The 59,896-nt window shown below is 42.2% G+C and overlaps 1 protein-coding gene across 1 annotated transcript; it reads right to left on the bottom strand.

The window, feature by feature from the left end:
- Positions 1-2,462: 2,462 nt before the first annotated feature.
- Positions 2,463-34,944, bottom strand: slc43a1a (solute carrier family 43 member 1a). Its single transcript, XM_024382969.2, has 15 exons — positions 34,700-34,944; positions 29,354-29,514; positions 23,504-23,702; positions 21,293-21,348; positions 19,778-19,854; positions 11,058-11,150; positions 10,747-10,880; positions 8,834-8,949; positions 8,596-8,742; positions 8,210-8,242; positions 5,817-5,946; positions 5,596-5,725; positions 5,412-5,485; positions 5,215-5,338; positions 2,463-5,112 (listed from the first exon to the last, which is right to left on the bottom strand). Exons 2-15 carry the CDS (start codon positions 29,505-29,507, stop codon positions 4,921-4,923), a joined length of 1,659 nt encoding a protein of 552 aa, XP_024238737.1. The 5' UTR covers positions 29,508-29,514; positions 34,700-34,944; the 3' UTR covers positions 2,463-4,920.
- Positions 34,945-59,896: the final 24,952 nt, after the last annotated feature.

The following is a 59,896-nucleotide window of genomic DNA, read 5'->3' as shown; positions in this document are numbered from 1 at the left end:
CATTGTAGAATAATGGTGAAGACATCAAAACTATGAAATAACACACATGAATAATGTAGTAACCAAACATTTTCTATTTGATATTCTTCAAAGTAGCCACCCTTTGCCTTGATGACAGCTTTGTACACTCTTGACATTCTCTCAACCAGCTTCACCTGGAATGCTTTTCCAACCATCTTGAAGGAGTTAATTTATATGCTGAGCGTTAGTTGGCTGCTTTTCCTTCACTCTGTGGTCCAGCTCACTATCTCAATTGAGTTAAGATTGAGTGATTGTTGAGGCCAGGTCATCTGATGCAACACTCCATCACTCCTTTTTGGTCAAATAGCCCTTATACAGCCTTATGCAGCCTGTGTTTTGGGTAATTGTCCTGTTGAAAAATAAACGATTGTCCCACAAAGCGTAAACCAGATGGGATGGCGTATCGCTGCAGAATGCTGTGGTAGCCTTGCTGGTTAAGTGTGCCTTGAATTGTAAATATATCACAGACAGTGTCCCCAGAAAAGCACAATCACACCACCTCCTCCATGCTTCATGTGGGAACCACGCATGCAGAGATCATTCGTTCACCTACCGCGTCTCACGAAGACACAGTGGTTAGAACCAAAAATCTCAAATTTACACTCATCAGACTAAAGGACAGATTTTCACAGGTCTAATGTCCATTGTTTGTGTTTCTTGGGCCAAGCAAGTCTCTTCTTATTAGTATCCTTTAGTAGTGGTTTCTTTGCAGCAATTTGACCATAAAGGCCTGATTCACACAGTCTCCTCTGAATAGTTGATTTTGTGATGTGTCTGTTACTTGAACTCTTATTTGGGCTGCAATTTCTGAGACTGGTAACTCTAATGAACTTATCTTCTGCAGCAGAGGTAACTCTGGGTCTTCCATTCCTGTGGCGGTCCTCACGAGAGCCTGTTTCATCATAGCGCTTGATGGTTTTTGAGACTGCACTTGAAGAAACCTTAGCGGTTCATGAAATGTTCCGGGTTACACTGACCTTCATGTCTTAAAGTAATGATGGACTGTTGTTTTTCTTTGTTTATTTGAGCTATTCTTGGGTTCAAGTCTGGGTTCTGGCTGGGCCACTCAGAGATTTGGACCGATGCCACTCCTGCGTTGTCTTGGCTGTGTGCTTAGGATCGTTGTCCTGTTGGAAGGTGAACATTTGCCTCCAGTCTGAGTGGCTGAGGAGTGGCTTCCATCTGGTCACTACCATAAAGGCCTGGTTGGTGGAGTGCAGAGGAACTCTAGAGCTGTCAGAGTGACTATCGGGTTCTTGGTCACCTCCCTGACCAAGGCCCTTCTCGCCCAATTGCTCAGTTTGGCTGGGCGGCCAGCTCTTTAAAAAAAATATTTTATTTTTTTGCTCTAGGTTGTGTTGGTTCCAAACGTCTTCCTTTTATTAAGGATGGAGGGCACTGTGTAGTTGGGACCTTCTGATTGATGATGCAGACATTTTTCACCAGATATATTTTTTTATTTAACTAGGCAAGTCAGTTAAGAACAAATTCTTATTTTCAATGACGGCCTAGGAACAGTGGGTTAACTGCCTGTTCAGGGGCAGAACGACAGATTTGTACCTTGTCAGCTCGGGGGTTTGAACTTGCAACCTTCCGGTTACTAGTCCAACGCTCTAACCACTAGGCTACCCTGCCGCTCTATGCCCCGACACAATCCTGTCTCGGAGCTCTACTGACAATTCATTAGATATCATGGCTTGGCTTTTGCTCTGACATGCACTGTCAACTGTGGGACCTTTATATAGACAGGTGTTTGCCTTTCCAAATCATGTCCAATCAATTGAATTTACCACAGGTGGACTCCAGTCAAGTCATTGATCATCCTTGAGCTGTTTCTATGGAAACAGGATGCACCTGAGCTCAATTTCGAGTCTCATAGCATAGGTTCTGAATACTTACTTGCGTAAGGTATTTGTTTTTTTTATTTTAAATACATTTGCAAACATATCTAAAAACCTGTTTTCACGTCATTATGGGGTATTGTGTGTAGATTGCTGAGGATTTTTTATTTGATTTAATCCATTTTAGATTAAGGCTGTAACGCAACTTAATGTGGAAAAACTCAAGGGGTCTGAATACTTTCCGAAGGCACTGTATATGATGAGTGTCCCTTTTTCATTTGTTTGGGATATTCTCTGACTACAAATTATATTCCAATAAACTTTTATTATTGTCTGTGCTGCGTTGCTCCTCTTTCTGTTGTATGGTCTTCTCCCCTATGCCTGAAAGGTTGTCTTGAGTGACATGCTGATTCAGTCTTGGGCATATGGTCTCTCATCCAGCTAAAGTGTGACTAGCGAAGTCGTGGTCGGGAAAATGCAGCGTCATGTGTTTGCCATCTGAAAACATCAATTCAACAATTTAATTTATATACGAATATTCTGCCAAGTACTCATTTGTTAGACTGTCAGGAATATCAATGGGCAAACACAGTCACAGGACAGTTTCCTACATATTTGTTTATTTATTTGATGCGACTTAGTCCCCAGATGAGAGATGGCAGAAAAAAATTGCATATCACTTCTGACACAACAAAGCTATAGAAAGAGCATGATGGGGAGGGGATACAATACATTTCATCGTTATGATGGATATCAGCTACATGCCCCTGAGGAAAAGTGCTGTACACTTAAAAAAGAAAAAAAACATGGCTTTGCAGCCCAAAGAAGTAGAAAGCCTCACACATTATTTTTCTATGTTGTAGCCACCCTCGACATGGCGTTGGTTTCCCAGGTGAAGTTTGGTACAGTCTGTCGCTGTGGTTTTACATTCAATTCTATGGCAGGTACAAAAACAACATTTGAATCCCCCCTTTGTCACTCTATGGTAATGATTGACATTAACAGACGCATAATACAAAAGCCTCAAGACTATTTATATTGAGAACTTGTCTTTCAACATTAGACAGTGTTGTTACACATCTCTATGTGGAGCATTACACCATTACACATTTGCATGAGAAAAAAAACCTTCGCTCTACTTACATGGAGTGTACAAAACATTAGGAACACCTTCCTTAGAATGAGTTGCACGGCCCCCTTTTGCCCTCCGAACAGGCTCAATTCTCAAGCATTCCACAGGGATAATGGCCCATTGTTGACTTCAATGCTTCCCACAATTGCATCAAGTTGGTTGGATGTCCTTTGGGTGATGGACCATTCTTGATTCACACGGGAAACTGTTGAGCGTGGAAACCCTGCAGTGTTGCACTTCTTGACACAAACCAGTGAGCCTGGCACCTATTACCATACCCCGTTCAAAGGCACTTAAATATCTTTGCTTGCGCATTCAAAATCTTTGTCTCAAGGCACAAATACTTATTTTACTTATTTTACTTCTCCCCTTCATCTACACTGACTGAAGTGGATTTAACAGGTGACATAGCTTTCACCTGGACACCGTCATGGAAAGTGTTCTTAATCTTTTGTACACTCTACACTAACCGGGTAGAGAACACAGAAAGCCTACATAATCAGAATAGCAGTTATAATCATGGCATTACAATGAAAACTTTGGGTAATAATAACAATCCCCTTTTTAACATGTCTGCATATAAAAGGTACAAACAGACAGTAAATACAGTTTTACACACACGTTAATTCCCGGTCACAAAGCTGTAAAAGTATTTGACACATTGGATATATTACCATTGCATCTGTCTACTTTTCAAAATCAGTCTCAGCTTTGGGTGTCAAGTGTCATACTGTTTTCATGTTTTAAAACAAAATCTTGAAATAAGAGTACAGTGGAGAATGACAAATTTGACTCCACTTCGTCAATCTTTAAACAATCTAGGCATAGAATCTACGTTGTCTTTTTTCTGTATATGTTTATATTGTTTGAAAAATAAAACTATCATACCAAAAATAAAACATATACATATTACATGGCTAATGAGTGATAAATTGACCAATGAAAAGACAAATCTACACACACGGTACACTCTCACACAGACACACAAATGGGTCTTGGGTTGTAGAGAGACGGTTAGGGAATAGAAGAGGTAGTTAGTGTCTCTACAGTCAGTCTGTCTGTGAAAGAGAGCGAGCGCAAGAGCCAGCACATGTGTGTGTCTGTATGTATGTTAGTTTATGCGATAAGAAAAATATGATTGCAATACAAAAAGCAATGGCATAATATTTGGTATAACAAATTGTACCATTCTTCCTGACTAGGTGTCTGATTTCACCCAAGCTTCGTAGTACAACCTTAACTATGCTATTCACATTTTCTTACATGTCATTTTGATACATCCTTCGTCTGTGACACTCAGCATATTTGATTAACCGAAACAGAAACACTATCGTTGTTTTGTTTCAGTAGAAGCTGCACAATTCATATCTGAATATCATTCTTTGGTGTCGTGTGTTCTTTGTCAACATGGATTGAGAAATATTAAAGGAGTAACATGCCCCTGAAGGGTCCTTCAAGTACCATAGAAGTCTTGGACTAGCCACACAGCAAATAAATCAACAACAAAATTCTGATAACTTATCAAGACATTCCAATTCAAGCAACTCCATTGACTAGTATTTGACTTCAAGTCCTGACATGTTAGTGGATCGTGGTTGTAAGTTCTATGGTTAGGGCTCTATTCAATCTGCATCGCTGAAGCGCTAGAAAAGTCATGGTCATTTCCGATTGAGCCGACATACCGTGAATGCAGTCTCCGCCAACGTGGGAACATTGCCTTTAAATATCATTTGGGCTTAAGCGTTGAACTTCCACGATACAGATTGAATAAAGCCATGAGGCAACAAAAACAGCAACAATGCAAAAAAAAAAGACATTTACTTGACGATATTGTGGTTAGTGATTGGGTGGATAATATGAATATTGATACAAATAATCCTACAGTTCCCAAAATCCTTAGCATTGCTCCAGAACCACTTCCTACGCTTACTGGATGCTGTGACCATTGCTATGGTGTTTGAGGCCGTTGATCTCTGAGTGGTTGAGAGCCTCTCTCTCCTGGCCAGTGGCATTCTTGTCCCGAGCCTCCTTCTCCTGGATCAGGTGTCTGCGATGGTAGAAAAGGTATCCAGGCAACAAGAAGCCAGCCAATGAGAAGAGGATCATGCCCAGGTTAATCTGATAAAGGGACAGAGATATGGGAAGTTAGACAAGTGAGGGGTTACAAAGTCTTGTACAGTATGGGTAACTGCACTGGAAAACTGAGCGTGTGTCTCTCACCCAGTAGGGATCTCCGTGCAGGGATCCCACCATGACGATGAAGAGGGGTTGCTGCAGCAGGGCGATCACAGCACTGATCATCGACTGCAGCCCAATCAGAGTTCCAAAGTGGTTAGAGGGGTATCTGAGAGAGAATGTGCAATTATTTCTCAAGTCAATTTCTGTATGTAAAGATGATGACAAAGTTGAGTACTTACACAGCAGCATACAGGCCTCCACAACAGGAGTGGATGAACCCTCTGACAATGGTGTGGAGGATGAAGGTCAGGATCTACGGAGAGAGGAAGAGGGAAGGAGTGTGTTGACATTTGGAGGTGGGGTAGTGTGTGCATTTGTGTGTGTTTGGTAACGAATGAACGAGAAAAACGTGTGTGTGTGTACCTGGAGCCGCAGGTTGTCTATCAGACAGCACACTCCGAACACCAGCAGTAGCAGATTGGTGAAGATGAAGGCTCTCATGGCATTAGTGATTTTCTGTATCTTTTTGTCTCTCGTCAGCCCGTCTGCTGGTCTGAGTGGGATTGGACAGGGGACAATGAGATAAGACATCTATCTATCTACCTCTTACTTCCATTCAGCTTCCCCCTCTCTCTTTCTCACACCTCTTCTCTGTGTCTTTTCTGGTCTCGTCCACACAGTCCTTCATCCTCCAGTCCATAATGTAGCCAATCAGAGGACAGGTGACCAGACACAGCAGCTGCAGGGAGCCGAAGATGGACGAGTAGAAACTCACTGGAGAGAGAAGGGAACATACATTTAGACACCCTGTGAGAAAGACCCAGCGGTATGATTTTACACTGAGGAGGGAACAAGTCAGAACTGATTGTTCTTGCCCAGAGTAGGCTTTTTATTTGCAAGTGAAGATAATAATAGCCGGGTACAAGTATTAACAGAAAGAAGAAAAACTGGAACAAAACTTTAAAACCCAGCAGCATGCAAACCTGTTCCCTGTCCTGTTCGACAAACAAGGAAGTGGCAGGTGCTTAAATACAAATGCAACAGCCAATGAGAACCAGTTTCACATCAGGATACTTGTATTTCAATATGCACATCCTTAGATGATAAACATGAATAACCTTAAGCAGACACATCAATAAAGGTTCTATCATTGCCTGAGCATAAATAATATAATTTTAACGGATAAGCTACTACCACATTACTGCCAATGAAAAACGTTGCGATGGAACAGAACCCTCTTTCATCAGAGGACAACAAGGTAATCACTTACATTTTTGAAGATTCACCTTAATGTTTCACATGCTAAACGTGATCACGTTAGAGAGGTAACTTCTGATTGTTACATACATGATAAGAAAGAGAACAATTTTACCGGGAGACGCACAACAATAGTTTTCGGTGCCAAACCAATTGCCGACGCTCCAAACTCAAACTCATTAGGATATAAACTCAGCAAAAAAATAAGTCCTCTCACTGTCAACTGTGTTAATTTTCAGCAAACTTAACATGTGTAAATATTGTATGAACATGACAAGATTCAACAACTGAGACATAAACTGAACAAGTTCCACAGACGTGACAAACAGAAATTGAATAATGTGTCCCTGAACAAAGGGGAGGGGGGGAGGGGGTCAAAATCAAAAGTAACAGTTCTGGTGTGGCCACCAGCTGCATTAAGTACTGCAGTGCATCTCCTCCTCATGGACTGCACCAGATTTGCCAGTTCTTGCTGTGAGATGTTACCCCACTCGTCCACCAAGGCACCTGCAAGTTCCCGGACATTTCTGGGTGGAATGGCCCTAGCCCTCACCCTTCGATCCAACAGGTCCCAGACGTGCTCAATGGGATTGAGATCCGGGCTCTTCGCTGGCCATGGCAGAACACTGACATTCCTGTCTTGCAGGAAATCACGCACAGAACGAGCAGTATGGCTGGTGGCATTGTCATGCTGGAGGGTCATGTCAGGCTGAGCCTGCAGGAAGGGTACCACATGAGGGAGGAGGATGTCTTTCCTGTAACGCACAGCGTTGAGATTGCCACTAATGACAACAAGCTCAGTCCGATGATGCTGTGACACACCACACCAGACCTTGATGGACCCTCCACCTTCAAATCGATCCCGCTCCATAGTACAGGCCTCGGTGTAACGTTCATTCCTTCGACGATAAACGTGAATCCGACCATCACCATTGGTGAGACAAAACCGCGACTCATTAGTGAAGAGCACTTTTTGCCAGTCCTGTCTGGTCCAGGACGGTGGGTTTGTGCCCATAGGCGACGTTGTTGCCGGTGATGTCTGGTGAAGACCTGCCTTACCACAGGCCTACAAGCCCTCAGTCCAGCCTCTCTCAGCCTATTGCGTACAGTCTGAGCACTGATGGAGGGATTGTGCGTTCCTGGTGTAACTCGGGCAGTTGTTTTTGCCATTCTGTACCTGCCCCGCAGGTGTGATGTTCGGATGTACCAATCCTGTGTAGGTGCTGTTACACATGGTCTGCCACTGCGAGGACGATCAGCTGTCCGTCCTGTCTCCCTGTAGCGCTGTCTTAGGCAGTACGGACATTGCAATTTATTGCCCTGGCCACATCTGCAGTCCTCATGCCTCCTTGCAGCATGCCTAAGGCATGTTCACGCAGATGAGCAGGGACCCTGGGCATCTTTCTTTTGGTGTTTTTCAGAGTCAGTAGAAAGGCCTTTTTACTGTCCTAAGTTTTCATAACTTTGACCTTAATTGCCTACCGTCTGTAAGTTGCTAGTGTCTTAACGACCGTTCCACAGGTGCATGTTCATTAATTGTTTATGGTTCATTGAACAAGCATGGGAAACTGTGTTTAAACCCTTTACAATGAAGATCTTTGAGAGACAGGGTCCTGAAAAAGGGCCAATAAATACTGATTCTCATACACCGTAAGTCATTGTCAGTGTCTTGTTATTCATAATAGCTTTAGATCAAGTGATGGAGGACATGGGCTGATCATCACACACCCATACACACACACGACAAGGACGCGCACCTTCACCAGGAGACATTTCTCACCTTTCTCCTCTGCCTCGACGATCAAAACAGAGGCTAAGGAAAGAAAGGACAGGACAACTTTATTAGAACACATTTACATGGAGGGAAAAATGATAGTATGTTGGTTTGTCAGTGGACTGTCACGGCCTGGTTTGTCAGTGGACTGTCACGGCCTGGTATGTCAGTGGACTGTCGCGGCCTGATTTGTCAGTGGACTGTCACGGTCTGATTTGTCAGTTGACTGACACGGTATGGTGTGTCAGTTGACTGTCACGGTATGGTGTGTCAGTTGACTGTCATGGTCTGGTGTGTCAGTTGACTGTCACGGTCTGGTGTGTCAGTTGACTGTCACGGTCTGGTTTGTCAGTACGTTGGTTGTCAGTTGGTGTGGTTTGTTTGTCACTCACAGTAAGGGTTGCCGTGGGTGACGAGGAACTCCAGCATCTTGTTCATGGCACCCATAAAGAAAATGATCCTGAGCTGGGTCATCCCCATGGTAACCAAACTCCACAGGAAGATGGGCGAGAACACGGACCTACGGAATGGGATGGTGTCTGAGAGAGAGAGAGAGATGGGCAGACAGTTAATATGCGTATATGAGATGTAAATAAGCGTTCTGTTTTCCGGTGTGTGTTCTTGACTCACTCGGTGTTACGGCTGGGAGTTTCTCAGTAGAGTGTTTCAGGTCTCCATTCTTCTGACTCAAACTCTCCCCCACCCCCTTATGGTCTCCAGACACATCAGTCGACGCTAACTGCTTACTGAGGAGGAAAATAAAGAAAGTTGTTTATTTGCTTTCAGTATGGTAACATGATCATGTTTTCACTTACAATTGAAGTGGGAAGTTTACATACACTTAGGTTGTAGTCATTAAAAGTCGCTTTTCAACCACTCCACAAATGTCTTGTTATTAACAAACTATAGTTTTGGCAAGTCGGTTAGGACATCTACTCTGTGCATGACACAAGTGATTTTTCCAACAATTGTTTACAGACAGATTATTTCACTTGAAATTCACTGTATCACAATTCCTGTGGGTCAGAAGTTTACATACACTAAGTTGACTGTGCCTTTAAACAGCTCGGAAAATTCCAGAAAATGATGTCATGGCTTTAGAAGCTTCTGATAGACTAATTGACATCATTTGAGTCAATTGGAGATGTACCTGCGGATCAATTTCAAGGCCTACCTTCAAACTCAGTGCCTCTTTGCTTGACATCATGGGAAAATCAAAAGAAATCAGCCAAGACCTCAGAAAAAAAATTGTAGACCTCCACAAGTCTGGTTCACCCTTGCGAGCAATTTCCAAACGTCTGAAGGTACCACGTTCATCTGTACAAACTATAGTACGCAAGTATAAACATCATGGGACCACGCAGCCGTCATACCGCTCAGGAAGGAGACGCGTTCTGTCTCCTAGAGATGAACGTACTTTGGTGCGAAAAGTGCAAATCAATCCCAGAACAGCAGCAAAGGACCTTGTGAAGATGCTGGAGGAAACAGGTACAAAAGTATCTATATCTACAGTAAAGCGAGTCCTATATCGACATAACCTGAAAGGCCGCTCAGCAAGGAGGAAGACACTGCTCCAAAACCGCCATAAAAATGCCAGACTACGGGTTGCAACTGCACATGGGGACAAAGATCATACTTTTTGGAGAAATGTCCTCTGGTCTGACGAAACAAAAATAGAACTGTTTGGTCATAATGACCATCGTTATGTTTGGAGGAAAAAGGGGGAGGCTTGCAAGCCGAAGAACACTATCTCAACCGTGAAGCACGGTTTGCTGCAGGAGGGCCTTCACAAAATAGATGGCATCATGAGGTAGGAAAATTATGTGGATATATTGAAGCAACATCTCAAGACATCAGTTAGGAAGTTAAAGCTTGGTCGCAAATGGGTCTTCCAAATGGACAACGACCCCAAGCATACTTCCAAAGTTGTGGCAAAATGGCTTAAGGACAACAAAGTCAAGGTATTGGAGTGGCCATCAAAGCCCTGACCTCAATCCCATAGAACATTTGTGGGTAGAACTGAAAAAGCTTGTGTGAGCAAGGAGGCCTACAAACCTGACTCAGTTACACCAGCTCTGTCAGGAGGAATGGGCCAAAATTTACCCAACTTATTGTGGGAAGCTTGTGGAAGGCTACCCAATATGTTTGACCCAAGTTAAACAATTTAAAGGCAATGCTACCAAATACTAATTGAGTGCATGTAAACGTCTGACCCACTGGGAATGTGATGAAAGAAATAAAAGCTGAAATAAATCATTCTCTCTACTATTATTCTGATATTTCACATTCTTAAAATAAAGTGGTGATCCTAACTGACCTAAAACAGGGATTTTTTTACTAGGATTAAATGTCAGGAATTGTACAAAAAAAGAAACGAGTTTAAATGTATATGGCTAAGGTGTATGTAAACTTCTGACTTCAACTGTATCTATATTGTTCTAGCATTGTGGAAGTGTTATGGTAAAAATATTATAATAGCCATTCTTTTTTTTTTAAATCAGTGCTCTGACATTGTAGTAATGTTGTTTCAGTGTTGTACTGACATGTAGTCGACCTCGTCCGGCGTGGGCAAGGCCTCCCCTGGCCAGTTGAAGAAACAGTTGAGGAAGACGACGCCTGCTAGACCCAACCACACCCACATAATCACCCGGAACGACACGCCTGCATCATAGATCAGCTTAGAGAGGGAGAGAACATGGGGTGTTATTAGTAGAGAAAAGCAGAACTTACTTTGGACACTTCATTGACCTCTTCACGTAACATATGAAGGCTGAACATGTATTCTATTTGTATGAGTGATACGAGGCAACAGTCACAAATGTGTGTCCTTCTCTGACGACATCATCGTGTTTACCTTGACTCCAGGGAAGGTGACGGCAGAAGAGGCGTAGGAGCCAATCATCAGAGACATGATGGTGGAGGTCCGACTGCCAAACATGTTGGGTATCTGGAGGGAGAAAGGGGTGGGGAACAGGGGATGGGGAACAGGGGATGAGGAAGAAAGAGAGAGGGATACATTCATGAACAGTCTCAAACATTGATCATTTGACCACAATCAACACATATTGATACAATAGGAGAACAGACACACTGCATTGGGAAAGTCTTGACTGAGTGCATTAGGAGTGCAGTAATGCAAGCTCACCAGCAGAGAGCACAAAGGTATTGAGTAAAATATAAGCCCAATACAGGTTTACTACAGTACAGTATCTACAGAACCACTTTGGCAGAGGAAGTTTTATCATACTGAAAATACTTCTGATCATTTAATCAAGTTAATAATAGACATTTCATAGAGGCAGAAGGATTCAAGCATTATTACCTACTTTTTTGAGACCCAATGATATTCATTCAGAGTACTGTTCATGAGCTGGGCCATTCTCAGCAGACTTTCTCTACTAGTCCACCATCCATCAGCCATGTGCTTATCGACAATGCTCTGCACATGCTCTGGAATCATATGTGTTGTCTCATAGTTTTGATGTCTTCACTATTATTCTACAATGTAGAAAATAGTAAAAATGAAGAAAAACCCTTGAATGAGTAGGTGTTCTAAAACTTTTGACCTGTAGTGCACATCAAACAAATGGTTTCCATGTGTTTGAGGCCATTCCATTCGCTCCACTCTGGCCATTATTAGGAGCCGTCTTGCCCTCAGCAGCCTCCACTGCCGGCAAGCACATGGTAAAAATGTTCTTGGCCGTGTTCCGACATGACACTGGACTAGTAAAAAGACACCCGAAACCTGGTTCCTGGAAGGCAAATATTTCACATTCTGGCGCAGACAACATATATACCAGGATGATCCCTGGCGGATTTTTGGGAACGCTAGTGAGAGGGGCCATATGCTAAAAAAACACAGAGAAGATTGTATCTCTTACAAATGTCAAAGTAAAGTTAGTATAGCCGTGTTAAATGCCCGCCTTGACGTTTGCATGTAACTGTACAGCACAGTGAGACAGAGCGTCTTGGCATCTGTGTATGTGTGTGTGTGTCTGCAGGAGGCGATATTCCCACCGGTTCTCTGACAGGAGCCTAGAAAGCACACATTTAACGGCATGTCCTTCAAGCACATGTGACTTCCCTTTTTGGCCAGTGTAAACATGTGTAAACATGTGAATTTAGGAGAGAGGAATGACCCAGCTGGTTTTACTGTCAGGTACATGGGAATTACTGGAAATGTTACACGGATATGAAAATACATTCTAGGATGGGTAGAAGAGCTGTGAAAAGTGTGTGATGACGAGTGACAAAGCAAATGTGTCTGAGAGAAACAAAGAGAAAGAGAGGGGGGAGAAAGATGGAGGGAGAGACAAAACAAATGTGTCTGAGAGAAACAGAGAAAGAGAGGGGGGAGAAAGATGGAGGGAGAGACAAAACAAATGTGTCTGAGAGAAACAGAGAAAGAGAGGGGGGAGAAAGATGGAGGGAGAGACAAAACAAATGTGTCTGAGAGAAACAAAGAGAAAGAGAGGGGGGAGAAAGATGGAGTGAGAGACAAAACGTGTACTTGAGTCGATGTTAGGTTCCCTAAAGGAGAATATACAGCTGTAGGCCTCCTCTCTCTCTCTCTCCAGAGTTTACAGGAAGCACTGAACCATGGCTGATTAGTAGTCTCATCCTCTCTCTCGAAGGGCTCAGACACACCCATAGTGTTTGCCTGCCGAGAGTACTTTTCGAACTGAGTGCAAACCGGTCTTACATGTAGAATCGCACAAAAAATGGCAGATTTGAGTACGGGTAAACACCTGAATTGGATCACAGCGACATGCTTTACATGACATCAGAGCTCTGACAGCCATTCTGAACTTGGGTACCTCGTGCGACAAAAGTTGTCCCCATCCCTCCCACTAATTAGTGGTGTCACGATACCAGATTTTCCGTCACAAAAAATGGAAACACGAAGCAGACTTCACTCTATGGTCCTTTAAAACCTACTTTTATAAAATAGTGTGTGCAATAGCTTGCAAAAATAAACAAATGTTACTCTTGGTGACAATATAAGGCTGTTTTTTTTCCCAACATTAGGACTGTTTTCCAAAAAAACAAATTGTCCGATTCATGTTTTGTTTCCTTTGCTTCCTGGTATCATGATACTGGCTTAGTGACAACACTACTGCTAGTGATAATTAGGAAACTTTTGCCAATGTTTTGTTGTCTGTGTGAGGGAAATGCTGTAGATTAAGGGGACTATGTATTTTGATAAGATGAGTCCATATCATAAAACTCATGTCATATACAGTGTCAACGTTTATGATCACTATGTTTGATGTGCAGTTACAAGATGACATGGCGTCATACCCTGGGTTGTCCTGGACAGAGTGAGCACATGTTTGTCTGTTGTGAAGAAGATTCGCAGCGGCACAAGCACCTGAATGCACACGAGTCCTTTCTATGCTCACCAGAATTACAATCTGTTTCTCTGAACTGCATTGTGAAAGCCTAACACTGTAATATCATATGTTATAACATAGCTAGTCATGTTGGCTTTAGAACAAGCTATCAAATGATTCCCACCTGACCGAGATTGCGTAAAACAACAGTAATTGTGTGAAGGCAGGGATGCAGGTTTTTGTTCAAACCAAAACTACTACAAGTGTGCTTGCTCTAGTTCCTCAACTACACAGCAAGGAGAGCTAAAAAAAAAAAAGTTTTAAAAAACAAACTTATCGTTCAAGACCCCTTGACTCATAAAAGTACATCATTTTTGTCTTACGTTGCACCTACCCCACATTTTCCAAGAATATGCTTATCATGTTACTGAATGTATCAGAGTACTTTCAGATTTCCTGTAAATATAAAATGCACGTCAAATCAACAATGTTTCGATTCAGCCTTGTGTCAGGTGAACTGTTGTGTCCTCACCTTTCGGTCTAATAATTTCACATTATCGCCAAACTGTTCCCTTTCAATTGCTACCATGGTTATCATGGTGTACAGTGCATTCGGAAAGTATTTAGACCCCTTCACTTTTTCCACAGTCTTGTTGGTTCCAAACTTCTTCCATTTAAGAATGATGGAGACCACTGTGTTCTTGGGGACCTTCTGCAGAAATCTTTGGGTACCTTTCACCAGCTCTGTGCCTCGATACAAACCTGTCTCGGCACTCTACGGACAATTCCTTCCACCTCATGGCTTGGTTTTTGTTCTGACATGCACTGTCAGCTGTGGGACCTTACATAGACAGGTTTGTGCCTTTCCAAATCAGGTCCAATCAATTGAATTTACCACAGGTGGACTCCAATCAAGTTGTAGAAACATCTCAAGGATGACCAATGGAAATAGGATGTACCTGAGTGCAATTTCATGTCTCATTGCAAAGGGATTGAATACTTAAGTAAATAAGGTATTTCTGTTTTTTATTTTAATACAATTTCTTAACCTGTTTTTGCTTGTGTGTAGATTGATAAATTATTATATATAATTGAAGTCGGAAGTTTACATAAACCTTAGCCAAATACATTTAAAGTCAGTTTTTCACAATTACTGACATTTTATCCTAGTAAAAATTCCTTGTCGTAGCATTCGTTTAAATTGTTTAACTTGGGTCAAACGTTTCAGGTAGCCTTCCACAAGCTTCCCACAATAAGTTGGGTGAATTTTGTCCCATTCCTCCTGACAGAGCTGGTGTAACTGAATCAGGTTTGTAGGCCTCCTTGCTCGCACACGCTTTTTCAGTTCTGCCCACACATTTTCTATAGGATTGAGGTCAGGGCTTTGTGATGGCCACTCCAATACCTTGACTTGGTTGTCCTTAAGCCATTTTGCCACAACTTTGGAAGTATGCTTGGGGTCATTGTCCATTTGGAAGACCCATTTGCGACCAAGCTTTAACTTCCTGACTGATGTCTTGAGATGTTGCATCAATATATCCACATCATTTTCCTACCTCATGATGCCATCTATTTTGTGAAGTGCACCAGTCCCTCCTGCAGCAAAGCACCCCCACAACATGATGCTGCCACCCCCGTGCTTCACGGTTGGGAATGTGTTCTTCGGTTTGCAAGCCTCCCCCTTTTTCCTCCAAACATAACAATGGTCATTATGGCCAAACAGTTCTATTTTTGTTTCACCAGACCAGACATTTCTCCAAAAAGTACGATCTTTGTCCCCATGTGCAGTTGCAAACCGTAGGCTGGCTTTTTTATGGCGGTTTTGGAGCAGTGGCTTCTCCCTTGCTGAGCGGCCTTTCAGGTTATGACGATATAGCGGTATGACGGCTGCGTGGTCCCATGGTGTTTATACTTGCATACTATTGTTTGTACAGATGAACGTGGTACCTTCAGGCGTTTGGAAATTGCTCCCAAGGATGAACCAGACTTGTGGAGGTCTACAAGGTCTTGGCTGATTTACTTTGATTTTCCCATGATGTCAAGCAAAGAGGCATTGAGTTTGAAGGTAGGCCTTGAAATACATCTACAGGTACACCTCCAATTGACTCAAAAGATCTCAATTAGCCTATCAGAAGCTTCTAAAGGCATGAGTTCATTTTCTGGAATTTTCCAAGCTGTTTAAAGGCACAGTCGACTTAGTGTATGTAAACTTCTGACCCACTGGAATTGTGATAGTGAATTTTAAGTGAAATAATCTGTCTGTTAACAATAGTTGGAAAAATGTCTTGTGTCATGCACAAAGTAGATGTCCTAACCGACTTGCCAAAACTATAGTTTGTTAACAAGACATTTGTGGAGTGGTTGAAAAATTGGTTTTAATGACTCCAACCTAAGTATATGTAAACTTCCGACTTCAACTGTATTTTTTAAAATCCATTTTAGAATAAAATATACAGGGGGTACTGGTACCGAGTCAATGTGTGATGCAACCGCCTGGTATGGCAACTGCTCGGCATCCGACCGGCATGCCCTTTTCATATTTATTCTGGAATAAACATTTCAATTTCACCCTATCAATAAAAGCCAATTCCCACAAGGTTATAGGGTTAACCATAACCTAATATCACACCTTCAACATCTACAGTATCTGTCAACCAAAACTCTGACGGAGGTTGGTAGAACAAGGTGTCTGCATTTGAAATAGAAAAGTGAAACTTTACAAGCAAGCAAGCAAGCAGTGTACCTTTACAATCTAATGTCCCTAAATAAATCTAATATCCCTAAATAAATCTAATGTCCCTAAATAAATTGAATGTCCCTAAATAAATTGAATGTCCCTAAATCAATTGAATGTCTTTAAATAAATTGAATGTCCTAAATCAAGCCGCATGACATGACATCTATCTACCCACAATGCTGAGAATATGTGGTCTGAATCCAATGTAGGTTTCGTCTGTAAAGTTCACAATAAAACAGAGCTAAGCATTAAATGTTGAATGGCAATCCCCTGGGCTCGACTAGAAAAACAATGGCATAAGGATAGAATGGAGAGTTTGTTCAACAAACCAAACTGAAGTGACCTCCCTCATCAGGACTAAAACATTACAACCACAACAACATGGGCAGTGTTGCTACTACAACCACTCAAAGAGAAGGGCTGTCTATGTCTGCGTGTGTCCTTGTGCCCCAGTGCTGACATAAGTTCTAACAACACCCTTATGAAACCCGGTCCACGCTGGTCCAGCCCAGCCCAGTTGGGGAACAGACTCATCATAGACCGGGGTCAGAGAGACAAATGGAGAGGGGTGAATGTCAATTAAGTGTGTGTGTATATATATATATATATAAAGCCATGCCACTGAGAAGGGCTGGGGTGGCAGGAGGACACAACTCATGCCGAACAGTGTGTGTGCATTCTCCCTGGGTATATGGGCAAACTATGTTTGTGGCAAACTATGTGGGAGGCACTAGGGTTGTGTGTACAACAGAGAGCGAAAGGACGAACTGTCGTTTGACGTGTGTGACAGCATGCAGCAGGTATTCATTTGTGAGCGTGATTGAAGGGGTGTGTGAATGTTTTGGATTGAGTGTTTCAGCAAATATACCTACACGAAGAGGTTGCTTAAAACTGGTCTGTCGTCTAAAGCCAGGAGAAAGGTCAGAGGTTACAGGATTGCCTGGGGTCAACAGTACCTGACTAGACCTCTCTCAGTCTGCATTGTGATTTTGTCTATGTGTTCCCCTAGTGTTTCTGGGGGTTTCTGTGTGAGGACACACACATGGGGATCGAGGCAGTTCCGTGTTTGTTTTTGGATTTTTCCAGCTGACTAATATCAGCTAGAACAGAGAGAGTAAGATAAGAACTGCGGAAAGAGGGAGAGGGAGGAAGGGGGTGGAGAGAGGGTGAGTGTGCCCTTGTGTGTTTTGGGTAAAGGTGGGTGTGTGACGAGTCAGGACTTGTGATTGGTGGAGGCACAAGTGGGACAATTTCCATCTGGGAAAAGGCATGTGCAACTCAGGCGCCAAAATACCCACACACACACACACACACACACTCACGTAAACAATTTCACATCCATAAACACTAAAAGCTACCCTCCCTCAAAACCTGTTGGTGACTAACATCCACTACCTTTCAAACGTTTGGGGTCACTTAGAAATGTCCTTGTTGTCCATGAAAACATACATGAAATTAGTTGCAAAATTAATAGGAAATGTAGTCAAGACGTTGACAAGGTTATAAATAATGATTTTTAATTTAAATGATAATTGTGTCCTTCAAACTTTGCTTTCGTCAAAGAATCCGACATTTGCAGCAATTACAGCATTGCAAGACCTTTGGCATTCTAGTTGTCAACTTGTTGAGGTAATCTGAAGAGATTTCACCCCATGTTTCCTGAAGCACCTCCCACAAGTCGGATTGGCTTGATGGTCACTTCTTACGTACCATACGGTCAAGCTGCTCCTACAACAGCTCAATAGGATTGAGATCCGGTGACTGTGCTGGCCACTCCATTATAGACAGAATACCAGCTGACTGCTTCTTCCCTAAATAGTTCTTGCATTGTTTGGAGCTGTGCTTTGGGTCATTGTCCTGTTGTAGGAAGAAATTGGCTCCAATTAAGCGCCATCCACAGGGTATGGCATGGCGTTGCAAAATGGAGTGATAGCCTTCCTTCTTCAAGATCCCTTTTACCCTGTACAAATCTCCCACTTTACCACCACCAAAGTACCCCCAGACCATCACATTGCCTCCACCATGCTTGACAGATGGCATCCAGCACTTATCCAGCATATTTTCATTTTCTCTGAGTCTCACAAATGTTCTTCTTTGTGATCCAAACACCTCAAACTTAGATTTGTCTGTCCATAACACTTTTTTCCAATCTTCATCTGTCCAGTGTCTGTGTTCTTTTTCCCATCTTAATCTTGTATTTTTATTGGCCAGTCTAAGATATGGCTTTTTCTTTTCAACTTTGCCTAGAAGGCCAGCATCCCGGAGTCGCCTCTTCACTGTTGACGCTGAGACTGGTGTTTTGCTGGTACTATTTAATGAAGCTGCCAGTTGAGGACTTGTGAGGCATCTGTTTCTCAAACTAGACACTAATGTACTTATCCTTTTGCTCAGTTGTGCACCAAGGCCCCCCAGTCCTCTTTCTATTCTGGTTAGAGACAGTTTGCGCTGTTCTGTGAAGGGAATAGTACACAGCGTTGTATGAGATCTTCAGTTTCTTGGCAATTTCTCGCATGGAATAGCCTTCTTTTCTCAGAACAAGAATAGGCTGATGAGTTTCAGAAGAAAGTTCTTTGTTTCTGGCCATTTTGAGCCTGTAATCAAACCCACAAATGCTGATGCTCCAGATACTCAACAAGTCTAAAGAAGGCCAGTTTTATTGCTTCTTTAATCAGAACAACAGTTTTTAGCTGTGCTAACAATTGCAAAATGGTTTTCTAATGATCAATTAGCCTTTTAAAATGATAAACTTGGATTAGCTAACACAACATGCCATTGGAACACAGGAGTGATCGTTGCTGATAATGGGCCTCTGTACACCTATGTAGATATTCCATTAAAAAGCAACCGTTTCCAGCTGCAATAGTCATTTACAACATTAACAATGTCTACACTGTATTTCTGATCAATTTGATGTTATTTCACTGGTAAAAAAAAAAAAAAGCTTTTCTTTCAAAAACAAGGACATTTCTAAGTGACCCCAAACATTTGAAAGGTACTGTATGGTAACACAAGCCTACTGTACAGTAATTATAACACACACACAGGTGGCCCCAGACTAACACAGGCAAGGTAACTCATGTCATATGACATGCACACACATCACACACACGCAAACAACTACCTTCCAGAAACACACTGTCCTCTCAGGTCTATGACGCTAACCACCCCATATTACTCAATCAATAGTGGGAAATTCCTCTGTGCCGCAAAAACACCTTGTTGGCTCATCATACAAACAGGACAAAACTGAATGATATTGGTTTTTCAGTGACATGGGAAGCCAACATCCAGGTTGTCTTCAAGGACAACCGTGTTTGCTGATTTTTTGATCCGAGGTAAACAGATGTGAGGATCTGCTGTTTTATCAACCACTCGAATAGAGCAAATATTGACTGTCGTGTTTGACAAACTTAGACCAGATGGACTAGAGGTGTCACTAGTCTCTCTCTCTGTGTGTGTGTGTGTGTGTGTGTGTGTGTGTGTGTGTGTGTGTGTGTGTCTCACCGTGAGGGAGGTGAAGGTCAAGCAGATTCCTCCAAAGCCGTTGAAGGAGAGTGCCAGAAAGATGAGAGCAGAGAGCCCTGGAGAGAGAGAAAATGAGATCGAGGAGGTAAAGAAATAATCCACAAAAAAACAATATTTTGGTATTTTTTCATTAGTCCACTGTTGATACAGTCACAAAATGTTTCGCATGTCAGTGTGTTTTAAATATATACCATTTTCAAGTAATGTGACATCATGATGATGACGTGTTTTGCAAGTTACACTTTGCTTCTTGAAAGTCACATTTCTTGAAAACTTGACTGCTGACATGCAAAACATTTTGGGGCAAATGTGGACTAATGAAACAAATACCAACATATAGTTTGAGTCGATTATTTCTTTAAACACTGTTGACTAGGTGTATAAATATGTGTATAGTCCACAGCAGGGGTCTCCAAACTATTCTAGCATGAGAGCTACTTTAACAAAATCTAACATGTCGCAAGCTACACATTTTTTTTATAGCATTCAAATAGGCAAGTTCTTTTCCTCTTCTCCCCTGCTACTCTTCCCTGGGTCCTTGGTGTTTTCTGTTAATATACTTGGTAAAATAATGGCTAACAAACAAACTAAGGGGCCCACATATAATAATGTTTTACATTTTCCTGAATTCAGTTTTCTCAGTTTTATTTTCCTTGTTCTGAGTCCATGCCCATGCTTAAATCACATCAGAAGACTATTTGTGAGGTCTGGGGAAAAAACGAGCAAATTGAATTTATTTTGTGTAATTCCTCATTGCGCATCTAGCAACAGAGGAATGTGTCAGTCGAGCGATGTTTCTCCTGTTAGGCCTACTGCTGCAGCACGTCATGGCAGAGTTTGCAAACAAATCGCCACTCAATTGATACAAATAATGTAGTTCTGTCAGCTAAGCCTATTTTTCTGTTAACATTTAATGGGAAAGTTCACCCCGGTGACACTTTGCTTCTTGAAAGTCCAGTATGTTGAAAACTTGACTGCTGACATGGAAAACATTTTGGGACAGTATCAACTGTGGACTAAAATACCAACATATAATTTTTGAGTAGATTTTCCCTTTTATTGAAAATGTTTTGGGGGGAATGTCTTTCTGTCTACCCACAAGACGGTTATCATTAGCATCACTAACTGGCTACACACAAAATAGACTAACACGCATACCAAACAGACAGACAGGGGCAATATTGGCGGAAATGAATTGGCAGATATTGTGGCTAACCGGGGATGGGATAATGTCAATATTGCTTTGATTGGATGGTTGCCAGGAGCTTTATGTCTATGACAGTTTGCGATGGAACTTGTGGAAAAAAATGCATGTACTTTCAGAATTGATTGGCGAGCTACTCATAGGTGGGCTGTGAGCTACTGGTAGCTTGTGCTCGACCTGTTGGAGACTCCTGGTCTACAGGTATCGACAAGTGGCAGCGTGTGTGTGTGTGTGTGTGTGGGGGTCTGTGTTTGTGCGTGCCTGTGTTGGGGATAATGTCTGTGACTTACGATGAGGATCGTACGCTGATATTGACATCATGGCACAAGAGAGACCAAAACAAAAACTGCAAAAAAAGGAAGTTTCATTTTTAGATGGACATCCAGACCTAAAAAAAATACATTATTATACATTCATTAGCAGATAACAACGGTACATTTCAAGACAAGGAGGGAGATGGAAGAGGTGTACCAGTCAAATCTCTCTCTCTCTATTAGCTTCTTTCTCTCCCTTTTTTGCCAGAAGAGATTCCAACGAGGCAGAGGTTCTCCTCGAGCCATGTGTCTGTCATTACAGCATTCACACACCTCTTTTGTCTGTCACACATTCCTCATTACTCAAACCTCCCCTATGGTAAACCTAAAACACACACATACAGGAACACATTGACACGTGTACTTTAAGCGATTCTCACCCGGTGGGAGGTTTTGACTGGGTGGCGAATACTCCAGTCTGAATTTAAATGACTCAAACCAGGTATAAAGTGTTTAGAAATGATAATGAACCTTTTTTTCAATCACAGTATTTTCAATATAGTTATGAGCAGTGCCATTTAGCAGATTTTGATGATTTTAGTGAGCTTAACATTCTTCTTTGAGAATATGGGCCGAATGGAATTATTGACAATGAAAAAGGTGTGACTGTTGTTCCCTTGTCATATAATTGGTACAATAAATATCAATAAAGCATTAAAAATAGTTTTCCAGATTGCTTTTTGGCCCAAAAAATTGCAATGCGAATATTGGATCGCTACTGAGACAACCTGGTTCAATTTGGGTCCCAAGGCAAAATCAGTTGAGAACCACTCCCTTAAACACACACACACACACAAAGACAAACACACACACACACAGCCCCACCCATGTTCACTGAGGAGACACAAAAGACTAAATGCCCCTCCACCCGCCCTGGGTATGTGATCTGGCATAATCTGACTTCCTCTGCCTTTAAGCAGTCTGACATTAACTTTTTGGGCTTTACCACTATTTCCCATTTTGATTTTTGGCGGGGACTGCCTAGCGGTTAAGAGTGTTGAGCCAGTAACCAAAAGGTTGCTGGTTCGAATCCCTGAGCTCACTAGGTGAAAAATCTGTCGATGTGCCCTTGAGCAAGGCACTTAACCATAATTGCTCCTGTTCCTCTGGATAAGAGTGTCTGCTAAATTACTCAAATGTAAAAACTATTCAATTAGAGCTATATGGCTCATTTCGACAATCGTTAATATTCATGTTGGCCACTGATATGGAAAATCTCGGTTTGAATGAATAACTTTCATGGCTTTGCAAAGATCTGACAACTGCTTGCTGATTTCCCATTAGGTCAGGTGTGAATGTTCCGGGGGCCTAACCTACCCAAACAGTTTGGATACAATTGGAAGTCTGCTGATGGCTCATCAGCAGGCAGTAAAAGTATATGCTAAATTGAGAACCTGTGAAAGGCTCTTGTGCTTGCAGGAACAATACCATACAATACTTGCTTTATTGTCAAGCAGCGGCCCTGGAGCACTTAGGGGTAAAGTGCCTTGCTCAAGAGCACAACAGCGTTAGATAGTATACAAGATATTGAACCCGGTAATCCTCCGGCTGCTGGCTCACTCCCTGCAGATTTCACAGCAGGCAACTCGGGGTTCGAGTCGGCAACCCTCTGGTTACTGGCCAGCTTCTCTAACCTCGAGACATTTTACATTTAAGCATACTTAGCTGCCTGCCGATGGGCATCAACGGGCTCCCCATTGTATTCAAACTGGTTGGGTAGTTTAGACCTCCGGAGACCTCCGCCGCTCCAACAGTAACGTGTACTCTTTTACAGAATAGTGTATGTTAACACCAAGGATAAACGGATATCTCAATATGCCTTGCTCATATGAATATCAAATTATATCGATATCATATTGAATTATCGCTATTGGTACTAACCACTAGTTAAATAACCAATAAGGCACGAAGGGGTGTGGTAAATGGCCAATATACCATGGCTAAGGGCTGTTCATAGGCAACAACGCAACGCAGAGTACCTGGATACAGCATTAGCTGTGGTATATTGGCGATACACCACAAACCCCCGAGGTGCCTTATTGCTATTATAAACTGGTTACCAACGTAATTAGAGCAGGAAAACAAAGTGTTTTGTCATACCCGTGATATTCGGTCTGCTATACCACGGGTGTCAGCCAATCAGCATTCAGGGCTTGAACCACTCAGTTTATAATGTTATATAATTACCTGCCGAGAAGGCGTAGTGGGCGCGGGCCGTACTTGTCCATGAGGATGCCCAGGGGCAGGGTGGCAGCGCTGAGGAGGAAGGAGCCGATGGTGAAGCCCAGGTTGAGCATCTCCTCCTGGTCCACACAGCTCACCCAAATACCACTCTCCCAGGAAGTCAGGTTGCCCATCACCAGCAAGTGGGCCATCGTGTCGTTCTCTATGGGAGAGATGGAAAGGTTACCGCTCATCCCTGATAGCAGTTTATGCTGAGGAAGAGTGTATGCATGCCTGAGGAACAGCATGCATTAGTGGAGGCTGCTGAGGGGAGGACGGCTCATAATAATGTCTGGATTAGAGCAGCATCAACCCATGTGTTTGATGTATTTGATACCATTCCGTTCCAGCTATTACCACGAGCCCGTCCTCCCCAATTGAGGTGCCACCAACATCCTGTGGCGTGCATTCGGAAAGTATTCAGGCCCCTTGACTTTTTCCACATTTTGTTACGTTACAGACTTATTCTAAAATGGATACATTTTTTCTTCTTCTCATTAATACATGTACAAAAATGTCTAAAAACCTGTTTTCACTTTGTCATTATGGGGTATTGTGTGTAGATTAAAAATAAAAAAAACCTTACTTACATAAGTATTCAGACCTTTGCTATGAGAATTGAAATTGAGCTCAGGTGCATCCCATTTCCATTTATCATCCTTGAGATGTTTCTGCAAATTGATTGGAGTTCATCTGTGTTAAATTCAATTGATTGGACATTCCAGAAGGACCACCATCTCTGCAGCACTCCACCAATCAGGCCTTTATGGTAGAGTTGCCAGACGGAAGCCACTCCTCAGTAAAAGGTACATGACAGCCCACTTGGAGTTTGCCAAAAGACACCTTAAGACTCTCAGACCATGAGAAACAAGATTCTCTGGTTTGATAAAACCAAGATTGAATTATTTGGCCTGAATGCCAAGTGTCAAGTCTGGAGGAAACCTGGCACCATCCCTACGGTGAAGCATGGTGGTGGCAGCATCATGTCGCTTCAGCAGCAAGGACCTGGAGACTAGGAGACAGGATCGAGGGAAAGATGAACAGAGCAAAGTACAGAGAGATCCTTGATGAAAACCTTCTCCAGAGCGCTCAGGACCTCAGATTTGGCCGAAGGTTCACCTTCCAACAGGACAACAACCCTAAGCACACAGCCAAGTCAACGCAGGTGTGGCTTTGGGACAAGCCTCGGGAATGTCCTTGAGTGGCCCAGGCACTTGAACCCAAATATCTGTCCAACCTGACAGAGCTTGAGAGGATATACAGAGAAGAATGGGAGAAACTCCCCAAGTACAGGTGTGCCTAGCTTGTAATATCTACCCAAGACTTGAGGCTGTAATCACTGCCAAAGGTGCTTCAACAAAGTACTGAGTAAAGGGTCAGAATACTGATGTAAATGTGATATTTCAGTTTTATATTTGTAATACATTTGCAAACATTTCTAAAAACCTGTTTTTGCTTCGCCATTATGGGGTATTGCGTGTAGATTGATAAGGGGAAAAAACTATTTAATCAATTTTAGACTAAGGCTGTAACGTAACAATATGTGGAAAAAGTCAAGGGGTCTGAATACTTTTCGAATGCACTGGATGTCTTCCTCCTCTGTGTATGTAAGTCTTCCTCCTCTGTGTATGTAAGTCTTCCTCCTCTGTGTATGTAAGTCTTCCTCCTCTGTGTATGTAAGTCTTCCTCCTCTGTGTATGTAAGTCTTCGTCCTCTGTGTATGTAAGTCTTCCTCCTCTGTGTATGTCTTCCTCCTCCTCTGTGTAAAGTCTTCCTCCTCTGTGTATGTAAGTCTTCCTGTGTATGTAAGTCTCTGTGTGTATGTAAGTCTTCCTCCTCTGTGTATGTAAGTCTTCCTCCTCTGTGTATGTAAGTCTTCCTCCTCTGTGTATGTAAGTCTTCCTCCTCTGTGTATGTAAGTCTTCCTCCTCTGTGTATGTAAGTCTTCCTCCTCTGTGTATGTAAGTCTTCCTCCTCTGTGTATGTAAGTCTTCCTCCTCTGTGTATGTAAGTCTTCCTCCTCTGTGTATGTAAGTCTTCCTCCTCTGATAGTGTATGTTTGTGTATCTGGGTTTCCATTAGGAAAATGTTGCGCTGGACATTTGACTGGCAACATTTTAATTTACCCATCATTTAAGAAATGTATCTATTGGTTGCGTAACCTGATTAGGGCGTCCACCCACGGTTCTCAGAATGACAGAAATCACATTTAGTTTATGGTAAATTATCTTAACAGAACATGTAACTCGGATGCAACAGCATCTGACATTCTTACCGAATTCCGATGTTAGAATACATAGGCGGCACTTCCATAAGGCTATGGGAAGTAAATTGAACGAAATAGCCAAATATATACAGCCTAATTCGCTTACTCCTGTCGATACATAAATAAATAATTTAAAATAGGCTACTAGATCAGAAAGAATGATTTGGCCAAAGAGGATTATTAGCTTCTTAAAAAACAACTGTAGATTGTTTTAAATCTCATAGCCTAGAGTTGGAAGGGTCCGCAATTTGGGCAGAGCGTGTGGCAAATACCAAATAGATTAATAGGTAAGTAAAAAATAAGAAGTAAAAGTAAAAAAATGATTCAAGAGCAGCAATAAAATAACAATAGCGAGGCTATATACAGGGGGTACCGGTACAGAGTCAATGTGCGGGGTCACATGTTGGCCGAGGACGTAATTGAGGTAATGTGTACATGTAGGTAGATTTAAAGTGACTATGCATAGATAATAAACAGAGAATAGCAGCAGCGTCAAAGAGGGGGGGAGCAGTACAAACAGTCTGGGTGCCATTTAATTACCTGTTTAGGAGTCTTATGGCTTGGGGATCAAAGCTGTTGAGAAGCCTTTTGGACCTAGACTTGGCGCTCCGGTACCACTTGCCATGTAGTGGCAGAGAGAACAGTCTATGACTAGGGTGGCTGGAGTCTTTGACAATTTAAGGGCCTTCCTCTGACACCGCCTGGTATTGAGGTCCTGGATGGCAGGAAGCTTGGCCCCAGTGATGTACTCGGCCGTACGCACTAGCCTGTGTAGTGCCTTGCGGTCGGAGGCCGAGCAGTTGCCATAACAGGCAGTGATGCTCTCGATGGTGCAGCTGTAGAACTTTTTGAGCATCTGAGGACCCATGCCAAATCATTTCAGTCTCCTGATGGGGAGTATGTTTTGTCATGCCCTCTTCATTACTGTCTTGGTGTGCTTGGACCATGATAGTTTGTTGGTGACGTGGACACCAAGGCACTTGAATCTCTCAACCTGCTCCACTACAGCCCCGTTGATGAGAATGGGGGCGTGCTCGGTCCTCCTTTTCCTGTAGTCCACAATCATCTCCTTTGTCTTGATCACTTTGAGGGAGAGGTTGTTGTCCTGGCACCACCCAGCCAGGTCTCTGACCTCCTCTCTTTAGGCCGTCTCATTGTTGTCCGTGATCAGGCCTACCACTGTTGTGTCATCAGCAAACTTAATGATGATGTTGGAGTCGTCCCTGGCCATGCAGTCATGAGTGAACAGGGAGTACAAGAGGGGACTGAGCACACACCCCTGAGGGGCCACCGTGTTGAGGATCAGCGTGGTGGATGTGTTGTTATCTACCCTTACCACCTGGGGGCGGCCCGTCAGGAAGTCCAGGATCAAGTTGAGGAGGGAAGTGTTTAGTCCCAGGGTCTTGAGCTTTGTGATGAGCTTTGAGGGCACTATGGTGTTGAACGCTGAGCTATAGTCAATGAATAGCATTCTCACATAGGTGTTCCTTTTTGTACAGGTGGGAAAGGGCAGTGTGGAGTGCAGTAGAGATTGCATCATCTGTGGATCTGTTGGGGCGGTATGCTAATTGGAGTGTGTCTAGGCCTAGGGTTTCTGGGATAATGGTGTGGACAAGCCTTTCAAAGCACTTCATGGCTACAGACCTGAGTGCTACAGGTCGGCAGTCATTTAGGCAGGTTACTTTAGTGTTCTTGGGCACATGGACTATAGTGTTCTGCTTGAAACATGTTGGTATTACAGACTCAGACAGGTAGAGGTTGAAAACGTCAGTTAAGACACTTGTCAGTTGGTCAGCGCATGCTCAGAATGCACGTCCTGGTAATCTGTCTGGCCCTGCTGCCTTGTGAATGTTGACCTGTTTAAAGGTCTTACTCACATCGGCTACGGAGAGTGTAATCACACAGTCGTTCGAACAGCTGATGCTCTCATGCATGTTTCAGTGTTACTTGCCTCGACGCAAGCATAGAAGTAATTTAGCTTGTCTGACAGGCTCGTGTCACTGGGCAGCTCGCGGCTGTGCTTCCCTTTTTAGTCTGTAATAGTTTGCGAGCCCTGCCACATCTGATGAGTGTCGTAGCTGGTGTAGTACGATTCGATCTTAGTCCTGTATTGATGCTTTATCCTGTTTGGTGGCTTGTCTGAGGGCATAGCAGGATTTCTTATAAGCTTCCGGGTTAGAGTCCGGCACCTTGAAAGCAGCAGCTCTACCCTTTAGCTCAGTGCGGATGTTGCCTGTAATCCATGGCTTCTGGTCGAGGTATGTACGTACAGTCACTGTGGGGACGACGTCATTGATGCACTTATTGATAAAGCCAGTGACTGATGTGGTGTACTCCTCAATGCTATCGGAAGAATCCCGCAACAAATTCCAGTCTGTGCTAGCAAAACAGTCATGTAGCTTAGCATCTGCTTCATCTGACCACTTTTTAATTGACCGAGTCACTGGTGCTTCCTGCTTTTGTTTTTGTTTGTAAGCAGGAATCAGGAGGATCGAATTATGGTCAGATTTGCCAAATGGAGGGTGAGGGAGAGCTTAATATGCATCTCTGTGTGTGGAGTAAAGGTGAGTAAAGCTCGAGTTTTTTTCCCTCTTGTTGCACATTTAACATGCTGGTAGAAATTAGGTTAAACAGATTTAAGTTTCCCTGTATTAAAGTCCCCGGCCACTAAGTCTATAAAATAATTGCTCTTGCACAGTTTGGTTGGAGTTTGGCTAGGCTACTTTGAAGTAAAATGTTCAGGTTTCAAACAATTAAGTTTGTTTTCTAACTACATACCACCTGTAGTTCATTGCAAAGTGGTGTGTAACACAGTGAAGCCTGCCTAGTTGCCTATTGTCACACTCGTTGAAATGATTGGACCAAAGCGCAGCGTGCGTAGAGTACCACATATTTTAATTAACCGAAACTCACCAAACACGTACAACCGAACCGTGACGCTACTGGTGTGCACACAGGCAACTAACTGTAGACAAGATCCCACAAATCACAAATGAGGAAATGGCTAACTAAATATGATCCCCAATCAGAGACAACGATAAACAGCTGCCTCTGATTGGGAACCATATCTGGCCACCATAGAAATACAAATTCACCTAGATGACCCACCCTAGTCACTATCACACCCCATCCAACATAGAGAATAAACAGCTTTCTATGGTCAGGGCGTGACACCTATGCACTTGAATGGCGAATGGGAAGCACGCTTCAATTACCAGTTAAGAAACGGTAGCTCTTTTTAAACATGGCCATTGTTTTAAAAAAAATGTTATACATGTGATTGCCTTTAGAATCGTTGCGCAATGATTGGGCTTATTAAAGCACTTTCCCTACAGCAGCAACAAACATCTGTTTCAGCTGTATCAGCAGCCCTTGTGCTACACCCACTGGTATCTCAATCAATTAATAGGCTAAAATGCATTATTTCTCAATGGGATTTTTTCCCCAGACAATTGGCTGGCTGCAATTATATTTATTGGCTTTCATTTTTTTTTATCGGCCAAAAGCCGGCTATTACCGGCTAATGGAAACCCTGGTGTATATCCTACCTGAGCAGAGGTGTGAGTAGAAGCCCTCGCCCTTCAGCATGAGGAGGAGGGAGCCCCATCCCAGCAGCACAGCAGAACACAGCAGGTTCTCCAACACCGCCGTCACAGCCATCCACCAGCGCCTACTATAGGCCTGGAGGAGAGAGGGCGCCATTGCTGCTCTGAGAGAGAAAAAATGCAGAGAAAGAGAGTGTGTGAGAAAGTAGAAAAGTGGAGAGAGGGAGTTTAATCAATACATGTAGATGTTACAGCCAACAGTACAGTATTAGACTACACATTTCCAGCTATAGGCCAGCATGTCACTTTGACAAGGGGACACTGGCTAGGATCCAGTGAGTCACCTCTCTGGAATCAGAAAGAGTTCAAAAAACAGAACAGCTCTGACCAAACTAGGTCATGGAACATCACCCACCAAACCCCCTGGTCCCTTTTCAGAATAAATAGCAGTTTTAGTTCAAACCAGGAGGAGACACCAGTCTGCCTCTACCACACACATACACACACAACAGAAGACAGGTGACCTCAGTCTCTGACATGACCGAAAGCCAATATCAAATTGCCAACTGTCCGGTCATGATCGCCTTAACAAACTTGTAAAAAAGGACTAAGCGAGCAGCTGAGAGAGAAAACGACAGTGCAGTGAAAGAGGGGGAAGTGGGAAATATAAGAGTGAGGGGTGGTGTCTGTGTCAGTGGACTTGAGTTAGCCTAAGTGGGTGAGGGGGAGGGGGTGGACAGATGTGAACAGGATATCCATTAAACAGACTTTATGAGGGGGTCCTGTCTGTGACTGTGTAGTCTGGGCATGTGTGTCTGAAGGACATACACAGAGTGTTTTATTGAAAGATGGCTGAGAGGGAGAAAAGTGTGTGTGGGGGGGAGAAAGAGAGGGAGTGTGTATGACTGTGTGTAATGGGATTAGGCATAGTCCAGCGCACTCCTTTGTGCCAAGAAAGTATCTGAAGAGGGGTATTTCTCTTGTAACTGACACCCCATGCTGGACAGACAATCACACATATGGCTCCCTTAACCCTCTCAACAATGAGAAACATCTTTAAAGGCACTTAGCAACTTTATGTCTGTAAATGTGTTCTATCTGTGATTACGAGGGAATAAAAGACATTGACTGGCAGCGACAATAACACTCCACAAACAACAATGGTCCTGCCGTACATACAGCTGAAGTCGGAAGTTTACATACACCTTAGCCAAATACATTTGAACTTAGTTTTTCACAATTCCTGACATTTAATCCTAGTAAAAATTCCCTGTCTTAGGTTAGTTAGGATAACCACTTTATTGTAAGAATGTGAAATGTCAGAATAATAGTAGAGAGAATGATTTATTTCAGCTTTTATTTCTTTCATCACATTCCCAGTGGTTCAGAAGTTTACATAAACTCAATTAGTATTTGGTAGCATTGCCTTTAAATTGGTTAGTAGGTTGGTGGTCTGTTGATATCCCTCTAGTGGTGTGGGGGATGTGCTTTTGCAAAATGGGTGGGGTTATATCCTGCCTGTTTGGCCCTGTCTGGGGTTATCATCGGACAGGGCCACAGTGCCTCCCGACCCCTCCTGTCTCAACCTCCAGTATTGGTTTATGTGTCGGGGGGCTAGGGCCAGTCTGTTATATCTGGAGTATTTCACCTGTCTCATCCAGTGTCCTGTGTGAATTTAAGTATGCTCCCTCTAATTCTTTCTCTCTCTTTCTTTCTCTATCTCTCTCTCTTCTCTCGGAGGACCTGAGTCCTACAGGACCATGCCTCAGGACTACCTGGCCTGATGACTCCTTGCTGTCCTCAGTCCACCTGGTCATGCTGCTGCTCCAGTTTAAACTGTTCTGCCTGTGGCTATGGAACCCTGACCTGTTCACTGGATGTGCTACCTTGTCCCCGACCTGCTGTTTTGGACCCTCTCTCTACCCTACCTGCTGTCGCTAACTCTGAATGATCGGCTATGAAAAGCCAACTGACATTTACTCCTGAGGTGCTGACGTGTTGCACCCTCTACAACCACTGTGATTATTATTATCTGACCCTGCTGGTAATCCATGAACGTTTGAACATCTTGGCCATGTTCTGTTATAATCTCCACCCGGCACAGCCAGAAGAGGACTGACCACCCCTCATAGCCTGGTTCCTCTCCACCCGGCACAGCCAGAAGAGGACTGACCACCCCTCAGAGCCTGGTTCCTCTCCACCCGGCACAGCCAGAAGAGGACTGGCCACCCCACATAGCCTGGTTCCTCTCCACCCGGCACAGCCAGAAGAGGACTGGCCACCCTCAGAGCCTGGTTCCTCTCCACCCGGCACAGCCAGAAGAGGACTGGCCACCCCACATAGCCTGGTTCCTCTCCACCCGACACAGCCAGAAGAGGACTGGCCACCCCTCAGAGCCTGGTTCCTCCCCAACCGGCACAGCCAGAAGAGGACTGGCCACCCCTCAGAGCCTGGTTCCTCTCTAGGTTTCTTCCTAGGTTCTGACCTTTCTAGGGAGTTTTTCCGAGCCACCGTGCTTCTGCATCTGCATTGCTTGCTGTTTGGGGTTTTAGGCTGGGTTTCTGTACAGCACTTTGTGACATCGGCTAATGTAAAAAGGGCTTTATAAATACATTTGATTGATTGATGTTATGTATCAGATAAGTATAGGACCTAGTATCTGCAGCACTGTCACATGAATTGGACTTCCAGAGAATCTCCACCACACACATACCGGTAGGACTAAAGACAAAAGGCCTGGAAAAGCTCAATGTGCTATATTAGATAAGAACGAGATGTATCTCCGTGTGTGCAAACTGAGTTATACACGTCTGTCTCTTACTTTCCCTCCTCTGCCTATCTCTCACCTCAAAAGATTTCCCACCTCTTTTTCCCCCCACGTGCTGTTATCACTCCTTCCTTCCCCTTGGTCTCGAGTGGGTCGTTCGTCGTTAGAAAGAGGAGAAGGGTGACTGTCGTGGTGTAGGAAATGCAGACCTTTTCTTGATGGTGCACCACTCAAAAATAAAACGTCTAAATTCTATCCCCTTGCCTTTGATTTAACTTCACCATTCAACAAATTAATTCAACACTTGGCTGAAAGACCGGTTGACACTCAACTGAAAGACTACTGTACAACCCTATCCTAGCTAGGATACAGCTGAATGATGCAATGCTGTAACTAACTTCTACCTGATATTTACTCAGCTCTGGACAAGGCTGTGTAGGTCAGAGGTTGGAAAATGTGTGGTAGCCTATTACAAAGCGTTATGAAATGGATATTATTAAAGAGCATTTTTAAAACAAATTCTCTTTAGTTATAACAAGTGAGGCCATGTATTTGATTATTGTGACTCATCACGTGAATCAATTTGGCTCTCTCCCGCTCTCTCTAGTTGGGTTCACCAACCTCCACGGGCTGGACAACAGGACAACATGTCAGGGAAAACACTATACTTTCAGTTCTCATTCAAAAAACAAAGCAGTAATGTAAAAATACTTTAAAGTACTACTTAAGTCGTTTTTGGGGGTATCTATACTTTACTATATTCCTACAGAAAATAATGTACTTTTTACTCCATACATTTTCCCTGACACCCAAAAGTACTTGGTACATTTTGAGTGCTTAGGAGGACAGGAAAATGTTCCAATTCCAACGCTCTAACCACTAGGCTATCCTGCCGAAAGTTAAGGATGGGAAGCATAGAAATAGCGCACATAGAACTTGCTTTCAATGCGAATGACAGATCTATAACTCACTTTCTATGTAAATTTGGTCATAGCCCCAAAGTTACATACTGCAGCTTTAAAACCAGACCTAAATAATATAGAAAAGATAATGGATCTATATATATTTTTAAAAGATCATCTTTGAGAACTATTACCAAAATAAAAGCCAAACTGTCAGGGAGAATCAAAAAAATAAAAATCTTTAAAAAAATATGCATTCAGGAGTTTTGTCATAGCATGGGGCCCCCATTGATTTTGTGTCACTCAGAAAGCACATGCCATCGCTACATGTGTAGAATTGCAGGAAATCAGCTTTAAAACTGAAACATTTTCTCTCAACCCCATGGAAACATTTTCAGAATAGCTTTAAAACAGCATATTTCATTGCTAAAAAGTGTCGAATTGCAGGAAAACGTCTTTAAAACAGCTATATTTTGTCACTGCAAACAACAGGAGGGTCTCTAAAATGTTCGACATTGGCCACGCACCCACCTGAACCCTGAAATGAACATAAAACGTGAGGCTCCAGAACCAAGTTAAATGTCATACATCTCTATCACATTAGCTAGATATGTAAATTAGTTAGCTAGTTTGAGTGCCCCCACCCCCAAAAAAAAATTTGTATTGTATTGCCCAATCCAATGTGGACGAAAGTAGCGACCAGCGACGGTCATTTCCGAAATAGCTTTAAAGTAGTGATGCCATTCCGAGTCTCTTCGATGAGCTGGCTCATTTGTCAAAGTTCATGTAAAAGAACCGGCTCACGTTCAAATACATGTTTAACAGGCCAAATTATGTATTTTTGTATACACTGAAAAAAACAGTGTGGACCTGATTGATGCGCTCTCCCCAGTATGTATTGTTTCTGCAGTGAGGATTCGTCCTCTTTAGATAATAATCGTTTAACCTATGTCCAGAAAAACGTTTTTGAGCAAAAACAAAAAAGACCAGTAGTACCAGTATGCAAATCTGGGAGACAAAATGAACGGCTCTTTCACCGATGCGATTCGCGACGTGCGCCAAAAAGATCCGTTCAAAAATAACCATTCGTTCGCAAAAACAATTGTTTTCAGCCACAGGACAAGCTACCTGCCTGTCGTTGGCGCGTCAGAACGCTCCGTGGTCGTTACGCTCGTTACTGTGAACTCAGACTTCGAATTTTCATTATACTATGTGTGACTTGCACCCCGTTGTCCTTATATAATGTGTATTCTATAGTTTAATTTTGAATTGTTTTACATTCCAAAGGGCCAGCAGGTCAAACGAACGACGAAAATGAACGAGTCACTCGGAAAAATGAATAATGACCCTCGTATCAGTAAAAAGAGTCATTCAAAAAGAACGAATCAATCGCAAACTGAACATCACTACTAAAAAATAGTCCTGCCCTAATTAACCGCCATATTTATTGTCATCAAAACAAACATCAACAAGAAAATATAACATAACAACTCGATTATTATCATTGCAATAACGCATTAACAAGCACATATATCTCTGAAAGTAACTAAAACACGAACCATTCGTCATCTGGTGCTTGCCTTTGTGGGTATATTTGGCACTTACTAGCTTTTAGTGTCATTTTTAGATACAAAGTCAACAAAAATGTGTTGACGTTTCTAATAAAAAAAGATGACTTACTTCAGCTCTTTTTCTTTTGAAAAATAAATGACACAACGTTGACAGAACGTTTCTTGTAGCTGTAGAAACACTTCTCTACGATTTCGATTTCTTCGCTTCCCCTCCTAAAGCAAATTACGACTCTGATTTATATCAAGCCTACCCCGTGTTCTTCGCGTGTAGTTACTTGCACGGTATAATGTACACTTTTTTCGTATACTCCCTCTCTCCTTTTTCTCCCTCCCTCTCCAAATTGACTTCGTAACTCGCTCCCTCAGTATTTTCTCTTCCTAGAATCCTAACCATCCGCCCCCTTTGTCACTTGGTCACATGTTTGCTTTGGGGCATGGCTTTCTCTACCAGCGAGGACTAATGTTGGGTACCCGCGCTACCTGTAGGTTAGCCTACTGGAAAGTGGCAATGATGAAAAAGTGAGAGTGAGGAGAGAGGAAGACGATGTTCAGTTCTTGACATGAACCCCCCGAAATTAAAATAATAAAACTATACATGTATTGGAATGGGTGACATGGGTTCAATACGTTTTATTAAGACATTAAGTTTCACATATGTTCACCTCTATCTGTGAGTCATGTTACAATGTTGAACAACTGCCACTGCCGGTGCCACGACATTCTTCGTTCTACTTCGAATAGTTTTAACGGCGGTTGGCATCCAATAAATATTGCATTACTGCCTCCTAGTAGACTGGAGTATAAATCCCTTATACGTTGCTTGAAAAAAATCGACAAATATCGATTATCTAACACTACACACAAAAAAAATAAACTGCCCGGGTATGGGCGAGGGGATGGTCTAAAGTTATAATGTTATACACATACAAATACCTCTCTGCTGCTGCCACCACAACCTCAATTTTCTGCAACTTACATTCCATCCCTGCAGTACAGTTGATAACCATTGCTATAAATGCTAAAAATCCAATCTTTCTGAAACAAATATATCACTTGTTGGCCTATCCCTATATACTGGTACATATCTACTAGTCACATCACTCCTCTCAGGATCCCTCCCCCTTGACCCATCTTCCTTACTTTCTTCAGTGCCTCAGCATATGACTTCTGCACTACTCTAACCCTGGAAACCTCAACCTGCCTCTCTCGCACCGGACATTTCTGATCCCCAGCCCCATTGACACCACTACAATTAACACATATCACTACTTTCCCCAATGCTCCAAATTCTTTTATCTCATGCCCTTTTGCACACTTATCACACCTAGGAACCTCCCTCCTACACACTGTTGCCACATGCCCATAAGCTTGACACCTGTAACAGCGTAATGTATACAGCACAAAAGCTCATACAAGATAACTTATATATCCTAACATCACTAACAACATTCTTTGTGTACCCTTCCAATTAAATGGTGTAGATTTGTGCGGCCCGGTCCGTGAGACCTGGGTGACACCTGCTAGCCAGAAATGGTATTGCAACAACTGCATGTCTGAACTTAAAGAGAGCAATAGTAATGAGCTACCTAGAACAATAAGCCAGAAGTGAAACCGGACATATAAATTGAAGCATCCGGTTGGTGTTTCCACTCACCAGCAAATATGCTGATGAGAGGAAGCCCAGTGACCCTGTAACGGCTGTCGTGGGTTGAAGAAGGTGAGGACCAAGGTGCAGCGTGGTACGTGTTCATCTTTATTTATGAATTGAACACTGAATGGAAAAACAACAAAAAAGAATGAACGAAACCGAAACAGTTCTGTCTGGTACAGAAAACAAAAACAGAAAACAACTACCCACAAACACAGGTGGGAACAGGCTACCTAAGTATGGTTCTCAATCAGAGACAACGATTGACAGCTGCCTCTGATTGGGAACCATCCAAGGCCAAACACATAGAAATACAAATAACAAAACGTATAAGATTTCCTTAGCCTGTTTTAACCTCAGACTTTATTTTCGGTGTTTATCCCAAAACCCAATTATTTCCCCATTCATTTCCCCCATAGGAATGGCCGAATGAACCAGGAGTAACTCATGTCTGGTTTTTAGGACTACAAGCTGGTGAGCTCTATAAGTCTCTTCAACAGCATGGGGGTCCTCACCTACATGCACTATAGTAACTGATTGTTCTTCAGCTGTGATCTACAGCTGAGGAAAAGCCTATCAGTTTTTGAGGAACATGGTATCGCTATTGTGCTTTAACCACAACAGCAGTGGAAACATCGACAGGGCTGTAGTGGAGCGGGTCGAGACTTTCAAGTTCTTTGGTGTCCACATCACCAACAAACTATCATGGTCCAAACACACCAAGACAGTCGTAAAGAGGGCACTATGTCATCTATCTGGAAGACTGATTGTCGAAGGAAACTTACATCACCCCATGCAAAGGACAAACCAACATTTGGCGAGCTAGCCAGGAGTGAGTTACCCCTGCGTCTGGATGATCTTCGTCCCACTGTGCAGCGCATCAAATTATAAGATAAGCAGACGCCTGTTAAACCAACAGTCTGAAATTTAAAAAAGCACTCTGTGGTTGATGACTGATTCCAGTATGCAAGTGGCACATCCCTCATGGGGTTGATAATTACAGGAACAGTCGATACCTACATTTATTTATAAGCCCGTATACGATGTATATATGATAAATGACACAGAACCCCAGGTTTAATAGTTAGAAATCCCTGAGGGTCTAATGGAACCTTGTGTGAGGAATTTGGTTATAGATTAGGATGAACCAAATCAGTACTGAGGTACTGGGTGACAAGTGATTGAAAGTGTTTTATGCGCATGGTGTTCTTACCTGAGGGAAGACACTGGATTTGTGTATGGTGCTCTTACCTGAGGGAAGACACTGGATTTGTGTATGGTGCTCTTACCTGAGGGAAGACACTGGATTTGTGTATGGTGCTCTTACCTGAGGGAAGACACTGGTTTTGTGTATGGTGCTCTTACCTGAGGGAAGACACTGGATTTATGTATGATAGATTTTTAAAAAGGAGCTGACGAGACCAGGTGAGTAACTAACGCAGGTGAAATCAATGAACAAAAATGAAAGACAGGGCTATGTTCAAGAACACAAAGAAACAGGGCTATGTTCAAGAACACAAAGAAACAGGGCTATGTTCAAGAACACAACGAAACAGAACACAAGATTGTGTGGTGATAATACATGTATTATTATGGTATTATTATGGATCAGCTATATCAGCTATAATGGGGCAGTCATTTTTTAAATGAACACAACAGGAGAGTTAAACCAGTTACAGAGTTAAATTACTGTGATAGAAGAAAACTGAGGAAGGATCAACAACATTGCAGTTACTCCACAATATTAACCTAATACTAACCTAATTGAATGAATAGAAGAAAGCCTGTACAGAACAAAAATATTCCAAAACATGCATCCTGTTTGCAATAAGGCACTAAAATAAAACTGCTAAAAATGTGCCAAAGAAATGAATAAATACTAAGAGTTAACTGCAATCCACACACACAGATTTTTTTGCTGACATATTCGGATTAAATCTCCAGTTACAAGAAAGAGGGAAAACAGTGGTGGACATGGTGGAAAAACTTAAGGCCTTTACTGGGAAGCTTGAGTTGTTCGATTTGGACTTGACATCTACTGCACTTCGGCACACTGAAGAAACGACAGGCAGAGGGACCAGGCCGCAGCATGGAAGATTTCATCAAGCAGCTGAGGGACAACTTTTCAACCAGATTTGAAGACTACAGAATGCCCAGTGATATCATTGCATTTGTACGTGATCCTCTCACAGATGCCCAGGTGGAGAGTTCTCCCTCCTTGCTGAGAAAACTATACCCTCGCTGGATGAGGCCACAATTCAAACTGAGCTGATTGAATTCCAGACATCGAGACAAATCAGGGATGCGCTCAGGAGTGCTGAGTCTTTGTGTACGTTGTGGGTGGCATGCTCAGAGAAATACAGCACAATAAAGAAACGTGCATTTTATGTGCTAACAATGTTTGGATCGACTTACACCTGCGATTCATTATTTTCCTATATGAACGCAATATAGACTCGGGACATATTTTTTTATTGTGAAAGATGCTGTTAAGCCTTATAGCCTAGCTCAGCCAGTTGTTATTTTATATACAGTAGACCTAGGAAGAAATAGACTCCAATTAAGTCCTCCTGTTGTTTGTAAAATCAAATTAAAAAATGAAAAGTTTTGTTGAAATGATTTACTCGACTGCTGTAGGTGTTCTCCATCACTTGCATAACAAGTTAGCTATATTGTCAGCACCAGGCGCTGTTCACCTCCTATTGATTGCGATGTGGTTGCAGCTTCAAGTTTCAGCACCACAAAATGGTCCGCTGCCTGCATTATTAGTTGACTGTCTCCTGCATTCTCTTTCCTCATGAATGAAATTCAAATGTAACTTTTGCATTATTTAGGTAGGATAACTTCCTTCTTTGGACATTGGATTTGGGAGTTTTTTCATCTCGGGTCCGATATTTTTACTATGAATATATAGTTTTTTATGAAAATATATTCACAATTAATTTGTGGGTCAAACAATATTGTAGGCGAGCCAGATTTGAAGACTACAGCATGCCAAGCTTGTCCCAATCTCCCATCCTTTCCCACCGAAGCCAAGCTTGTCCCAACCTCCCATCTTTTGGCACCCTAACTTCTTCTCAGACACATTTACACCCAGCCATACATCGTCTTACTCATCCATTCTCCTTCGTCCACGTACATCATATGTGGGTCCGGGATGCAAAAACGGGTTCGAGATTGTTATTATTAATATTTAAAAAATTATGAAAAATATTCATAATTAATTTGGTGATATTTGGCCCCCCGAAGACCTTTGAATTTAATTATGAATATTTTTTAAATAAAACAATTATATTAATACAAATCTCGAATGGGAGGTTGGGACAAGCTTGGCTTGGGAAAGAGTGAAGGAAGGATTTATCTATACTATAATGTAATTGTATTTATTTTTGTGACTTGCAAACCTGCTGTAAAATGAATGAAAGTTCTGGCGAAATTAGGAGAATGTCACGCGCTGACCATAGAGAGCCCTCTGGGTTATCTATGGTGTAATAGGTCAGGGCGTGACTAGGGGGGTTTCTAGGTATTATATTTCTATGTTGGTGTGTGTGTGTATGGTTTCCAATTGGAGGAAGCTGATAATCGTCACCTCTAATTGGGGATCATACTTAGTGTGTCCTTTTTCCCACCTGCTATGGGGGATATTGTTTTGTATGAGTGCCTATGTGCGCTACGTATTTCACGATCGTTATGTCTTTGTTGTTTTGGAAGTTTCACTATCATTAAAATGTGGAACTTTACTCACGCTGCGGCTTGGTCCAATTATTCATACGACCGTCGTGACAGAATATCCCACCAAATCAGGATCAAGCAGCGTGCCCAGGAGGTGAAGGAGAGTTGGTCATGGGAAGAGATACTAGGTGGATGCGAGACCCTTCCTTGGCGGGAGTCGCCGAGGAGTAAAGGAGGACAGCGACGACACCGGGGTCCACGGCCACAAACAGCTCAAGGGCAACCCCACGTTTTTTTTGGAGGGGGGGGGGGAGGCACAAGGGGCGGTCGGCCGAGGAGAGAGCCAGAGACCATCTGGGAGTCGATGGAGCAGTTTGAGGAGGGATGTCGGAGAGAGATGTTGGCTAGGAGTATGATGCAGCGCAGGCGTTTTGAAGAGCGTGTCATCAAAAAAGGCTGTTGCTCAGCAACTCACTGCCTTCCTGAAGACAAACAATGTATACGAAATGCTTCCGTCTGGTTTTAGACCCCATCATAGCACTGAGACTGCACTTGTGAAGGTGGTAAATGACCTTGTAATGGCATCAGACCGAGGCTCTGCATCTGTCCTCGTGCTCCAAGACCTTAGTGTTGCTTTTGATACCATCGATCACCACATTCTTTTGGAGAGATTGGAAACCCAAATTGGTCAACACGGACAAGTTCTGGCCTGGTTTAGATCTTATCTGTCGGAAAGATATCAGTTCGTCTCTGTGAATGGTTTGTCCTCTGACAAAAAATATTTATTATGGATCTCCATTAGCTGCTGCCAAGACTGTAGTAGGATGTCCCTTTGGGGGTATCCATACCTATGTATGACATGCGGGGGTTAGGTTAATAAACAGGCTGGAGATAGAACCTAGTTGTCGCGTGTCCTTATTTTAGATCATACTACAAAGACAGCAGCTACTCTTCCTGGGGTCCAGCAAAATTAAGGCCATTATACAATTTACAATTTACTGATACTACCTGGATTATGTTGGATAGGCTTTAATTTAAGAACACCCTCTGTGTTCTGTTAGACAGGTAACTCTTTATCCAGAAAATGGCAGGGGGTGTAAAGCCAAAACACATACGCTTTTCCAGCAGCAGACTATGATCTAATGTCAAAAGATGCACTGAAGTCTATTAAAACAGACCCACAATCATTTTAGCATCAATTTCTCTCAATCATCAGTCATTTGTGTAAGTCCTATGCTTGTTGAAGTTCCTTCCACATAAGCATGCTGTAAGTCTGTTGTCAATTTGTTTATTGCAAAATGGCATTGTTTCTGGTCAAACACAATTTTCCCCCAAAGTTTTACTAAGGGTTGGTAACAAGTAGATTGGTCAGCTATTTGAGCCAGTAAAGTTTTTTTTACTATTCTTAGGTAGGGGAATGACTTTTGCTTCCCTTCAGGCCTGAGAGCACACAGTTTATAGTGGATTAAATTGAAGATATGGCAAATAAGAGTGGCAATATCATCCGCTATTATCCTCAGTAATTTCTCATCCAAGTTGTCAGACCCCAGTGGCTTGTCATTGTTGATATACAACAATCATTTTTTCACCTCTTCCACACTCACTTCACGGAGTTCAAAATTACAATGCTTGTCTTTCATAATTTGGTCAGATATAGTTGGATGTGTTGTGACAGCGTTTGTTTCTGGCATGTCATGCCTAAGTTTGCTAATCTTGCCAATGAAAAAATAAATCAAGAAGTTGGCAATATCAGTGGGTTTTGTGATGAATGAGCCATCTGATCCAATGAATGATGGATTTGGATTTGGATTTTGCCTTTTTGTTCAAAATTTCATTTAAGGTGCTCGAAAGCTTTTTAATATCATTCTTTATGTAATTTATCTTTGTTTCATAGTGTGGTTTCTTTTTATTCAGTTTAGTCACATGATTTCTCAATTTGCAGCATGTTTGCCAATCGGTTGTGTTGTGGAAAATTGCAAGATTATGTTTTAGTGCTTGTAAGATTGTTATAATGCTTGTATTACATTATAATAGTTGTTACATTTGACAGAATAGAGTATTGTGTGTGTGTTCCACTGAGTATGGGCCTCTATGAGATAGCACTGACAGAGGAGATTTAGGATGTCTTTGGGCAATAAAGCCTAAAGAGCATACCAGATATTAAAGGTAATGTTTTTGTGCTATACCCTACCAGGGTGAGACGGGTTCCAGTTTGGAGTAGGAGGGGGCCAGACACTGGTCTTTACAATGAGAACTGTTGACACAGCAGGAACTGTATGCTATGTTTTATAGATATCTTTCATACGCATCTTAACCTTTGTGAACTGTTCCTAAGATCTGTGGTTCGTCATGTAAGTTGAGAGGGGTGTATCTTGGCTATAAAAGATCTTTGTACTTTTCTGTTGGCACTTTTCAATGGTTCATTAGAGATAGAGCATCATTGAAAGTCAAAAAAGGCTATTGCAAAGCTCTTATTAAAAAATATGTAGTTAGTTTAAGTGTAACTCTGACTGGTGTGGGAAGTTTGTAACTCTATCCTCATTTGGTAAAGCAGAAAAATGCCACCACAGTTGTGCAGCCAGACTTATTTGTCATTTATTTTGCATCATTACTCTCAACCATACAATTATTAAATTCCTCATCAATCCGTGTGGATTTAACAGTTTTTACAGTAATTTCTTAATGTGTGCATGCGTTTTAGTAACTTGGATAAGCTATTTCATAAATGTGTCAAGTGCAGCGTCTGGTTGATTACACACCATGGACCAACAAATATTCCTTACATCAACAACATAGGAATCACTACAAAATGTCTTGTATGACCTCATACACTTTATTAGGTCCAGCCTTTGGAGATGGCTACTATATTGTGATCACTTACTATATTGTGATCACTTCATCAGGGGGATTTGGATACTGATTTCAAGCTAATTTCTACAGAATTTGTAAAGATGTGATCAGTACATGTTGTTGATTTCATTCCTGTACTGTTTGTAACTACCCTGGTAGGTTGACTGATAACCTGAACCAGGTTGTAGGCACTAGTTACAGTTTAAAGCGTTATCTTGAGTGGGCACCCTGATGAAAGTCAGTCAATACTTAAATCACCCAGAAAATATACCTCTCTGTATCACATACAGTGGGGAGAACAAGTATTTGATACACTGCCGAATTTGCAGGTTTTCCTACTTACAAAGCATGTAGAGGTCTGTAATTTTTATCATAGGTACACTTCAACTATGAGAGACGGAATCTAAAACAAACATCCAGAAAATCACATTGTATGATTTTTAAGTAATTAATTTGCATTTTATTGCATGACATAAGTATTTGATCACCTACCAACCATTAAGAATTCCGGCTCTCACAGACCTGTTAGTGTTTCTTTAAGAAGCCCTCCTGTTTTCCACTCATTACCTGTATTAACTGCACCTGTATGAACTTGTTACCTGTATAAAAGACATCTGTCCACACACTTAATCAAACAGACTCCAACCTCTCCACAATGGCCAAAACCAGACAGCTGTGTAAGGACATCAGGGATAAAATTGTAGACCTGCACAAGGCTGGGATGGGCTACAGGACAATAGGCAAGCAGTTTGGTGAGAAGGCAACAACTGTTGGCGCAATTATTAGAAAATGGAAGAAGTTCAAGATGACGGTCAATCACCCTTGGTCTGGGGCTCCATGCAAGATCTCACCTCGTGGGGCATCAATGATCATGAGGAAGGTGAGGGATCAGCCAATAACTACATGGCAGGACATGGTCAATGACCTGAAGAGAGCTGGGACCACAGTCCCAAAGAAAACCATTAGTAACACACTATTAAAATCCTGCAGCGCACGCAAGGTCCCCCTGCTCAAGCCAGCGCATGTCCAGGCCCGTATGAAGTTTGCCAATGACCATCTGGATGATCCAGAGGAGGAATGGAAGAAGGACATGTGGTCTGATGAGACAAAAATAGAGCTTTTTGGTCTAAACTCCACTCGCCGTGTTTGGAGGATGAAGAAGGATGAGTACACCCCCATGAACACCATCCCAACTGTGAAGCATGGAGGTGGAAACATCATTCTTTGGGGATGCTTTTCTGCAAAGGGGACAGGACGACTGCACCATATTGAGGGGAGGAGGGATGGGGCCATGTATCGCAAGATCTTGGCCAACAACCTCCTTCCCTCAGTAAGAGCATTGAAGATGGGTCGTGGCTGGGTCTTCCAGCATGACAACGACCCGAAACACACAGCCAGGGCAAATAAGGAGTGGCTCCGTAAGAAGCATCTCGAGGTCCTGGAGTGGCCTAGCCAGTCTCCAGACCTGAACCCAATAGAATATCTTTGGAGGGAGCTGAAAGTCCGTATTTCCCAGCGACAGCCCCGAAACCTGAAGGATCTGGAGTAGGTCTGTATGGAGGAGTGGGCCAAAATCCCTGCTGCAGTGTATGCAAACCTGGTCAAGAACTACAGGAAACGTATGATCTCTGCTTTTCTGATGTATCAAATACTTATGTCATGCTAATTAATTACTTAAAAATCATCAAATGTGATTTTCTGGATTTTTGTTTTAGATTCTGTCCTCCATTAGTTGAAGTGTATCTATGATAACAATTACAGACCTCTACATGCTTTGTAAGTAGGAAAACCTGCAAAATTGGCAGTGTCTCAAAGACTTGTTCTCCCTGGTTCTGAATATAGATGGCCACACCTCCACCTTTGGCATTTCTGTATTTTCTGTAGATCTTTTAAACATGTATTGAAACCACTGTATCATCAAAGGTATTATGTAAGTGATTTTCAGAGATAGTAAGAATATGAATGTCATCTGTTACTAGCAAATTATTTATTTTATGAACCTTGTTTATTAAGCTACATATCTTAACGTAGGCCATTTATAGCATTTTTCTCTAATGCTTGATTGTTTTTATTGCTTTACTGAGAAGCTTAGCAGAGGTAGACATGCTCAGGTTATTTATGTTAGTGCAGGGTGAGCTGCACACAGTGGACGTTCTGCTAGGGCACACTGCCTCATTGTTAACATTATCATTCTGGTTTATATGCACATGATTACTGAATACAATAGCTTACGTCAGGTGGAAATGTCCGACAGATCTCAACTCCATAAAAGGAGTAAATTGCCATCGCCTGATCTCGCTGCTTTCTCTTCCTTAACTCCGTCTGATCCAGAAGTTCTGTGCGTCCATGAATCCACGTAAGTCCACCGACTCTGTTACCTTTCATCTGAACTATCTGTGGCGATCGGGGGAGTGGGCCATCAGTTATTGCTTATAGTTATTACCGCGGAGCGCGGCTTGGAGCGCACGCTTCAAACATATTGTGTAATGTGAATTGTCAATGATCATGCCCTACGGATCCTCATAGGCCAATTATGCAAGTGATATGTCCAGGCACCACACTGCCAGGTTGAACAACAACTGAACTGAACAACAACTCCTTGGTGTCCACATCACCAACAAACTATCATGGTCCAAAAACACCAAGACAGTTGGGAAGAGGGCACGACACAACCTTTTTCCCCCTCAGGAGACTGAAAAGATTTGGCATGGGTCACCAGAAGGTCTACAGCTGCACCATCGAGAGCGTCCTGACTGGTTGCATCACCGCCTGGTATGGCAACTGCTCGGTATCTGACCGTAAGGCGCTACAGAGGGTAATGCGTACCTCTCAGTACATCACTGGGGCCAAGCGTCCTGACATCCAGGACCTATATACTAGGCTGTGTCAGAGGAAGGCCCAAAAACTTGTCAAAGACTCCAGTCACCAATGTCATAGACTGTTCTCTCTGCTACTGCACGGCAAGCGGTACCGGAGCGTCAAGTCTAAGTCCAAAAGGGTCCTTAACAGCTTCTACCTCCAAGCCATAAGCATCTATCACTCCAGTGTTAATGCTAAATTGCAATTATTTCACCTCCATAGCCTATATATTGCCTTACCTCCCTACTCTTCTACATTTGCACACACTGTACATAGATTTTTCTATTGTGTTGTTGACTGTACATTTGTTTATGTGTAACTTTGTGTTGTTGTTTTTGTCGCACTGCTTTGCTTATCTTCTGAACTGGCCTACTTGGTTAAATAAAGGTGAAATATATATATTTTTAAATATAAGACTGCTGAACAATTAATCAAGTGGCCACCCGGACTATTTACATTGACCGACCCCCACACATTGACTCGGCACTGGTACTCCCGTTATTGGTATGGAACTTCATTATTTTCTTTAATATTTTTACCTTGTTTTTTTTAGCAAATATTTTCTTAATTCTATTTCTTGAACTGCATTGTTGGTTAATGGCTTGTCAGTAAGCATTTCACAGTAAGGTTGTATTCGGTGCATGTGACAAATAACATTTGATTTGATTAAACGACTACTCCCCGTAGCACTCACGTCGGTAGCCATGAAGTGCGTTGAAAGGCGGGTCATGGCTCACCCCATCATCCCAGAAAACCTACACCCACTCACTCCAATTCGCATACCGCCCCAACAGATCCACAGGTGACGCAATCTCAAAATACTAGGCGTTGTCAGGAATCCAGGGTTGGGGAGTAACGGATTACATGTAATCTTTGACACAAAAGCGCAAATTTAAGTTTGCTCCACCTGAGCGAGTCTGACCAAAAGTCAGAGACCACTATGATGACACACTATATATGTTTGATAGATCGCAGGAAAAGAGCAGGAATGGGATTTTGAAGGCTACAGTCCAAGTTATGTCTTCTAATGGTGCGACTGCTGTTTTTTTTTGTGTTTTATTTTTATATGACTTATTATTTGCATCTGCATAGCGCATTGATGCGAATCACACTGCTGCTCTCTCGTTTAGCTATTTGCGATTTACGGGTTGTGGTTGTTGTGGATGGCTGTTAGTGTTTCAACCACTCCACACATTTCTTGTGAACAATCTATAGTTTTGGCATGTCGGTTAGGACATCTACTTTGTGCATGACACAAGTAATTCTTACAACAATTGTTTACAGACAGATATTTCACTTATAATTCACTGTAACACAATTGCAGTGGGTCAGAAGTTTACATACACTAAGTTGACTGTGCCTTTATGCAGCTTGGAAAATTCCATAAAATTATGTCATGACTTTGAAAGCTTCTGATAGGCTAATGACCATCGTTATGTTTGGAGGAAAAAGGGGGAGGTTTGTAAACTGAAGAATACCACCCCAACTGTGAAGCATGGGGGGTGGCAGCATCATGTTGTGGGGGTGCTTTGTTGCAGGAGGGACTGGTGCACTTCACAAAATAGATGGCATCATGAGGTAGGAAACCTATGTGGATGTATTGACCTCAATCCTATAGAAAATTTGTGGGCAGAACTGAAAAAGCGTGTGCGAGCAAGGTTGCCTACAAACCTGACTCCGTTACACCAGCTCTGTCAGGAGGTATGGGCCACAATTCACCCAACTTATTGTGGGAAGCTTGTGGAAGGCTACCTGAAACATTTGACCCAAGTTAAACAATTTAAAGGCAATGCTACCAAATACTAATTGAGTGTATGTAAACTTCTGACCCACTGGGAATGTGATGAAATAAATAAAAGCTGAAATCAAACACTCTACTATTATTCTGACATTTCACATTCTTAAAATAAAAAGTGGCGATCCTAACTGACCTAAGACAGGGAATTGTTACTAGGATTAAATGTCAGGAATTGTGAAACTGAGTTTAAATGTATTTGGGTAAGGTGTATGTAAACTTCCGACTTCAACTGTATAATTGAATCATATTATTATATGTAGTAGAAAGTGATGTGTTAGAAGAAGCCTACATAACCAACCCATAAAGTAAAATGTAACATCCTTATATGGCCAGCTATGTCAACGTTAACATTGATTTGTTCTGCAATAGATGTTGTTCAATTGGTAACATACATATTTGTCTTCTTCTAATGCCTCATAAGGGGAAAGTAATCTAAAAGTAGCGGAATGTAATCAGATTACTGAGTTTGGGTAATCCAAAAGTTACGTTATTGATGAAAAAATTTGCACAGGCAACTACTAACTGTAACGGATTACATTTTGAACGTAACCTGCCCAAATCATAGACTGTTCTCTCTGCTACCGCGGTAACATAGCGCCAAGTCTAGGTTCAAAAGGCTGCTGAACTCTATGTCTTGAACTGCATTGTGGGTTAAGGGCTTGTAAGTAAGCATTTCATGGTAAGGTCTACAACTGTTGTATTCAGCGCATGTGAACAATTAGATTTTCTGCTCAGACAGTTTATTTAAAAAATTTAGTTAAATATCATGGTGACAAGCAAATCCAACAGGTTAGCAGAGCTCAATTCCATCATTAGTTAGACTTTTAAAACGGACACTAGATGGGGTATATGCCCACATTCAAATGTTTTTATCAATGCATTTCTCCTTTTAATCATTTTAATGTTCTCATTATCTTGCAGTATATAAGCTGCTCTGCAATTCAGTTGTGGAATTTAGTTTAGTCCTGTGGACCTAAATAAATATATCTATTGTCAAATCCCCTATGTTACACATACACTATATTACCAGAAGTATGAGTACACCTGATAGTCGAACATCTCATTCCAAAATCATGGGCATTAATATGGAGTTGGTCCCCCCTTGCTGTTGAACTTGCTTCCATTTAGCTACAAGAGCATTAGTGACGGCGGGCGCTGATGTTCGGTGATTAGGCCTGGCTCGCAGACGGCATTCCAATTCATCCTAAAGGTGTTCGATGGGGTTGAGGTCAGGGCTCTGTGCAGGTCAGTCAAGTTATTCCACACCTGTCAGCAACGGGTGTGGCTGGAATAGCCGAATCCACTAATTTGAAGGGGTATCCACATCCTTTTGTGTATATATAGTGCATGTCACACCCTGGTGGAGAGGGGCTGTGACTAAACTCAGTTCAGTACCATAGATCCGACTACACCACCCTAGGTCAACACCAAGACCAAAGAGAGGTCTGAAAAGCTAATAAAATAGGCCACATCGGTTATTTAAGTGGTAATACATGAAAGTCAGAGGCAGGTAACGGTTCAGAAGTTCCTTTATTTCTCTCCAAATGTCATCTTCCAAAAAGAAAGCTGGCTTTAGCTTTGCAAACAAAAATGGAGGAAAAAACAATACAGGAAGCAGTTAAATAAAACCAAAGCAGGTTTCAGTGGAGAGAAAGCATTACACTTTTCGTCATCATTCCATCAGCATAATACTTTTCATAACGCTTCCAAAAGAGCTCCTGCGTGGCTTCAAAACAAATTAAACTAAGGTTATAAAGGGGCAGGGAAAAACAGGGAGCCAATTCTTTTACTCAAATCAATAAAAAATCACTAAATTAGGACAATGTGGGCTGAAGAGTGCACAGTAATCAAGGGGCATTAGTCACACCTGTAGAGTAAATACGAATACCTGTGACACATGTTTATAACAAGGTATAAAGCATTTTAACTGGAGGCATGAAGTGTTAAGGTACTAGGGGGGTAACTAGGCCCCCCTAAGAACAATGTCTAATTGCTGACACAAAAAAAGCGTTTGGGAAAAAATTAGTATGTGGATGAAGGCAATGCTTAGTCAAATACACTATAAAGGGAAATAAATGGCTACAGTTCACACTTTTGTAGTTATTTCATGAAATGTTGTTTTTAGAAAAGAGGTGTCGTTTTATGTACCGGGGTAACATTTTTTAAACTCAGATTATCTGGTAGTAACGTTGCAAGCTAGCACTCCTAGCAGTTTATGCTAACTAGCTAGCTGGCTATCATTTACTGCTAGTGAAGTTGCAAGCAAGCAAGTTAGCTTAATAAACTAGTGCTAACTGAGCTAGTCATTGTCTAAATGACAGGTAGAAACACATTCATAACCATAAAGGGGTAACTAGCCCCCATGGGCCTAATAGGGGGTTTCCCCAAACACACTCATCCAACATATTACTACTTTAATCAAAAATTATATAAATATTTTTATTTAAACAAGTGGATTATTTATCATAAGGCTTTCCTACTTGTATATTTAAAAAGCAATTATAGATCTAACTTCATTAGAATACATCTACAACTTTTACTACAAATCATTTTGTTTAAATATCTCTGACTGTTGTGATGACACAGAGACCATTTTTTGTTGAGCAATAGCATTGGCAGCATGGGAAAGTGTTGGGAAAATCATTTGGTGAAATCTTATAGTCTTAATGTGAATTACAGAGGGGGGGTTAAAATAATCATTAGGGTAATCTGATCCTAGATCTGTGGTTAAAGGCCATAACTCAAGCTGTCTTAGCTCCACAGGTGAGAGTATTCGGTCAGGCAGGTCATGTAGGCTGGGTTTTGTGCCAAGGGGCCAGGGTTCAGGTCTAGAACTACGGTTTTGACTCGTCTTACAGTTTTGCTTCGGTATTGCAGTTTAACTGACGCCTTGCCCAGAAAGACAATTTCTATACACGGCTACATGGAGAAATCAGATTAGAAAACTCCTAATAACACACTTTAGTCATCACCTTTGTGCACAAAACATCCATTCGATTATTCAAATAATTGTCGCTGAGGCAGATTTTTGTTTCATCACTTACAGCCGAAGATATAAAAATTTTATGTGCTAGTGCACATGTGATGTTGGTCTGTATAAACCGGATGCAACCTGGATATAGACAGTCCGTGAATCGGCGTATGGGAACGTGAGTAGATTACCTTGCAAACAACGGGCGGACATCTGGCTCCAGTTCTTATTATACCTCAGTGGTTTACACAGGCAGCCAATTCTGATATTATTTTCACTAAATTGTCTTTTGACCAATCACATCAGATATTGTTCAGAGCTGATCTGATTGGGCAAAAGACCAATTAGTGAAAAAATATCAGAATTGGGCTGCCTGTCTAAACCAACCTTAGCTGCTTAAGAGACGGAAGAGGTAGTGAGACACCCCACTTGCAATTATTTTTCTGGTTCAATAAAAGTCAATGAACTAAGTAGATCAGACTCAGCTGCTATTGAATTGGCGTCTATGGGACACACCCACTTAAGTAGACCGGAACTTACTTTTTTTTTTCAATGGTAAACAGCCTGAGTGAACTATCTTCATTTATCCACCATCTTTGGCTGCTCCATCAGCAAGTCTCTTTCCTATGTACACAAAAAAACATTGTTTGTGTGTGTGTTTCTAATTGACCCCAACCCTGCTTAAACCAGTTCTGGGATGCGGCTCTAGTTTGACAAAGTTAGGGAAATTCCTTCCTATTAGACATCATTATTAAATCTGTTTTCTACTTAATAAGGTCCAGACAGCAATACACACACACACACACACACACACACACACACACACACACACACACACACACACACACACACACACACACACACACACACACACACACACACACACACACACACACACACACACACACACACACACACACGCAAAATGTGGTCTTAATTTCCATCATGTGGAGAGGCTCAGTTGTCAGAGAGGAGCAGGAGCCGCACGATACCTCGCTAAACTCACCTCATTCTTGATTCCATCATGAAAAGAAAAACATGTCAAATTTCCTATTAACTGTAAACTGCATGCAGGTGGAGAAATGAGTCGACCCATCAGCATCTAGTATACTGCACAGTACACAGAGGAGAGATATGTGCCTGCTGTGACCACTGTGACCACTGGGAGGAAGCAGAGGATCATACAGAACAGTGGTTCTTAGAACTTTGTCATACAAGGTTTTTTTGTCACAACCTGTATGTTCCAACTCACCATTTGGGGAAACAGCTGAATATATAGGTCTAACCATGACCTCTGTGTTAAGTTAGCAACTGCTCAGTAGCCAAAGATCCTCAATTAGTACGTTCAACACACTCCCTTCATGACTCTTCCTGAATCATTACTACTCTCAAAGATGAGAACATGAAGTACTGCCGCTGTGCCTGTGGGCCATCCATAACTCTTACTCTGGGTTGAATTATGACATCAACCCCTGAGAACAGGCTTTAGATGGGTTTAGGGAAGCAATATGGGACACGAATATTTGCATAAATATGAGATAATTACCTGACAGCCGGTTAACCCCAGCAACAGCAGATGATGGATGAGCCTGGGATAAAAAGAAAGACAGCAGAAAAGAGAGAGAGAGAGAGTGAGGGAGAGAGCATATAGTAAGAGAATATAGCAAGGGTTAACGTAACATTAACTGTGGACGGAGGGATGAGAGTGAAAGACAAAACAAAAGGGGGAGTTGGTGGAGGGTGGAGGGATGGAAAAGTGAAAGAAGGGTGGAGAGGGTGTTGTCTCTGGCCTTAAGTGTTGTCCTCTAAACTGCTCTTGTTCGGTTTCTGCCTTTTATGGCTAAGATGAACCAATGTGAGGTGGGTAATGAGTGCCTCCAAGCAGACTGAGTAAATCATGCAGGGGAAGAAGGGAGGAGGGGGAGAGAGGGGGAGGGAGACGGGGTGAGAGCGAAATGGGTTGGAGAGAGGGAGCATGAAGAGGGTAAGGAATGAGAGAAGTAGGAGGGGAGAGAGAGGAGCGACAGCAAACAAGTAAATGAAAGTGGGATGGAGAAGAGAGCAGGGGGAGCGGGGAAGGGAGACGGAAAGCCAGGGAGGGAAGTGAAAAAGGGTGAAGGAAAATGTGGGGTGGAGAAGAAGGAAGAGAGAGGGGCGGTGGGGAACATTGAGAGGAAGAGGGAGATTAGAGTTGATAACAAATGGAGGTGGGTGAGGGTGAAGAGGCTTAGGCAGTGCTTAGCACAAGCTGGTCTCAGAGCATTTCGTATTATTCTGTACGTAAATCTGTAACACTCCATTCAGTATGACATGTTACGTTTGGTGTGGTATGTGTTAATTTGTGGATGTCCATCACCCATTTTGTATTATATGCTACCAATTTGGTTAAATGGTTATGGGAAGGGTTATCTAAAAGGGTTAAGGTTAGAGTTAAGAGAAGGGTTATCTAAAATGGTCAAAGTTAGGGTTAGGGGAAAGGTTAGTTAACATGCTAAGTAGTTGCAAAGTAGCTAAAAAGTAGTACATAGTTGAAAAGTTGTTAATTAGCTAAAATGCTAAAGTTGGCCGTGATTAAATTTAAACTCGCAAATGTTGTGTTGGTAGACTCCCCTTATACGCCCACCCACCCTACTTTAGTTTTTGCCTTAAGTAACCATCGGTCTTATGTAACCATACCACACGTAACATGTCGTACTAATTTCAGCATCCCGGATTTACATTTACTATGTTACGTCTAGTTTATGAAACCAGGCTGCTTAGCAGGGTAGAGCTGCGTGATAAGATCATGCAGTGAGTTTAAAAGCATACTTTCATAAAACTTCAATGCCAGGTTTAGGTTAGGAAAAAGCAGTTTGTGAGAGAAAATAGTGCCCCTAGCTAAACATGGATAGAACTTAGCGAGAGCGTGGCTTCAACTTTCTGGGAATGGCGCAGGACAATTATTCGGCTTTGGAACATTCTCAGCATATTTAAGGAACTTGACAAAAAAACATTATTTTTGTGGTATTTCCTAAAAGTTTTAACATTTACATTTCATTTTAATTTTGGTGATATTCTAGGAACGTTCTCCAACCAGTTTGATATTGGAAATGTTCTGAAATAGTTCAGAGAGTGTTGAGAAACAACATTCTTTTGTGAGAATTTCAGTACTTCAGCATAATGTTTCCTACAGGTTTCCTCATGGTTGTATTTAAAGTCATGCTCTCAAATTGTTCCAACAACGTTAAACGCCCACACCAGTAGAAATCACATTTGTAAAAATCTCTACCCACCTGGGGCATCGGGCCATGCAAAACGAGCTTGCCCATTGCTTCAATAGTTAGGCTTTCCATATTACCCAAGATGATATTATTTATATTTATATGGTGGATTTGCGGCTGCAATTCACATAGCTAGCTAGTTTGCTGAAATGATAACAGAGAGAACAAAGAATTTAGCTGTTTGATATGGTCTGTGAGCATGTCCAAATATTAGTGCTGCCTGGAATCCGACATGGTTTCACTGGAATTATCTAACGGCAAGACTCAGACAAACGTCAACCCTCAACATGTCAACAGGTCGTATATGCACGGTTTAGGTCGTATATGCACGGTGTTTTTCTGAGATAATTATTTTCACCTGACTTACATATAATAATCTCAGAAAAAGACTACCAGCCTACCTGTCAAGATATGAGTCCCAACTAAACCGTGTTAAGTTAAGGCTGTCTTAACTGAAGTGGTGCTCACATATCTTTCATTAGCTAGCTAAGGTTAGCTGTCAGTTGTCAGTTAGTGTCCTATTTGCTGTTATTATTTCTCTGGGAATCATCACAATGTTCCCATCCCCAATTCCTGAAGATTTTTTAGCAGCCTGTGTCAGTCAGTCTTCAAGGTGGAAGCTAAATGAGAATTTCTGCTCTAGTACAGAAATTACTCGAAATAGGTGCTCCCACTTCCTCTTAGGTGGATCTTTAAGAAAAATGTCCATACAAAACACAAGAAAACTGTCTGATTTCAAAAAGGCTTTACAGCGAAAGCACCACAAACGATTATGTTAGGTCACCACCAACTCACAGAAAAACACAGCCATTTTTCCAGCCAAAGAGAGGAGTCACAAAAAGCACAAATAGAGATAAAATGAACCACTAACATTTGATGATCTTCATCAGATGACACTCATAGGAGTTCATGTTGCACACACGTATGTTTTGTTCGATAAAGTGCATATTTATACCAAAAAATCTAATTTTACATTGGCGCGTTACATTCAGTAGTTCTGAAACATGCAGTGATTTTGCAGAGAGCCACATAAATTTACAGAAATACTCATCATAAATGTACGGCGCTCAGAGCCCAAACCAGCCAAAAGAAATATCCGCCATGTTGAGCAGTCAACATTAGTCAGAAATAGCATTATAAATATTGACTTACCTTTGATGATCTTCATCAGAATGCACTCCCAGGAATCCTAGTTCCACAATAAATGTTTGATTTGTTCGATAACATTCATTATTTATCTCCATATACCTCCTTTTTTTTATGGTGTTTGGTGAACAAATCGCAATGCGCGTTCAACTTCCAGCGGAAAGGTCGGACGAAAATTCCAAAAAGTTATATTACTGGTCGTAGAAACATATCAAACGATGTATAGAATCAATCCTTAGGATGTTTTTATCATAAATGTTCAATAATGTTCCAACCGGAGAATTCCATTGTCTGCAGAAAAGCAATGGAACGGGAGCTACCTCTCATGTGAATGCGCATGATAGAGCTCGTGGCTGCTGGCAGACCTCTGACTCATTCCCCTCTCATTCAGCCCCCCTTCATAGTAGAAGCATCAAACAACATTCTAAAGACAGTCGACATCTAGTGGAAGCGTTAGGAAGTGCAACATAACCAATATCCCACTGTATCTTCAATCGGGGCTGAGTTGAAAAACTACAAACCTCAGATTTCCCACTTCCTGTTTGGATTTTCTCTCAGGTTTTTGCCTGTCAAATGAGTTCTGTTATACTCACAGACATCATTCAAACAGTTTTAGAAACTTCAGAGTGATTTCTATCCAATACTACTAATAATATGCATATATTGGCATCTGGTACTGAGCAGGAGGCAGTTTACTCTGGGCACGCTTTTCATCCAAAAGTGAAAATGCTGCCCCCTATCCCAATGAAGTTTAAATTCTTGTTAATCTAACTACGTTGTCTAATTTACAATAGGCTTTACAGTGAAAGCATGCCATGCGGGTGTTTGAGGACGGTGCCCCACATCAAACTATTTTTCAACCAGGCTTCGTAAAATAACACATATTCACTTTTTGAAAATCTTCCTCTGATTTGCAATCCCAAGGGTCGCAGCTACAACATGTAGGGTCGTTTTGTTAGATAAAACCTTCTTTATATCCCAAAAAGTCAGTTTAGTTGGCGCCATCGATTTGAGTAATCCATTCGTTCAACGTGCAGAGAAAGGACCCCAAAAAGCTACCACTAAACTTTGTTAAAACAAGTCAAAATACATTTATATTTAATCCTCAGCTACCCTAAAATGTAATTAAACTATAATATTTCACACAGAAAGAAGTATGTTCAATAGAAAAGTAAAATCAGCAAGTGCTGATCGTCGCACACATCCTCTTCGTTGCGCGCACACAGACTGATTTCCAACTCTGACTCCCAGTACTAAAACTCCAAATGATTTATCTGGCTCAGCGTGCTCTAGTGACTCCTTGTATGGCGGGTCATGTTTCGGAGGACTCATGGCTCGACCTTCGCCTCTCCCGAATTCCATGGATAGAGAACAGAAGATCATCGGTTTGAATCACACGGACACTGTGCCATAATAAAAAAGAAATGTGTTTGCATGATTCATTTCCATGTGTCCTATCTGTGCTTGGAGTTCACAACAGTTAACCTAAGCTAGCAGTCTTATTCAAACATGTTCTCAGAACGTTATTTGATTGCCTTCAAATAACATATCATTTATGTTCTCAGAACGTTAGTATTAGTTCCGTTTTACCAGTCAGGAAAATGATGGCTCTGTTCCAAGAACCAATGGGAAACCAAAAACGTATGTTCCCACAACTTCCGAGGAACCAAATGTTCTTGCTCAGTTCTCTCTCTTTCCTGTGCCCTCTCCAAACTCAGCCTTGGTCTTTCTTCCCTCTTAAGTCCCGTCCGCTTTTTTAATTTGTCATTTTCTCATCCTTCTCTTTTTCACGGTCACCTTTCTCCTTTCTATCCCTTCCAAACATCTCCTTCCTACATTGTTCTAGTGCTTCTCTCTCCCTCTCTCCTCAACTCGCCTGTATGACCTCATGTATGTGGTTCAGAAGGCTGCGATTGGTTGAACCCTGGCCTTTGACTTCTAAGGGGCTACCACATAGGAGTCAGGGAGAGGGAGGAGATTCTTAATGTAAAGACCAATGACAAGTGGACACTCACTGAAAATGATCTATAGCTCCCTGTCACTGATTCTGTCATGATTTATGAATGTGGTGTAAGTCTTAGTTACTGTAAGTGCTTCAGCCAATAGGATCTTACTGTAAACCAACAGTGAAGGAAAAATCAAGTGATTGTGTTTGTTCCTCTAACATTATTGACGTCAATTAAATTTTTTTGTGTCCTTTTCTTCGAACTGCACATTTGGCCCACAAACGTGGAAGGAAACCAGTGGCAATCAGGTTTGGTCATTGCGCAAATCACTCATTATTTCAACCTCCTAAAACCTTCATTGAGGAATCAACACTGTCACAGACCATTACTTCCTTTGAACACCAACTAGCCATTATCACAGACTGTTTCTAACGAGAATAACTTCTCATTACAATATCAAAGTCCAGGCCTGTCCATTTCTCACTGGGCAGACAGACACATATTTGGGATTGAGTTTGTTTTGGTCTAGTCCTGTCTAAATGTGTTTATGTTGCCAAAAACCAAAAGGGAATAAAGAAAGAGAAACTCAGAAAAGAAACTCAGACAGTGCAACGAAATGAAGAAATAGCATTGTATCACCTTTTGGGTTTTGAATGGACCATTGAAAGAAATGCCCTGTAAGTATTTCCCACCGTTAGACTGGGAAAATATTTGGTTTGTTTTCATGGTTCCTTGAAATAGTTTTGTGTAAGAGAGAAAGAATATGTCTGTGATATTGCTCTTGACGTGTATGTGTCTCTCTCTCTCTAGGTCATGTAGTTTATAAAGCAGTTTCAGCAGGAGAGTTTAATCTTCAGTTGACATACCGAACGCACAACAGGAACTTCCATATATGGGCTTGTTTCAGTATTGGAACACAGCCTTAGTGCAGGATCTCCATATATGGGCACAGACCTATATATTGGAACGTGGTCGGAGCAGGAACTCCATACACTGTTATAGATAAATAAAAATAAAATAAATTAAAAATTAAAAAATACACGCTTATAGAGCCACCTGCATCCAATCTTCATTAGCCACAAGCCCACCTTACTCAGCTGAATTAAATTGCTTCATCAATCACCATCATTGTATTTAATTGGCATCCTTCTACACACCTTTGCACTGACTCTTGTCTGAGCAATTTGTGGGTGAAAACAGAGTTGGGGGCTGTAGAATCTTTGAAGGTAACCAGAAGTGGTCTTGTGATGATGGTTTGTGGTTTTGCTGGTCAGAGGGAGCAGGTGCTTTGTGTTAAATGAATGGGGACATGAGCTGTGAGTGGTTTTGCTCATGATTACTGGGGCTAGTGGTAAATGTGCAAGTTGGCCAACTGATGGGACACAGACAGGGTGGTGAAATGTAAGTCACTGTTTTGATGTCTCTTCTTGGCGAAGTGATGTTAGGATATACTGTATGTTATCCTGTACAAGCTTTTATGCTGAATACATGACATTGTTATAGGTGTCAAACTTATGGGCATGTGGCAGTGTGTAGGAGCCTCCTTCCTAGGCGTGCGGCGTAAACAGGAGGGCATGAGACAAAGGAATGTGTAGCATTAGGGAAAGTAGTGGTATGTGTTAGTTGTCGGAGTGCCCATGGGGCTGGGGATCAGAAATGTCCCGTGTGAGAGAGGCAGGTTGAGGTTTCCAGGGTGAGAGTAGTGCAGAAGTTGTCATATGCTGAGGCTGTGACGGGAGATGGGTCAAGGGGAGGGATCCTGAGAGGAGTGATGTGACTAGTAGACATGTATTTGTACAGAGGGGTAGGCCAACAACTGGTATGATTGTATTTTTAGTTTATAGCAATGGGTTATCAACTACTGTGTGGATGGAATGTGAGTCGCAGAAAATGTGAGATTATGGCGGCAGCTGCTGAGGTATTTGGGTGTGTGGCACTTGACGTCAGAGTTGCAGGGTGTTTTTTTAAAAAGTGGTGGTGTCCCATCCTTTCAGGCTGTTGGCATGCGGTAGGACCAAATATATTTCATGTTATTTTTTTCTACCTGCGCTGTTTGATCCACCATAATTCCAGCTGCTCCTAACCAGCCATAAAGAGTATAACAAATGTGACACGTCAACATGGAGCACTGACTGTGACGCGCCAACATGCTAAATGCCCCATTGACTTCCCCCACAACCAGAACTCCTTTTAAGGCCACAGAATGAACTCTCTGACAGAACATGAATCACAACATGTCATGAGAGCATTGTTAAAAATAATTATTCGTAAATAAGTCTGGAGTCAAAGTCAGATTCCGCCATGTTGGATTTACCTGACCATAGGTTTGCCGCTAAAAAAAAAAGCTCTTCAAATAAGTCCTATATCTTTCTTTCTCCAGCTGTGTTTTGTATTCATCTGACGGGCGGCCAACATGCATGTCAGACTTATTAGATGATCATCAAACAGCCCTCTGTCATCTGGTTCTGTTCTTGCATGCGCACACAAACCATTCAAACGTCCTATGAATTGAATCCAAAACCACCCTTCTAATCTCTTTCGAAAACATGTTGAAAAAGTCTAACACGTAGGGCAACAGCAGGCTGTGTTTTCCTAGGTAGCCGAGTCAACAGACTCAAACAGCCAGATGAAAGAACGCACACCTCAGTGGTTACACGCTCACAGAGGATGAATTGATTAACTCATAAATCAAGCTCATCCCAAGCCCTCGGGCAACCCCTGCCTAGCGGTTAAGAGGTTCAGCCCAACCCTGCACCCTCCAGCTAAGTTAGTGGAGGCAGAACGTTCCATTGCATGGCAATGGCCCAGAGCAGGGGGTGGGGCATGAGGTAAAAGGAAGGGATGGGCCAGGGAGAAGTGGGGTGGAGGAGAGAGACGAGGGGAGGTAGATTCAAGAGTATGAGAATAAATGTATGTGAAGACAAAGGATGGAGAGAGAGAGAGAAAGGGGAAATAAAATGGTTAAAAAGAGAAAACAAGTCAATGCTATGTAGCTGTGCAGAGAGAAGAGGAATGCAGTAAATCCCTGGGCGACACAACAGTTCTGTGGAGAAATAAAATGGGAATTTTTATGTGCTGCAGGTGAGCAGAACAGAGGGAAGGAAAGAAAGAGAGCTGAAGATAGACATAAAAAGGGCTCCCGAGTTGCACAGCGGT

The sequence above is a fragment of the Oncorhynchus tshawytscha genome, linkage group LG21 (assembly GCF_018296145.1).
Source record: "Oncorhynchus tshawytscha isolate Ot180627B linkage group LG21, Otsh_v2.0, whole genome shotgun sequence".
NCBI classification, from domain to species: Eukaryota; Metazoa; Chordata; class Actinopteri; order Salmoniformes; family Salmonidae; genus Oncorhynchus; species Oncorhynchus tshawytscha.
The sequence above is the reverse complement of the archived record's forward strand: the minus strand, read 5'-3'. Positions and strand labels throughout refer to the sequence as shown.

What these genes read in the sequence shown, in the direction of transcription:
- slc43a1a (XM_024382969.2), bottom strand. Translation starts at nt 29,507, where the DNA reads ATGGCGCCCTCTCTCCTCCAGGCCTATAGTAGGCGCTGGTGGATGGCT. An exon ending in AGAAAAGACACAGAGAAGAG is followed by an intron (nt 5,726 to 5,816) that starts GTGTGAGAAAGA and finishes AATCCCACTCAG; the next exon opens with ACCAGCAGACGGGCTGACGA. An exon ending in TAGACAACCTGCGGCTCCAG is followed by an intron (nt 5,486 to 5,595) that starts GTACACACACAC and finishes CTCTCTCCGTAG; the next exon opens with ATCCTGACCTTCATCCTCCA.